Source organism: Mytilus edulis, chromosome 5, assembly GCF_963676685.1.
Source record: "Mytilus edulis chromosome 5, xbMytEdul2.2, whole genome shotgun sequence".
NCBI lineage: Eukaryota > Metazoa > Mollusca > Bivalvia > Mytilida > Mytilidae > Mytilus > Mytilus edulis.
In genome coordinates this window covers 3977977-4050065 of record NC_092348.1, presented here as the reverse complement: position 1 = coordinate 4050065, position 72089 = coordinate 3977977, and the positions used below count along the sequence as shown (strand labels likewise).

Below are 72089 nucleotides of genomic sequence, written 5' to 3'. Positions count from 1 at the left end.
ATGTAACGAAGAACCGGGGTCTGGTCCTGAACAAATTTCACCCTTTGTTTTTTTTCTACCTATTACGGTTATGGTGTTGGAACGATAACAAGGTTTTTGGGTTTCGGAGGGATTACTCCGAACCGACAAAATATTTCGACTCACAGGGTGAGTTCCAGATAGGTATTCATGACACCTATACAAAGTGTGAATATGAAAGCGACACGTCTTACGGTTAACGCGGCTAAATTTGTCAAAGTTTAACGGAAGAATAATAATAATAATTAAAAACCAATTGTTCAGAGAACCATTGATGGTCTTTCCACCACTTACAACATATTTTGATGTGAAAATATTAAAAATTCAGATGATATGTCAGTTTCTATGACTTTATTATGTCTAAATATGAATTTGGATCAAAGGTCAAAATCTAGAACGTTCAATTAACCTATGACCTTGACCTCAATTTCAAGGTCATAGACTAAGGATCTCAAACCTAAAGACACTAGTTCCTTAATATGTATGGTTCATGAGTAATGTCACTTTACGCATAATTCTAAACATAAGAGGGGCGAAAACTCCCATTTATTGTCTACGCACCCTTTCAACCAAAATTTATAAGTTACTACATGTCGCAACTAACAATTTATTAAAAATAATTTGGCGATAAGTTATACGGCTTTTGAAAATAAGTAAAAATAAGCCAAAATCAAAAATTTATAATATGACCTTGACCTTTGACCTTGACCTTATTTTCATTTTTTTGGACCAAGGATCTCAAATCAAAAGACCCTAGGTCTCTATCACTTATGGTTTACCAGTTAGAAATGCATATTCTTATATCAAACATAAAAGGGGGGATTACTCTCATATGGAATCTATATACGGCTTCGGTCAAAATAAAACAGCACATCCTGAGGATATAACGAGCAATTTGGAAAAATAAATTTGGCGGTTTCTTATACGGTTGCGAAGCCTTAGAGATAACAAGGAAAACAGTGTTCGGGGAGATAACTCTTATTTGGGAAAGTATTCGGTTAAGCAGAGTTGGTTTCAAAAGCATATAAATTGTTCGATATCATATTCCAAAAATCTAAGCGACATCTTGCGAAACAAAAAAACAGCGAAGGAAAAAAATTAGGCGGAAGAAAAAAAAAAAAAAAAATAATAATAATTAAAAACCAATTGTTCAAAGAACAATTGAAGGTCTTTCAACTAATAAATATCTATTTTGATATGAAAATATTAAAATTCCGTTGAAAATGTCAGTTCCTATGGCTTTATTATGTATAAATATGAATTTAAAGCAAAGGTCAAAATCTAGAACGTCAAATTAACCTTTGACCTTGACCTTAATTTCAAGGTCATAGACTAAACATCTCGAATCAAAAGACACTAGTTCCTTAATATGTATGGTTCATGAGTAATATCACTTTACGCATAATTCTAAATATAAGAGGGGCGGAAACTCCCATTTGTTGTCTACGCACCCTTGCAACCAAAATTTATAAGTTACAACATGTCGCAACTAACAATTTAGTAAAAATAATTTGTCGATATCTTATAAGGTTAATGAAAATAAGTGAAAATAAGCCAAAATCAAAATTTAGAATTTGACCTTGACCTTTGACCTTGACCTACTTTTCATTTTTTTGGACCAAGGATCTTAAATCAAAAGACCCTAGGTCTCTATCACTTATGGTTTACCAGTTAGAAATGCAAATCACTTATATCATATATAAAAGGGGGGATAACTCTCATATGGAGTCTCCGGATAGTTTCGGTCAAAATGAAACAGAACATCCTGAGGATGTAACGAGCAATTTGGAAAAATAAATTTGTCGATTTCTTTTACGGTTGCGAAGCCTTAGAGATAACAAGAAAAACAGTGTTCGGGGAGATAACTCTTACAAGGTAAAGTTTTTTGTTACGCGGTGTCAGTTTCAGAAGCGTATTAACTGTTCGATATCATATACCATATATCTTAGCGACATCTTGCGAAACAAAAAAACAGTGAAGGAAAAAAAAGTTGGCGGAAGAAAAAAAATAATAATAATAATAATAATAATAATTAAAAACCAATTGTTCAAAGAACAATTGAAGGTCTTTCAACTAATAAAGATCTATTTTGATATGAAAATATTAAAATTCAGTTGAAAATGTCAGTTCCTATGGCTTTATGATGTATAAATATGAATTTAAAGCAAAGGTCAAAATCTAGAACGTCCAATTAACCTTTGACCTTGACCTCAATTTCAAGGTCATAGACTAAACATCTCGAATCAAAAGACACTAGTTCCTTAATATGTATGGTTCATGAGTAATATCACTTTACGCATAATTGTAAATATAAGAGGGGCGAAAACTCCCGTTTATTGTCTACGCACCCTTGCAACCAAAATTTATAAGTTACGACATGTCGCAACTAACAATTTAGTAAAAAATAATTTGTCGATATCTTATAAGGTTAATGAAAATAAGTGAAAAAAAGCCAAAATCAAAATTTAGAATTTGACCTTGACCTTTGACCTTGACCTAATTTTCATTTTTTTGGACCAAGGATCTTAAATCAAAAGACCCTAGGTCTCTATCACTTATGGTTTACCAGTTAGAAATGCATATAACCTATATCATATATAAAAGGGGGGATAACTCTCATATGGAGTCTCCGGATAGCTTCGGTCAAAAGTAATCAAATCATCTTGAGGATGTAACGAGCAATTTGGTAAAATAAATTTGTCGGTTTCTTATACTGTTGCGAAGCCTTAGAGATAACAAGAAAAACAGTGTTCAGGGAGATAACTCTTACAAGGTAAAGTTTTTTGTTACGCGGTGTCAGTTTGAGAAGCGTATTAACTGTTCGATATCATATACCATATATCTAAGCGACATCTTGGGAAACAAAAAAACAGCGAAGGAAAAAAAAGTTGGCGGAAGAAAAAAAATAATAATAATAATAATAATTAAACTGTCAATTGTTCTTGAACAATTGAGAGGTCTTTCCTTTTGTTATGTAAAATACATGTTCAAATAGACGTAGAATGTATTAAAAAGCTTCAAAACACACTGAAAAACCTTTAAATAAGGTTAAAAACACCAAATTCGCTATATGGGACATGACCTTGACCTTTGACCTTTTGACCTTTGTCAAGGTCATTAGTCCCCAATGTCATTGCCGAAGACCCCATGGGTCTAGGACCTTTGGTTATATAGTAAAAGATGATTTTGTCTTTCCAGAAATCTAAAACAGGTGTTATGCCCCTTAAAAAAAGGTCAAATCTCTTCGGTCAAAATATAACAAAGTTGCGCCGTAATGACCCAAACATTTTCCACTATTTAAAACTTCTGTAAGTATAATGGTTTTTGAGTTGTTCTGATAACAAGGTGTTAGGTCAAAGGTCAAGGTCAACATACACATTTGACCTTGAGGTATTTTTGAAAGTCTCATGAATTGTTGATGAATGGTGAAGATCCTAGGTCTCTACGATTTACGGTTTCTGAGTTTTGGTGGTCCACCGACACCGGTTAATTTTCAAAGGGGCATAACCCTACCAATGAGTCGTTGAATCTTTTCGATCCAAATGTAACAAAGAACCGGGGTCTGGTCCTGAACAAATTTCACCCTTCGTTTTTTTTCTATCTATTACGGTTACGGTGTTGGAACGATAACAAGGTTTTTTGGTTTCGGAGGGATTACTCCGAACCGACAAAATATTTTGACTAACAGGGTGAGTTCCGGATAGGTATTCATGACACCGATACAAAGTGAGAACATGAAAGCGACACGTCTTACGGTTTAGGCTGCTAACTTTGTCAAAGTTTGGCGGAAAAAGAATAATAATAATAAACAGAAGAAATACAGTAAGGTCTTTCCTTATAGAAAAAGGAAAGACCTTAATAATAATAATCAGAACAAATACAATAGGTCTTTCAACTGAAAGGTTGAAAGACCTAATAATCAGAACAAATACAATAGGTCTTTCAACTGAAAGGTTGAAAGACCTAATAATAATCAGAAGAAATCCAATAGGTCTTTCCACGGAAAAGTGGAAAGACCTAATAATAATAATAAACAAAAGAAATACAGTAAGGTCTTTCCCTTTTGTAAAAGGAAAGACCTTAATAATAAACTGTCAATTGTTCTTGAACAATTGAGAGGTCTTTCCTTTTTTAATGTAAAATACATGTTCCAACAGACGTAGAATGTATTGAAAAGGTCAAGGTCAACCTTAAAAAGCTCGAAAACACACTAAAAATCCTTTAAATAAGGTTAAAAACACTAAATTCGCTATCTGGGACATGACCTTGACCTTTGACCTTTTGACCTTTGTCAAGGTCATTGGTCCCCAATGCCATTACTGAAGACCCCAAGGGTCTAGGACCTTTGGTTATATAGTAAATGCTGATTTTGTCTTTTCAAAAACCTAAAACAGGGGTTATGCCCCTTATAGAAAGGTCAAATCTCTTTGGTCAAAATGTAACAAAGTTGCGCCATAATGACCCAAACATTTTCCACCATTTAAAACTTCTGTAAGTATAATGGTTTCTGAGATTATCCCATAACAATGTGTTAGGTCAAAGGTCAAGGTCAACATACAAATTTGACCTTGAGGTATTTTTAAAAGATACATGAAATGATGATGATTGGTGAAGATCCTATGTGTCTACGACTTACGGTTTCTGAGTTTTGGTGGCCAACCGACACCGGTTAATTTTCATAGGGGCATAACCCTACCAATGAGTCGTTGAATCTTTTCGATCCAAATGTAACGAAGAACCGGGGTCTGGTCCTGAACAAATTTCACCCTTCATTTTTTTTCTACCTATTACGGTTACGGTGTTGGAACGATAACAAGGTTTTTGGGTTTCGGAGGGATTACTCCGAACCGACAAAATATTTCGACTCACAGGGTGAGTTCCGGATAGGTATTCATGACACCAATACAAAGTGTGAACATGAAAGCGACATGGTTTACGGTTACGGAGGGAAATTTTGTCAAAGTTTGGCGGAACAAGAAGAATAATAATGAAAGCGACACGTCTTACGGTTACGGAGGCTAACTTCGTCAAAGTTTGGCGGAACAAAAAGAATAATAATAAAATGTCAATTGTTCTTGAACAATTGAGAGGTCTTTCCTTTTGTTATGTAAAATACATGTTCCAATAGACGTAGAATGTATTGAAAAGCTTTAAAACACACTGAATATCTTTTAAATAAGGTAAAAAAAACATATAATTTGCTATATGGGACATGACCTTGACCTTTGACCTTTTGACCTTTGTCAAGGTCATTAGTCCCCAATGTCATTGCTGAAGACCCCATGGGTCTAGGACCTTTTGTTATACAGTAAAAGCTGATTTTGCCTTTTCAGAAATCTAAAACAAGGGTTATGCCCCTTATAGAAAGGTCAAATCTCTTCGGTCAAATGTCAAAAAGTTGCGCCTCATCCACCTCAACGCGTTTTTCACTATTTACTATTTCTGTAAGTACAATCGTTTTTGAGATATCGACTTAAAAGTTTTAAGGTCAAAGGTCAAGGTCAACCTTAAACAGCTTTAAAACACACTGAAAATCTTTAAAACACATTGAAAATCCCTTAAATAAGGTTAAAATCACTAAATTCGCTATCTGGTACATGACCTTGACCTTTGACCTTTTGACCTTTGTCAAGGTCATTGGTCCCCAATGTCATTGCTGAAGACCCCATGGGTCTAGGACCTTTGGTTATATAGTAAATGCTGATTTTGTCTTTTCAGAAACCTAAAACAGGGGTTATGCCCCTTACAAAAAGGTCAAATCTCTTCGGTCAAAATGTAACAAAGTTGCCCCGTAATGACCCAAACATTTTCCACTATTTAAAACTTCTGTAAATATAATGGTTTCTGAGTTGTTCTGATAACAAGGTGTTAGGTCAAAGGTCAAGGTCAACATACACATTTGACCTTGAGGTATTTTTCAAAGTCACATGAATTGATGATGAATGGTGAAGATCCTAGGTCTCTACGACTTACGGTTTTTGAGTTTTGGTTGTCCACCGACACCGGTTAATTTTCATAGGGGCATAACCCTACCAATGAGTCGTTGAATCTTTTCGATCCAAATGTAACGAAGAACCGGGGTCTGGTCCTGAACAAATTTCACCCTTCGTTTATTTTCTACCTATTACGGTTACGGTGTTGGAACGATAACAAGGTTTTTTGGTTTCGGAGGAATTACTCCGAACCGACAAAATATTTCGACTAACAGGGTGAGTTCTAGATAGGTATATATGACACCGATACAAAGTGTGAACATGAAAGCGACACGTCTTACGGTTAAGGCTGCTAACTTCGTCAAAGTTTGGCGGAAAAAGAATAATAATAAACAGAAGAAATACAGTAAGGTCTTTCCCTTTTGTAAAAGGAAAGACCTTAATAATAATCAGAAGAAATACAGTAAGGTCTTTCCCTTTAGTAAAAGGAAATACCTTAATTATGTTACTTTCCAATCGTCATCCTCATCTTTACGATAAATTAGTTTGTCGCTTGAAGTAACCTCGAATTAACAAAGCTTCGTAGGTATCTAAAAATCTTCTTTTCCAAACATGTAGATCAGAGTCAAAATGTCTATACTACCAAAGGAAGACCGATTTAATTGAGCTGCAACTCCTCTGTAACCATACAAAATTGGTCTTATAAAAAAAATATCGATGTTCATTGGGGTCCTTAATTCAATAATAATCTGAAAATCACGTTTTAATGTACGGACCAGACCTATATAAAATTACACCCATTGAACTCTTCTCATGAATGTTGATATGTTTCATTTTAATTTTCGTCATACTTAATGATTACTTATTCTTTTTCAATACATTTATAAAAAAAAGAATATAGTAACATACTTACCAAATAATTTAATAATTTACTAAACAGATCATGGTAGAAGCTTGACCTTTATTGGTCGAGTAATACCTTAACGGAAATTCAACACATCGAAATCAGGAGCCATGGTGAACCGTGTCTACTGGGCGTCTGTATAAGGAATAAAATCAAAAAAGACGTAGAACTCCCAACATAAGAAAATCATGATAGGAGCCAATATATTGCTCCGCTGAAGTACTTCCAAAAAGTAAAATAACAAAAACAAAACCCGAGCTTCAAGGAAAATTTAAAACGGAATGTTCCAAATCGAAATAAACAGCCCAAACCTATCAAACGAATTGATGATATCTGTCACATTCCTGACTTCGAACAGACATTTCCTTACGTAAAAAAGGGTGGATTCAAACCTGTGTTATACATGTAGGTAGATATATCTCTCACTTAAATGACATTCGATAACATTGAGATCAATGTATGAACAAAGAAAAAGTCTTCAACGGAAAAAAAAAGAAAAAAGAGGCAGACGATTTCAAAGGGACTCTACAAGTCGAACACAAACTGACAATGCCTTGAATAGAAACGAAAACAATCGAAAAGATAGACCAATAATCTTTCAAAACATAAAGCATCACAAAAGGCTTACATTGTGTTCTAAAATCGAAAAATGAATCTCACTTTGTACCCGATAACTTTAACTAGTTATGTGAAGCGCGTCAACAAAAATTTGAAATGATATGCACATATCTACCCTTATCCGTCAATATTTGTGAAACATATACTCGAAACGGCGTCATTAAGATATTAAAAATCGTGACTTTAATCCATTTGTTTTTAAATGATTCAGATGTGAGCAGAAAATCTCTATCAAATAAATCATAATAGGTAGCACGGCCTCTGTAATATCATATCGTATCAATCTGGAGGTATACTCAACATGCAACCGCAGCTTATATTGTGCTCAATGAACACTGTCTTTTGTTCATATAGTATTAGTCCAACAGTAGACAAACAAAAGTAGCCGTAACGATTTAATTTATACAGAAGCATAATAATTAGTATGTGTATTTTGACAATTTACGTCACTTTAATAATATTCGGAATTCCAAACAATATATCCAAACGTTGACGGCCTGCTAAAACCAAAGATAACCAAAGTAAAGAAAACCTTATGAAGTAACCAAAGGCAGAAAAAAAAGTAAATCACCAAAAATAATGAACTCCGAGAAAAATTCAAAACGGAAAGTCCATATATAATCAAATGGCAAAATTAAAAGCTCAAACGAATCAAATACATGGATAACAACTGTCATATTCGTAATTAGATACAGGCATTTTCTTATGTAGCAAAAGGTGAATTGAACCTGGTTTTATAACTAGCACAGTCTCTCACTTGTATGACAGTCGTATCATTCAAATTATATTATGTTGACAACGTTACGTGAACAAAACAACATGTGGCAAAAGTTGGGGTACTTTTCTAATTTGCATAGCGGCCATGTTACCTTATAATAACGACAGCCATTACAATGGGATTATATATGTCCCTCAAATAAAAATGCCAATATGCCAATTCCTATGCTGTACCAACAATTGTCCGCATATAGTTGAATTGTACATTTTGTTAGGGTGCTATTCGAGGACAAATGATCAGCCTTTTTAGTTTAAAATTCGGAAGCGAGACCGTAGTATAATTGCTATATAAAATAGCAAAAAAATCGTAAAAAATCGTAGAAAAGCAAGGTTCAAAACCGAAATCAAGATACAAATAGATATCGTTCATGATTGGTCCGAATATAGGGAAACACCTTGTAGGTTGAATTTTAAAGTTAAATAACTTTTAACTGACCTGATTTTTTGTCAATATTTTTATAATTATGATGATTTCAACCTTCCCATTTCGTAAAACCTCAAACTTGTAGCATTTCCCTTTAGAACTACACAACATTTTTGTAAATATCCGCCAAAGGAAGTTTTCAAATACACGTTAGTTTTAGATCAATGACGGAAAAGGTCCGGATTATTCGCAAATTTGATGTAATTTATATTTCAATCTCAAACTAAGGGAAGTAATTTATTCAAAAGGGCAATAGTCACGTGGTGCAAATCATATGAATCAAGTACCCTTGATTTTGCCATATGAACAGACATAAGTAGATAAATTTGGCGAAAATAGGGGTACATCTGTAAACCTTATTAACTAACACAATAAAGAAAACCTTATGAAGAAACCAAAGGCAGAACCTTGCTTACTTGTCGTACTAATTATTATCTTCGTCGTTTCTCGTTTTAACCACACATTGCGATTGCTCTATTTGTATCTTCGATCGTTTTCTTTATTATCAAATATTGAGAATGTCTCGTATTTATTCATTCTTCGTTAAAGAGTATCTCTTTTAAAAAAGTAAGTTACCAAAAATTCCGAACTCCAAGGCAAATTAAAAACAGAAAGTCTGAGATAAAATGACAAAATCAAAAGTTCAAACACAATATAAGTTTAGATTTGTTCATTATTTTCTTTCATATTACATTACATTGAATTACATATATGCAAAATGTTTTTTTTTGTACATATAAAATTGAAACATGCCCTTGATAACAGAACACGATTATTATACAACATTACATCCAAAGCTTTACATCAGCTAAATATCATATTTACAACACGAGTATTTTGTACTTGGTTGGTTATTGGAAATTTTGATGTTGTTAAATTATTACACCTTTGGATTACAACATCTTTAACGAATTAAATGTTATATTTTTGACATTAAGCGTTGGTATAAATATGCAACTCCTATTCTGTTTCTGTACAAGGTATTTCATTCACCATGGAAGGACAACACTTGTATCTTTCTCTCCTCTGTCTCTTTGCTGTATACACTTTTGGTAAGTAAATTTTCTCTCGATATCATCAAATTTATTTGATCTTTTCCATCATTAACGTCATTTTTGTAATTGTTGCTGTAAACCCTATTACATATCATCTTTTGATAAATTAGTTAATTGGTATACTAGATTTGGTACCTACATTATCACAAGTCAAAAGTTGTGTTCTATCTTCTTTGACCGAAACAAATCAGATATTTTTAAACTATCTTTGAAAACGGAAAAAGAAATTATTTTAGCAGTAGTTTATGTGTATACAAGTATAAAAGTACTGTTTAGAAAATACAATTTGAAAAAAGTCAATCTTAAAGAAAATCGAATATGCAAATTTTGTTGTAAATTTCAAAAGCAATAGACAAACAGTTTAGAAAGAAAGAAAGAATATAATGGCTGTTGGTTTTTCCATGTTACAACAAAATAAAATGATAAAGAAATTTAAAAAAAAATTAAAAACAACTTTGATTTCAAATATATCATTTCCAAGAATATGTCCAATATTTTTTTTGCTTTTTTAATCATATTCTACCTTGCTTTCACGAACTTCATTCTTTCAGAATAGTTTAGTTTTGACAATTTTTTAAACTCGCCGTAAAACACGTTGATTGTGAATATCGACATGCAATAATCCATATTAATTTTATAACAATAGATCTTATTTGAATAATTAATTATCTAACTTTTCAAAATATTCGTCTAAAACATTATAGAAATACTATCACACCTTGAAGTTTTACCATACTATTTGAAATTATATGTATGTGGATTAGAAAGAGAGGAACTTAATAAGGCGAGAAGGATAATAGTCGGCAATATATTTTTTTCTAATCTTTGTTGGTCTTACCTATTAAAACAATTGAAGCTAACGTTCATCTTGTGAATAGCTGTAAAGAAATAATAAAACTGGTTTCTTTCGCTCCCTCTGTCAGTTGCGAATTTCTGTTCCATTTTGGTATCTTGAGGACAGATGACTCATTGATAATCATACCGCATCTTCTTATTCTAAACACTTGTTTGGAACGAAAAAACAACTTTTCCAAAATTAGGAAATCTAGTTATTCTCAATGTACATCATTGCTCTCTCTCTCTCTCTCTCTCTCTCTCTCTCTCTCTCTCTCTCTCTCTCTCTCTCTCTCTCTCTCTCTCTCTCTCTCTCTCTCTCTCTCTCTCTCTCTCTCTCTCTCTCTCTCTCTCTCTCTCTCTCCCCCCCCCCCAACGTTAAAAACATAATAGTAGCAAGTACTCAATTGATCTAAAATGTTAATACACATTTAGACGAAGTATAAAGGGATTTAGATATTAATAAAAACTCGTTTCGTATATTAACAGTCAATAGTTTAACCTATTAATAAAAACAAATTATTTTGTTTTCAGTCTCAGCCTCAGCAGTTCCGTATAATGTAGCTTCTGCACGTATGTACCTTTTCTTTCGTCAACAACAATTGATTTATGATTTTGAAGAAATTATGTATTTCGTATGAAAAACAGATTAGATCGGCGGTTGATCGAACAAAAACCAGCCGTTCCGAACGGATAATTAGTTTTATACTGCAACAACTTGTGTTTTTTTTCCAAAATATACTAACACAGCTATATTTTGTGCAATGTCAATTACATCATGCAACACTTTCTTAACAATCAGGGGTTCATTAAGTGATGAAAATAAGTTTGACATTTTGTTTCTATTTATATAGGTTTCAATGTGTTAATTTAAGTTGCAGTATAAAAACAATTTAAGGTCATAATAAAAAAATTATAAACAATTTTGTATTCAGTACAAAAATGGGGGACAGCTAGGTAAAACCTCGCCCTTTCCCAGTTTCTCAGCCACATACATGTTTTTTTTTTATATTTTTCTGACATTGATCTAATATTGTATATTTACAACAGCCAATAATTCATTCATATTCTATACAATCAAATCCCTTGGGTAATGCGTCACACATTTACATTTACGATAAGGAATTAAAAGACATATGACATCATTTCCTCTGATACAATATCGAAATTATTTTAAAGTAATGAATATTTCTCACTCGTGCAAAGCTGTCAAACTGCTTCCGGATTTCGCATTAGTTTTGGCCATTTTATGATTTTATTCGCCCTTCAACGTTTAAATATTGTTAAAATGTGCATCTGCTGCACTTGTATCTTAAATGTTATAGCTGTTACTAAATGGACATCTTAACAAGACATTTACGGGTACTATAACTTTTGTTTACGTTGATGTTTGCTGCAGTTATGTGCAAAAACATTTCTGTTTTTTTTAGTTATCGATACAAAAATGAATAGTTATTGTATGATTTAACGAAAAAGCAAACAACTTGTTTCGAAAATATGTAATTGAAAAAAAAAAAACTGTCAACCAAAAAAATGAATATATATTTTTTGATAAAACAATAATCCGCCAAAAGTCCTGTGAGAATGTTGATATAACTAAATGATATATCATTACAGGTGCTAGTGCTACAGCCTACAACCCAGGAAAATACAATCCAGGAAATAAGTACAACCCACCAAAATATGGTATGTTACATTTGATAATTTGACGCATTATTGAGTTCTAAATTTTATTATTTTGTTTTAGCAGTATATCAGTATGGGGAACTCTACTTAAACAACTTCTGTTTATTATACCTTTGAACATTTATTATTTGTATGTTTCGTTAATAAAACACATTTAGAGAGTCCCTCAGGTATCTTTCGCCCCTCTTTTACAACCGTCAATATGAAAGTTGTTTGCAATCTCTATGTCAACATCAAATAGATGTCAAACTCATAGATCGAAATAAACTGACAACGCCATGGCTAAGTCTTTTAAGAGTGTCTGCATTGTTTCATAAAGTGTAGCCTGTTGATTTACAAATTAGTGTCTCCCCCGAGGGTATTACCAGCCCAGTAGTCAGCACTTCTGTGTTTACTTGATTTATCATTGATATGTTCACAATTATTAATCAACTGTTAACAAAACTATGAATTTTTATGTTTTATGTTTATTCATTATCTAAATCATTTTTTAAAATCTTTCAGGAACACACAATCCTTATAAAACATTTAGATCTTATCATAAAGAAATAATAGTCTATATTTTTTGTGAAACAAAATGCTTTCATAATTGACCCAGGAACACTTGAGAAAATCTCTCTTTCAAAATCATTAAAAGAAAGAAAAATGAACATTCTAAAAGGGACTTATAATCTCCTCCTCGTAACCCGATGAAGCAGTAGTAACCGACAGTCAGACATATCAATTAACAATTCTTCATCCTCACCAATTCATTTTATACTGATCCATTTTGAATTGCAGCCATTCTCAAATTATAAGTTGTCGTATGTATCATTAACTAAGTCTCAGAGAATTTACAATGATATGAATCATCTGGGTAATATCAACAAATGAAATAAATTTGAAATTATAAAATACACATTTCATCCATATTTAAAAAAAGTAAAAGAGGGCCAACATGGAAGAATTTTAGGACAAACAATTACAAAATAAACTGATCATAGAGATTCTAGCTATATTCTACACCATTGATCGGCAGAGTGAAATCTTGAAAGTTGTATTCAACATACGCAAGGTTAATAATAATAAACAATGTTTAACTATTTGATTTCAGGACCAACGTACCAACCTAAGATGAAATATGCACCTCAGTATGCACCAAAACCAGTGTATAATCCAACGTACAAACCCAAGACGACATACGCATCTAAATACGCACCAAAACCAGTGTATTATCCAACGTACAAACCCAAGACGACATACGCATCTAAATACGCACCAAAACCAACGTACTATCCAACGTACAAACCTAAGACGACATACGCATCTAAATACGCACCAAAACCAGCATATTATCCAACGTACAAACCTAAGAAGACATACGCATCTAAATACGCACCAAAACCAGCGTATTATCCAACGTACAAACCTAAGAAGACATACGCATCTAAATACGCACCAAAACCAGCATATTATCCAACGTACAAACCTAAGAAGACATACGCATCTAAATACGCACCAAAACAAGCGTACAAACCTAAGATGAAATATGCGCCTAAGAAAAACATCTTAAAACTCAATCATGCCAAAACTTCAACGGCAATTTTGAAACATTCGAGCGAACAGACCAAATTACATGCATCAAAAGCTTATGCACCATCCTCATATGATGACTCGTATGCAGGTAAATATAACCCTAAGGCAAAATATGTAAACTTGCACCATGTCAAAACAAAGACGGCAGTATTAAACCACGCAAGCGAATTAACAAATTTGAAAGCATCAAAATCTTACAATCCATCAAAGAATGCATATGCACCTTCATATGGCCATGACGACTCATATAAACCTACTTATGGCACAAAGGGAAAATATGTAAACTTGCACCATGTTAAAACAAAAACACAGGTATTGAATCATGCCAGCGAACTAACAAATTTGAAAGCATCAAAATCTTACAATCCATCTAAGAACGCATATGCACCTTCATATGGACAAGACGACTCATACACACCTAGCTATGGCACAAAAGGAAAATATTTAAAATTGCACCATGTTAAAACAAAGACACAGGTATTGAATCATGCCAGCGAACTAACTAATTTGAAAGCATCAAAATCCTACAATCCATCTAAGAATGCATATGCACCTGCATATAGTCATGACGACTCGTATCAACCTACTTATGACACAAAGGGAAAATATGTAAAATTGCACCATGTTAAAACAAAGACACAGGTATTGAATCATGCCAGCGAACTAACTAATTTGAAAGCAACAAAATCTTACAATCCATCTAAGAATGCGTACGCACCTTCATATGGACATGACGACTCATACACACCTAGCTATGGCACAAAGGGAAAATATTTAAAATTGCACCATGTTAAAACAAAGACACAGGTATTGAATCATGCCAGCGAACTTACAAATTTGAAAGCATCAAAATCTTACAATCCATCTAAGAATGCATATGCACCTTCATATGGCCATGACGACTCATATAAACCTACTTATGGCACAAAGGGAAAATATTTAAAATTGCACCATATTAAAACAAAGACACAGGTATTGAATCATGCCAGCGAACTAACAAATTTGAAAGCATCAAAATCTTACAATCCATCTAAGAATGCATATGCACCTTCATATGGCCATGACGACTCGTATAAACCTACTTATGACACAAAGGGAAAATATGTAAAATTGCACCATGTTAAAACAAAGACACAGGTATTGAATCATGCCAGCGAACTAACAAATTTGAAAGCATCAAAATCTTACAATCCATCTAAGAACGCATATGCACCTTCATATGGCCATGACGACTCATATAAACCTACTTATGGCACAAAGGGAAAATATGTAAACTTGCACCATGTTAAAACAAAGACCGCGGTATTAAATCATGCCAGCGAACTAACAAATTTGAAAGCATCAAAATCGTATGCACCATCAAAAAAGGCATATCCACCAACATATTACGCCCCAAAACCGTATGCACCACAATACAACGCTAAATACCAACCAAACACCTACAACAAGTACCATTGATAATAACAGTGCTGTACAATTTGTTCTTGTGTACTGGACAATTTGGAATGTAATTTACAATATTTAATCTGGTTAAAGTCAGGATTTGGAAATTAAAATGATAACTCATTTTTTTCTGTGTATTAAATGTGTTACACATACTTTGTTTGAAATAAAGATGTATCGGAATTGCAAGATTTACTTATTTATTTGCCTTACAATGACTATTTATATAATTTGTATAGGCAAAACACACACACAACGTTTATTTATAATAAACAAGACAAGAAGAATGCAAACATGTTTAAACCTAACATATTTGTCAAAAGATCTATTTCTAACCAACATGTTGATTATTTGTGTAAGTTCTAAATTTATTTAATAGTGTGAGAGCGATGTGGTTATTTACTTAAATGATCTATTTTTACCAAATATATTGATTTTATGTGCAAGTTGTAAATTTAACAGTGTGACAGAAATGTGGTTACTCAATTAAGTAATTTAAATGACACTTATCTCATAATACCAAAACTGATTTGTTAGCTAATCATTGGCATCTCCAATTTGAATTAGTTTTTCAATCAAATTTAGACTGTGACTCTCCGTCAGCAGATTAGTCATAATACTTTTCAAACCAGCCTGGTTTATAACACAACTAGGCTTATAATTAGATACGCCATACGCGTGTTTCGTCTACATAAGACTCATCAGTGACGCTCAGATAAAAATAGTTACAAAGCCAATACAAGTACAAATTTGAGGTGCATTGAAGACCCAAAATTCCAAAAGGTTGTGCCAAATACGCTAAGGTTATCTATGTCCGGGATAAGAAAATCCTTATTATTGCGATTAATTTATACTTTTGCAGATAGTAAATTTATAACAATGACCATAAAATATATATTCATGTCATAAACAAGTCATACTTATCTAACACTTATCAAGTCAAAGTCATTCATCCGTACAATAATTAATCACCCCCAGTTTTTGTTTGGGTTCGTGTTGCTTAGTCTTTAGTGTTCTGTGTTGTGTCTTGTGTACTATTGTTTGTCTTTTTATTTTAGTAGCCATGGCGTTGTTAGTTTTTTTTTCAATCTATCAGTTTGACTGTTCCTTCTGGTATCTTTCGCCCCTCTTTGTTTTTTATTTCGGTTGATTGCTAAAACCCGACAATCAAGTTCTCATCGGTAATTCTTATTTTATCTAAGGTCAACTTTGACAATACATCTGCTGGTTGATTGTTTGTCGTTAAGGGTATAATCTAGAAAGCTAGTACTTAGTTTCTGGTTTGAAAATGCTGATACTGTTTAATTAAAATATGCTGTAACACAGTTGTTTTGTTCAAATAATTAAAGAGCAAAGAATGTATCTTACTCATACATATATAAAAGAGGGACGAAAGATACCAAAGAGACAGTCAAACTCATAAATCTAAAATAAACTAACAACGCCATGGCTATAAATGAAAAAGACAAACAGACAAACAATAGTACACATGACACAACATAGAAAACTAAATAATAAACAACACGAACACTTATAACTGACCACTGTTCTAAGTTGGGATATCATCTGTTCCATTTTTCTTTTATTGACACTTCGATATATTTAAAGGATGGACTGAAGAGAAGTTAATTGTTACAATGTGCAGCTGGTTGAATAAATTAAGTACAAGTAATGATATAGTTTCATTGACACTGTTTCGCTGATGTAATTTAATTTACTTATTAAGTAAAGATTTATTCAATTAGTTATCTTGGATACGTGTTGACGATAAATCGAAAAAACAGTATTACCAAAATGAAAAGATGGAAGGATACATAGTACAATGAGTCATGCACAATTTATTGATAATTCCAGAAAGAAGTTGAATAACAATCCGATTAATTTCCATAATACTGAACGACGGAAGGTGATTTGATGCCACAACCCAACGATCTCAAGATGTCTTAAGGGCCGGTGAACACGTTAAGACCGGCCATATTTTGTATTTGTTTGTCCTCTCTCATGAGAATGTATATCAGTGTTTGTCGTTTGTGGCTGTATAATATATTTGTTTTTCGTTTATTGTTTGTTTTTCGTTTAATGATATAAAATAGAAAAGTTCATTTATCATGTTTATTGTTTATATTGATCTCACATCTGTGAAAAAGATGTCACTGAAAATTGTACAGGAGTACTATACATTAAAAGTTGATATAAGATACCAAATTAATTTATAGACACGATACAATAGCACATTTGAAGATCGAGTTGACCAACATTATTAATTTTGTCACTCTTACAAACTAGAATTGTATGGAACGCCACATTTGATATATCCCTACGATAAATGTATGTACTATAAAAACACTTTGATACAACATGGAGCTACATTTTAAGACTATTCTGTCATTTCACTTTGTTATGAAGATAATATTTCATAATAAAAAGAAATCTTGTTATAACATGGAGCTTCATTTTCATACCGATTTGTCATTTAACTAAACTGTTAAGTGGTATTGCTATGTCATAAAGATACATTTTATACTACTACGACATCTTAATATAACATTAAGCAACGTTTTCCTACTATTTTTTGTCACCAACGATAAATTTGTTGTGATGTTATGCTATAGTTTCAGAAAAAAGGAGAAGGTTTGGTACCATTAAAACGTTTAATCTCTCTACAACTGTTTGCAGCTGTCCTAAAACAGGAATCTGATGTACAGTAGTTGTCGTTTGTTTATGTAATTTATACGTGTTTCGCGTTTCTCGTTTTTTATATAGATGAGACCGTTGGTTTTCCTGCTTGAATGGTTTTACACTAGTAATTTTGAGGCCTTTTATAGCATTTTGTTCGGTGTGAGCCAAGGCTCCGTGTTGAAGGCCGTTCATTGACCAAATGGTTTACTTTTATAAATTGCTATTTGGATGGGGAGTTGTCTCATTGGCACTCACACCACCTCTTCCTATATCTATATATTCATATTAAGGAATATGGGGTTGTCTAAATTGTAGTCCAAAGAAGTTTTTAATGATTTGCCAAAATGTAGTTTATATCATGCTTTTTGAAAGCTAATAATAAAAAAATAATGGGTCACTGGGCTTTTTTTTCACGCTACACGGTTTTCAAATTGACGAATTTTGTATAGATTATGTATCGGACACGTTTTCTTGCTAGACATAATGCCTAACACATTCTATTGTAAAAATACCTTTATCTAAATAATCTGCCCTTGTATTTGAGTTGCCTCCGTGTGGCGAGGTTGGAAAAAAATAATCAAACAAAAATTTTCTGTTTTTTGTAACATACAACCATAAATATGATAAAATATGTCATTTTCTATATTGAAATGAAAGTTTTTACACATGAATTTCCTACTACTCTTTAAATTTGCACATTCTATTAAAGATCTAGACCTTGTGTTCTGGTATTTGTAGATCCAAGATGGAGGAAGACACCCTATCTACCTTAAAGAATTAAAGTACAACAACTTGTAAATCGACGCCGAAACCTGAAAATTATAAAAAAAAAAACAAAAAAACTAATTATAGTCCCCTTGTTCGTGAAAAATGTTCTATATTCGCACTCTGTACACATGATAAAGTTTACGTTGTTCATGGCCCTTGTATTGCGACATGATTTATAAAAGGAGTAGGTTCAGTAAGACCCCTTTTTGGCCCCAAAATATAGCAGTTTTACAAAATTGTTAAAATGTAAACCTTTAGTTATTTATTGGACAGTAGAATGCTTCTACTACATAAATATGGGCTGTTTTTGACAATACAATGCACATATATCCGGTACTAGCACCATTAAGTTATGCTAAATTACTGACATCCTCATAATTCTAGCATTTTAGTTAAATTTTATACGGTATTCGTGTAAAACGAAAGTGGCCGCATTCGTGTTCATCCTTAAAATTGAAATGTAAGTTGTATTTCATGATAATACATAATATATATAAAGGTTGAGGATGAACACGGATGCGGCCACTTTCATTTTTACCAAAAACCATCTGAAAAGTGAAATTTTTCGGCATATTAGGTAGATTTTTCATATTTGAGCTTGAATCGGATCGTTTTTAATGACTAAATCTGTTAAAATCTTTCACATTAACTAATTAATTCAAATAAAATAGACATTTAAGTGTTTAAAAAGTGGTCAAAATCTTTCGTCAGATGAACCTGAAATTTGAGGCCAAAATCGGTCCTTACCGGACCTACTCCTTTTAGAATTATTACTTTATTGCTTTTTTCATTTCAAGTGTAGTTTAAAATGATGTTAGGAAGAATAAGAACAGCACCAGAGGTCAATTAGACCTAAAGATGAACGAGGATAAATCTTTTGAAAAAAGAAATCCATAAAAGCAACAAAAATAAGACTTACAACGAGCATAATCAACTTATTGGATTAATGCTAAAAGAGACAACCCAAAAACATGAGAAAAATGGCTGTGATATAAGTATTGGTAGTGTTGAAATCAATTTGAAATTGATTTTTTCCCTCAGGAAACCGTTTTGAGGAGTGACAAACTTATTGTATTGGAAGGTGACTTTAATAAAATGTGTTTTTTTTTTTATTAATTCTCATTTGTTCTTTGGTTTTATTTTTGTTTACATGATGAAACCAATTAGGTTAATAAATAGTTGACATTTGATCTATTTCAAATGTTCGAGTGGTTTTATGGACTTGAATAAATGTCAATATAAAAATGAAGATGAGGTACGATTGCCAATGAGACAACTCTCAGGAAGAGACCACATGACACAGAAAATAACAACTATAGGTCACCGTTCAGACTTCCTGCTCCATCTTCAATGAAGATTCTTAATTACAAATATAACTAACAGTTGTTAATCTATAGGATAGTGAAGACTAATGAAAGCTAACCCACTGTAAAAAACATTTCTCAGAATTTTTTTAAAACTTCCTCAGAAAAATAATAAAAGTCGTATGCTTGCACCATCTTACTTAAATACAGATATACTTAAGTCCATTTGTTTGTTTATTTTTATCAATACTGGTTTGTTAACAAATTACAGGTACTTGTTAAGATCCGACTAAATACCTTTATCCCGATTTCGTATGGGAAAATTGCTACATAATTCATAAAAATGATCACTTGATGTGTATATGAAGTCAACATCTTTCCCGTAGCATCTCCTTTTTGAAAGAGTCTTTTAATCAAATTAAGACTTTGACTCTCCGTCCGCAAATTAGTCATAATGACTTTCAAAGGTACCAGGCTGAGAATTTGACACGCTAGACGCGCGTTTCGTTTGCAGAAGACTCACCAGTGACGTTCAGATCAAACTAGTAACAAAGCCAAAACAAGTACAAAGTTGAAAAGCATGGAGGACCCAAAATTCAAAAATGTTATGCCAAATACGGCTTAGGTAATATGTGCTAGAATTTCAGATATATTAGGCATTTTGGTAAAAAAATAGTTAGGAGATAAAAGGTATTACTACAGATGATACAGAATTTGTACTTTCTCAATATGCAGATGATACATCATTGATATTAGATGGCTCGCCAGAATCGCTCGATGCATCTCTTCGTGTTCTCCAGTTGTATGCTGAAATCCCGGGACTTAAGATTAATATAGGAAAAAAACCAAGTGTTATTTGGATAGGTAGCAACAAAACAAAAAAAAATATCCAGGATAGTGTAAAGTTGGGATTGAAAAGGGGCTCCAGTAAATTTAAGGTACCTGGAATTACGTTTTCAGTCGACCTAGATAGAATGATTAATTTAAATCATATGCCAGTTTTAGATAATGTAGACAACACTTTGAAAAAATGGTCAAAACAGTATCTCACCCCCATTGGAAAAATAATCATTTTAAAAACTTTGGTCAAAGCTAAATTAAATCATCTGTTTCTATCTATCCCTAGTCCATATTAGAATATGTTACGTAATTTAATAAATAAATTGTATGTTTTTATTTGGGATAAGAAACCAGATAATGTCAGGCGAGATCTTTTATGTCAAGATTATTATAAGGATGGTTTAAAAAATTAATGCTAAATTTAAAAGTATTTATACAGGGACTAAAACTTACATGGGTAAGACGTCTGTATAATTCGATTTCAAAGTGGGTGAGATTAGTCTCTATTTTGGAGCAAGTAAATTTTATTGAAATCAGTTATATTGGGCCTAATAAAAGGTCATCAAATAAATTTTGTCAAGAGGTTTTTGATGCTTGGAAAACCCTTAATCAAATTAGAAAACCAAGTTGTATTGATGAAATTCTATCGTATGTTTTATGGGAGGTAGAAAACTTTAAAATTGGTGGTTCAAGAGTCTACTGTAAAGACTGGGCAAATGCGGGAATTTGGACAGTGCATGATTTGTTAGATGACCAGGGCAAAATTATGTCATTTCAAAATTTCCAACAATTATATCAATTTAGGCCAAATATTTTACTTATATTATTATGGAATAGCACACTCGCTAAATGAGTGGTTCAACACGATCAATATTGAAGTAAAGGAGAAAAATATTCATGCAATACTACCTTTTAACGTAAGTATCTTTTTTTAATAAAAAAAGGTTCAAAGGAAATGTACAAAGTATTGCATGAAAAATATGTTACATTTGCTGCAAAGGAAAAATCGGAGAACCATCTTAATATGACTGGTATTAACAGGAAAAAATACACACTTCGTGTACAAAATATACTAAAAGTACTAAGCTTTGCTGGTTCCAATATAGAATTATCCATATAATTTTGGGAACTAATTCATTGCTTTACAAGATGAAAATAAATAGTAACAACATATGTACATTTTGTAAAGAAGGACCAGAGACCATAGAACATTTATTTTGGAGCTGTCCGATGGTCGCCAGTCTCTGGCATGCACTAAACATTTGATTTTTGAAATGACAAATATTGACTTGCCTTTGAATATAATGATTATTTCATTTGGTATCTACGAAAATGTTAAATTGAATTTTGTTAAAAATAAGATTATTTTACTTTCAAAATACTATATTTACCGAACAAAACTAAAAGAAGTTTTGCCAAATTTAAATGCATTAAAAAACGATTTAAAGTAACACTTGAACTTAAAAAAATACATTTCATTTAAAAACCTCTCTGTAGAGGGATATTACAAATACTGGAGTCCCTGGCCCCTATCAAAGAATAGATAATAAATGTTAAAATTTGATTGAAACACCACTTATGTATATTGCAAGAACACATAAGATTTCAATGTTATAAGATATTTATTTATTTTCAACCTATTATTACACCATGTATTCAATTGTTGTTTTCTTATTTAACTATTCCTTTGTGTGAAAATGCCATTCATTCTGTATACCTTTGTTCATACATGTTGTGCTAGTCTATTTGTTACAATCAAGAAATTCATTATAAAAAAAATATATGCCTGGGATAAGAAAATCCTTAGTATTTCGAATAATTCATACGTTTTAAACAGCAAATTTATAACAACGACCATCAAATTGATTGATTGATTTTTTGGTTGCTTTACGCCACATTAGCACAAAAAGTCATAAAATTGAAATTCATGTCATAAACAAGTTATACTTATTTGACACCTATCAAATCAATGTCATTTATCGGTCAAATTAATTAATCACTTCCAGTTTTTTATAGGGTTGGGGTTGCGAAGTCTTTAGTATTCTCTGTGGTGTCTTGTGAGTTTGACTGTTCCCTTTGGTATATTTTGCCCCCTTTTTCAATTCAGTTAATTTTCAAATCCCGACATTGAGGTCGACTTAACGGTATCTGTAGTATCCTTTATCTCTAGCTCAATGGGATAGATGTGTTCCACATAGTCACCAAATTTTGAATTATTTAGTGAAATAACATCATCTTTATAGCGGAAAGAAGAGTTGAAGGATACTGCTAACTTCTTGTCCTTCTTCCTGTATGAAGTCAGCCTGATAATAATAAAGAAACAAGAAGAGGGGCACAATTTGTACCCATTGGATCGCCGACAGTCTGTTGAAAAACACGTCCTCCGAACGTAACAAATATGTTGTCAATCAAGAAAGCAAGCATCTTGATTATGTCAGTTTCAGAGAATTAGTTTGAATCAGAGTCATCCTTTACAAAGTAGCATTTATCCCGCCCTAGGACAAGATACTGGTATATACTTTGCCATTCTTTTTATGAAACAAAGCAATACCAACTCTTTCAATTTGTCTTTTAATTTGGAATGTGGAATACTTGTATAAAATTTAGATAGGTCAAATGTTTTAATACTATAACACGATGAAAGAGAGTTAGATTGTATGTACTCTATAAGATCTATGGAATTTTTAAGTATCCACATCTGATTCACGCCACCTCTAGAATATACAGTTTCACAATAACTTTGAAGTCCGTCTTTGATTGCTGATAAAATAGATATTAATAATTTAGAAAGAGGTTTCAATGACCACTTGGAAGACCCAGCAAATATTGTTGTTTGTAAGGACATTTATGTGACCTACCGAATTAGACTATTTACCGGATATGTTATCACATAAACAACACGACGGGTGCCACATGCAGAGCAGGATCTGCTTACCCTTCCGGAGCACCTAAGATCACCCCTAGTTTTTTGGTGGGGTTCGTGTTGTTTATTCTTTAGTTTTCTTTGTTGTGTCATGTGTGCTGTTGTTTGTTTATCTTTTTCATTTTTAGCCATGGCGTTGTCAGTTTGTTTTAGATTTTTAGTTTGACTGTCCCTTTGGTATCTTTCGTCCCTCTTTTATAACCACTGGGTCGATGTCTCTGCTGGTGGACATTTTGTCCCCGAGGACATCATTCGCCCAGTAGCAACACTACAATTGCATGAATTTACGAAGATCAAACAGGAAACTGGCTCGGACGCCGCCCAGTATAAAAAGGTCCGAAACAGACGTCACCATGGACACGGTGTCGTCTGATACGGCAGGTGTCCCATCATCACCAGACATGACAAATATCTCAAACATGACTCATCCAGATCATCGTCCTAGTGACAATATTACACATATACAGCCATGTTCAGTTCTCCTTAAAGACATTTGGGTTTTTGATGACACAGTACAACACTGTTGCATTTCGAAATGAGAGACCAAAGGCTGCAAAAATTGTGCAATTTTAATTACAGATGCTGAATTCACTAGCAATTTGACCAAGAAGTCATATTTTACCAGAAGTTATGATGATCTGAATTGTAAATCGATAAATGTCGTCTACGGATTAAAGTGCAACCTTTGCGGATTGGTATACGTCGGTGAAACGAAAGGAAGGCTAAACAAACGTATGTGCGGTCATAGATCAGACATCAACCTCAATGCTAACGACATTCTATACCAGCATTTCAATCAGCTCGATCATTCCATCGTTTCTATGACAGTTCGCGTTATCGAAAAGGTATACCATAGCTCTAACAATCCTTATCTTTCAACGACTCTCCGTAGACAAAAAGAGGACTACTGGATTAGACAATTGGGAATTGCGACACCTTATGGGTGCAATGACAAAATTGATGGTATAGGTATTATATCTAGTCCTTCGTGTAACTCGGTGAATTTGATGAATACTTTCAACTCGACTGCTCGACGTAGACGCAGTCATGGTCATCGTCATTATATACCACCTTCTCTGCATGATGTATCTATTAATGACTTGCTGCCATTTATACAAAAGCCGTTAGGTATTCATCACATTCGCACGAAACTTTATTCAGTACCCTTTCAAAACTTCATTCTCTGTTCAATTTATGTTTGGAATCCACTGTTACAAACCCTCATTCAAACCAATACAAAATTACAGCTATAATTTTGGATATTGCAAGTCACAGACTTTTTAAGCCAGTCCGCATTGGCAAAGACGAAAAAGAGAAGAGATCTTTCCTCAATCTTTCCTTTGCCAACAAAGGTATTTATGGCGTCAACTTAGGCAATATCCTTCATCATAAATTAGTTCAATTGAAAATACCTCCTTATTTCAAAGACCAGTCTATACCAATCATTTCTTATACCTATACCAAACCTATTGCAACTAAAATTTTCAATTACAAACACGTTTTGCAGGATCTCGTTATTGACGACTTTAAGTCTAAACCTCCTGATTACACTTGTGCTAGTTCCCAATTCACATATAATCCTGCTGGCCGCGTTATTACCGGTGACCTCAACATTGTTAATACCACTTCTCTACGAAATGTGTTATCGAAAGGTCCGAAATATCGTGAGCCTAAATCCATCAATTGGAAATACAATTTTAAAATTTTGATGGATTCAGTAGAGGATAATGCCAGGCAATGGGCTAAGCGCAAGAAGGAGGACGTAGACACTCTTTCCGAATGGATTAAGGCAGTGAGGTCGTTGATACAAATCAGAATTAAGAAACTGAATGGGTCTATCAATGCCCATGCTACGTCAATTTTTAAAGACCCACCGCAGATAAAGTCCCAAACAACATCGTTTTGTGTGTAAAACTCATTACATTAACTGCTTGATAAACGAATTAGGTATTGACAATTCACTTGGAAACTCAACATATACCCTCACGACACTAACCAAAGCGGAAATTCTTGATAATCATAGGTCTGTTGTGTTTTCCTTTGGAATTTTAACCAAAGATGAAGAACTGGATCTTCCATCACTGTATTGGATACCTAAACTACATAAGTGTCCTTACAAACAACGGTATATTGCTCGGTCTTTCAAGTGCTCCAGGAAACCTCTTTCTAGATTATTAACATCTTTTATCAGCAATCAAAGACGGGCTTCAAAGTTATTGTGAAACTGCCCATTCAAGTGGGGGCGTGAATCAGATGTGGATACTTAAAAATTCCAAAGATCTTTTAGAGTACATACAATCTAACTCTCTTTCATCTTGTAACAGTATTAAAACATTTGACTTTTCTACTCTTTATAGTATTGCACATTCGAAACTAAAAGACAAATTGAAAGAGTTGGTATTGCTTTGCTTCATTAAAAAGAATGGCCAACGTAGATACAAGTATCTTGTCTTTGGGAGGGATAAATCCTACTTTGTAAAGGATCACTCTGATTCAAACAAAAAATTCTCTGAAACTGATATTATCAAGATGCTTGATTTCTTGATTGACAACATATTTGTTACGTTCGGAGGACGTGTTTTTCAACAGACTGTCGGCATTCCAATGGGAACAAACTGTGCCCCTTTACTTGCCGACTTGTTTCTCTATTATTATGAGGCTAACTTCATGCAGGAACTTCTTAGGAAGAAAGATAAGAAGTTAGCAATATCCTTTAACTCTTCTTTCCGATATATAGATGATGTTCTTTCACTAAATAATTCAAAATTTGGTGACTATGTGGAACGCATCTATCCCATCGAGCTAGAGATAACGGATACTACAGATACAGTTAAGTCGGCCTCATATCTTGACTTACATATGGAAATTGACAATGAGGGTCGTTGAAAACAAAACTTTACGACAAAAGAGATGATGTCAGCTTTCCAATTGTGAACTTTCCATTTCTAAGTAGCAACATTCCAGCAGCACCTGCATACGGGGTATACATCTCCCAATTGATACGATATTCCCGTGCTTGCATTTCCTATCATGATTTTCTTGATAGAGGGTTGCTGCTCACAAGGAAGCTATTAAACCAAGAGTTCCAAATGGTGAAGTTTAAATCATCCCTTCATATTCATAAATTCTCTTTTGTATATAAAGTTATTCTGCCTACATAGGAACGATTTTCAGTAGTCTTAATCAGAGCCTGGAGGAAAATATTTTTGCTTAATTGGTAAAAATATGGAATACAAGTAATGTGAATATATATTGGATAAGTTAACATCATAACTGACAGTTTGGTGTTTGTTTTGCTCCCACTGGTGCCCTTCTTTTGTACAATGTGCGAACAGAGTTTTTAGATGTTTTGTATATATGGAGGGGCGGATTTATGCGAAATTTAGTTGATTAACAGTAAACAAAAATTTAAACCTATGACAACAGAAACATAAAAAATTGTCTATCTGATTCAATTCATTGTGCCTGAGAACTGGTCATTAATACAATTCTTATATATCGAAAACTTGTTAATTCAGAATTTTTACTGATAAAACCCCCAGTTTTGGAATCAGAAACTCCATGTTTGTAAATCTCGAATAATTAAAACGATATAATCATTGTTCATTTGAATAAATACAATTATTTATTTGCAACCACTGGGTCGATGCCACTACTGGTGGAGATTTTTTTCCACGAGGGTATCACCAGCCCAGTTGTTAGCACTTCTATGCTGACTTGAGTTATCATTGATATGTTCATAATTATAATTTAACTGTTAACCAAATATTGAATTTTTGAAAAACTAAGGCTTTTCTGCCCCAGGAATAGATGCTTTAGATGTTTTTGGCAAACTTTTTTGGAACTTTTGGCTCTCAATGCTCTTCAACTTCGTACTTTATTTGGCCTTTTAAACATATTTTGATTCGAGCGTCAGTGATGAGTCTTTTGTAGACGAAACGCGCATCGGCGTAGATATAAAATTTTGATCCTGGTATCTATCTATGATAATTCATTTATATACAGCATAATATCCAGAATGATTTCTCTGAGGGCACAGTCTGATGTTAAAGAAATAAGAATGGTCGAAACGATAATTATTTTGTGAATGGAATTTGCCTTCACAACACAGGAAGAACTTTTCTGAAAAAAAAGAAGAAAAATACACAAAAATACTAAACTTCGCGAAAAATGCAATCGGAAAGTCCCTAAACACATGGCAAACTCAAATTACAAAACACCTCAAAAACGAATGGAGAACAACTGTCAGATTCCTGACTTGGTACAGGCATTTTCAAATGTACAAAATGGTGGATTGAACCTGGTTTTATAGCGCTAAACCTCTCACTTGTACGACAGTCTCATCATCAAATTCTGTTATATTTACAACTATTCGTGAACAAAAAAGACATAATAAATGAAAAAAGTCAAAATATGGGTACAGCAGTTATCACTGTGTAACAATTAAAAAATACATGCATTGCGTCCCGTGTCTGACTTCAGAAAATTTATACGTCACACTAATTGGACAAAAATTTGTTGTTCAATGTTTATACAAACAGTTTTATAATTTCACATGGGGAATGTTGGCATACAGGGTAAAAAAATCTAAAGTATGTTCGAATTAATTTCAGAAATAGACCGAGATTTAAAATTGTCTGGAAATTCTTTAGAAATTCTAAGCATCCACAAATGGTTAATATGATATTCGAGATCATTCCAGTTAGTACATATTTAAACTAATATAAATATAAATAGAGTCGTATCATTCCTCCATCAGTTTAATGTTTATGTCATTGATTGATTTAGGTTTCGTACACTAGGTGTTTTCAAATGAGTTATCGTAAAGTTCTCATGAGTCTCGACCAACTGTTGGTCCTTGATCGTATACAACACAAATCAACCGATTACGACTGTATTTGCAATAATACAGGATAATTATTAAAAAGCAATTATAAAATTGTAATATTGTTATGTCAAGGTTTGAAGTATATAATCATTAAATCCAAATTGATACTAAAAACACTTTCGTTTAAGCAAAAAATATTGAAGAACCAAATAATTAAATGATATCTACATAACAACCAAAAACAAAAGAAAACAATTCTATGTGTCATTTTTAATGCATTTGTAATGCATTTTTTATTTTTATGTATATTATTTTTTTAACTTCTCTGTAACCTTTGTACTTTCATGGTTTTATGAGAATAAGCTATCTACTAATTAAAGAAAATTATGTGTAGTTGTTAACCGGATAAAATATTAGATATTCAATCTGGGACAAGATGAAAAAGAATTTATTACTTTATTTGTTTTCACGTAAAACCAAACAAAACAATTAAAAGCCGGTGATTTATAAATATGAGGGACTTCTGGGTCAAAACTACCTTAGGCAAAGGTGACCTCAGATAAAATGATAATGATAGATGAGAACTTGAATTTTCGAGCTTTGTCAATAAACTACATCAATAAGACCTATAAATGACATCGGGTTGATAAGTGTCAGACAAGAATGACTTGACTTATAATGGTTTACTTTTATATATTCTTATTTGAATGGAGAGTTCTCTCTCTCATTGCCACTCATACCACATCTTCCTATATCTATTGTTTGTGACTTATCTGCTGGCATGGAGTCCAAGTCTAAATCTGATGGAAAAACTCTTTCAAAAAGGATGTGCAAAGGGAAAGATGTTTACTACATACACCCATCCAGTGATCATTTTTATGAATTATCTATTAACAATCAGCAAATAATTCAGCTGTTGTATTATAAGATAAGTGTCAGTTAGACCATTTAATTGAATAACCACATCACTGTCACACTATTAAAGTTACAACGTACTCAAAGAATCAACTTGTTAGACAGAAATAGATCGTTTAATAGAATAACCACAACACTGTCACACTATAAGAATAACCACCCCTAGTTTTTGGTGGGGTTCGTGTTGTTTATTCTGTTTGTCTTTTTCATTTATAGCCATGGCGTTGTCAGTTTATTTTAGATTTAAGAGTTTGACTGTCCCTTTGGTATCTTTCGTCCTTCTTCTATTAAAGTTACAACGTACACAAAGAATCAACTAAGTAAACAGAAAGATATCATTTAATTGAATAACAACATCACTGTCACACTATTAAAGTTACTAAAGATTTAACTTGTTAGACAGAAATAGATCATTTAATAGAATAACCACATCCCTGTCACACTAATAAAGTTACAACGTACACAAAGAATCAACTTGTTAGACAAAAATAGATTATTTAATAGAATAACAACATCAATGTCACACTATTAAAGTTACTAAAAGAATCAACTCATTAGACAGAAATAGATCATTTAATAGAACAACCACACCACTGTCACATTATTAAAGTTACAACGTACACAAAGAATCAACTTGTTACACAGAAATATATCATTTAATAGAATAACCACACCACTGTCATACTATTAAAGTTACTAAAAGAATCAACTTGTTAGACAGAAATAGATCATTTGATAGAATAATCAACATATAGGGATCATTATGGTGCTATGTGGATAAAATTATCGGTTTTCAAGAGCAAAATTGACAGCGCGTCATCCCTACAATGGCTTCCATTTGTATGATAGTGAAAATGAACTGGCGTAATGGGGAGATATTTTTGACGAAGTAGAATCCTGACTGTACGATATTGCCATATTCATAATTTCTCTCTTGTGTATAAAGTTACAAATGAATATGACCTATTGAATAAGACTATTTACCGGATGTGTTATCACATAATAGTTATCAAAGGTAATCTATGCCTGGGATAAGAAAATCCTAAGTTTTCGAAAAATTCAAAGTTTTGTTAACAGGAAATTTATAAAATTGACCACAATATTGATATTCATGTCAACACCGAAGTGTTGACTACTGGGCTGGTGATACCCTCGGGGACGAAACGTCCACCAGCAGTGGCATCGACCCAGTGGTGTAAATAAGCAACACGACGGGCGCCACATGTGGAGCAGGATCTGCTTACTTTTCCGGAGCACCTGAGATCACCCCTAGTTTTTGGTGGGGTTCGTGTTGTTTATTCTTTAGTTTTCTATGTTGTGTCATGTGTACTATTGTTTGTTTGTTTTTTTCATTTTTAGCCATGGCGTTGTCAGTTTATTTTCGATTATGAGTTTGACTGTCCCTTTGGTATCTTTCGTCCCTTTTTTACAACAGACTTTCGGCATTCCAATGGGAAAAAAGTATTCCCCTCTACTTGCCGACTTGTTTCTTTACTATTATGAGGCTGACTTCATGTAGGATCTTCATAGGAAGAAAGATAAGAAGTTAGCAATATCCTTTAACTCTACTTTCCGCTATATAGATGATGTTCTTTCACTAAAAAATTCAAAATTTGGTGAATATGTGGAACGCATCTACCCCATCGTACTAGAGATAAAGGATACTACAGATACAGTTAAGTCGGCCTCTTATCTTGATTTACATCTAGAAATTGACAATGAGGGTTGGTTGAAAACAAAACTTTACGACAAAAGAGATGATTTCAGCTTTCCAATTGTGAGCTTTCCATTTCTAAGTAGCTTCATTCCAGCAGCACCTGCACACGGGGAATATATCTCCTAATTGAATTTACCGTGCTTGCATTTCCTATCATGATTTTCTTGATAGAGGGTTGCTGCTCACAAGGAAGCTATTAAACCAAGAGTTCCAAATGGTGAAGCTGAAATCATCCCTTCGTACATTTTACGGACGCCATCACGAGTTGGTTGACCGTTATGGAATAACCGTTTCACGAATGATATCGTATATGTTCCTTATATCGTAACTACAATCCCCTTCCCTTTCATGAATGTGACCTACCGATATAGACTATTTACCGGATTTGTTATCAAATAAGCAACACGACGGGTGCCACATGTGGAGCAGGATCTGCTTACCCTTCCGGTAAGCTTTTGATGGGGTTCGTGTTGTTTATTCTTTTATTTTCTATGTTGTGTCATGTGTACTATTGTTTGTCTGTTTGTCTTTTACATTTTTAGCCAAGGCGTTTTCAGTTTATTTTCGATTTATGAGTTTGACTGTCCCTTTGGTTTCTTTCGTCCCTTTTTTATTCTGCATGCATTGACACGATTTTCAGTAGTCTTAATCAGAGCCCAGAGTAAAATGTTTTTGCTTAATTGGTAATTATGGTATACAAGTAAGCTCTCAATGCTCTTCAACGTCGTACTTTATTTGGCCTTTTTAACACTTTTTGATTCGAGCGTCACTGATGGGTCTTTTGTAGACGAATCGCGCGTCTGTCGTAAATATAAAATTTTGATCCTGGTATCTATCTATAATGAGTTTATATACAGCATAATATCCAGAATGATTTCTCTGAGGGCACTGTCTGATGTTAAAGAAATGAGAATGGTCGAAAGGATAATTATTTTGTGAATGGAATTTTCCTTCACAACACAGGAAGAATCTTTCTGAAAAAAGAAAAATAGTAAAATCACAAAAATACTAAACTTCGAGGAAAATGCAATCGGAAAGTCACTAATTACATGGAAAAATCAAATTACAAAACACATAAAAAACGAATGGACAACAACTGTTATATTCCTGACTTGGTACAGGCATTTACAAATGTAGAAAATGGTTGATTGAACCTGGTTTTATAGCACTAAACCTCTCACTTGTACGACAGTCTCATCATCAAATTCTGTTATATTTACAACTATTCGTGAACAAAAAAGACATAATAAATAAAACAGTCAAAATATGGGTCATCACTGTGTTACAAATTTAAAAGAAACAATTTTACAAAAAATCACAAAAGCATCCATCAAATTAAAAACACATTCATTGCTTCGCGTGTCTGACGTCAGAAAATTTATACGTCACAAAGGAAGAAATTTTGTCGTTCAATGTTTATACAAACAGTTTTATAATTTCACATGGGGAATGTTGCATACAGGATAAAAAAAATCAAAAGTATGTTAGAATTAATTTCAGAAATAGACCGAGATTTAAAATTGTCTGGAAGTTCTTTAGAAATTCTAAGCATTCACAAATGGTTAATATGATATTCGAGATCATTCCAGTTAGTACATATTTGAACTAATATGATTATAAATAGAGTCGTACTAGTACTCCGCCAGTTTAATGTTTAAGTCATTGATTGATTTAGGTTTCGTACACTAGGTGTTTTCATATGAGTTATCGTAAAGTTCTCATGAGTCTCGACCAACTGTTGGTCCTTGATCGTATACAACACAAATCAACCTAATACGACTGTACTTGCCATAATACAGGATCATTATTAAAAAACAATTATAAAATTGTAATATATACACATGGAAAAAAGTATTGCAACACCTTGATTTTTTAAAACTTGAAAAATCAGCCTCTTTTTTTGGATGAAATATAATACAATATGTGTATAATATTATTGAAACATAGTTTATGATAACATTGGCATTGAAACGAGCAAAAAATGTTAAAAAAAATGATTTATATAACCACAATTTTAATAACAAAATGAAGTGTTTTTTGTACAAAAAAATGCATTTTTCAACTTTTACTGTAGTCGAACTTTACAATGTCAGACATTTCAAAATGAATCTTCAGATGACTGTTCACATCACTGTTGATCGTTAAACGCCAAAGAACTAGTCCTTTGTGCGCAGCCTCCATTCAAACGGATAACCGCATCTTAACGTCTTCTGATTCCTACCATAAATCGACTAATTTGTTGCTAAGGTAGCAGCAACCGTTTCTGATGAAGGGCATTGTTTATTTCATGTTTGAACTGGGGTGTCCGTTCCCGCACTTTCCAATATTGTCCCATATATGCTCGATATATTTCAAAGCCGGGCTACGATCGGGCCAAGGAAGATGAACCAAATTCCATTAGAACATTGGATCTTCCTCCACAATGCTAATTTCCAACTTTGGCGAGCTCTGCACTACATTGGATACGGAAAACTGTGTGTCTGTTCGTTAGCGAAGGTCTCCGAAATGGTCTTATCGCACGATAACCAGTAGCGATGAGTTGATCTCGAACAGTTCTTGTTAAAAGGCTCCTGCATGGCCACCACTCTCTTTTTAGGATTGTCTTGTATACAATGGATTTCCGTCTGACCAACCTTCATTATGCTTGATTTTCTCTAAGCAAATGGTATAGGGGGTCTTCATTATCTCGGAAGGTCTTTAACAGCGTCTATTGCCTGATTTTTATTCTCAAAAAGACTTAAAGTGGAATGGTGATGACCAACAATACGTGCAGTTGTTACAGCGACATCCCTGCTTCTCTTATGCTGATAATCTGCCATCTTGCTGCAGTTAAGAGTTGTCAAAGACCCATTACAAGGTGTCAATCACATAACTTTAAAAACTTTGTTATTTAAAGTGTTGAAAACAATGAGGATAAAAGCATCTGTTTTGCTGTTTACGGGTACAGTAGCTGCATGTGCAGATAAAAAGTTATCGAGTCGATATTTATTGATTAAACTCTGGTGATACTTGAATAATGTTTAACTTGTTCTATTTTACCAAATTATATCACAAACAAATAAAGAGTTTTTTTTTTTCAATTTCAATTTGGTGTTGCAATACTTTTTTCCATGTGTATAGTTATTATTGTTATGTCAAGGTTTGGTGTATATAATCATTAAATCCAAATTGATATTAAAAAACACTTTCGTTTAAACAAAAATATTGAAGAACCAAATAATTCAATGATACCTACATAACAACCAAAAACAAAGGAAAAACAATTATACGTGTCATTAAGGAAAATTATGTGTTAAAATATTAGATATTCAACCTTGGACAAGATAAAAAAGAATTTATCAATTTATCTGTTTGCATGTAAAACAGAACCAATCAATTAAAAGCCGGTGATTTATAAATATGAGAGACTTCTGGGTCAAAACTACCTCAGGCAAAGGTGACGTCAGATAGAATGATAATGACAGATGAGAACTTGAATTGTCGGGTTTTGTCAATAAACTACATCAATAAGACCTATAAATGACATCGGGTTGATAAGTGTCAGATAAGTAAGAATTGTTTATAATTTATCTGCTGGCGGGAGAGTGCATGTCTTTATTTGAGTAAAATAAATTCAAAAAGGATGTGCGAAGGGAAAGATATTCTACATACACACATCCAGTGATCATTTTTATGTATTATCTATAGACAATCAGCAAATAATTCAGCTCTTGTATTATGAGATAAGTGTCAGTTGGACCATTTAATTGAATAACCACATCACTGTCACACTATTTAAGTTACAAAGAATCAACATGTGAGACAGAAATAGATCATTTAATAGAATAACCACATCACTGTCACACTATTAAAGTTTCAACGTACACAAAGAATCAACTTCTTAGACAGAAAGAGATCATTTAATAGAATAACCATCTCGCTGTCACACTAATATAGTTACAATGTATACGAAGAATCAACTTGTTGATTAGAAGTAAGACTTTTGACAAATACCTTAGATTTAAACATGTTTGCTATCTTCTTGTCTTGTTTATTATGAATAACCGTTGTGTGTGTATTTTGCGTATGCAATTTCCTATCAAGTCATTGTAAGGCAAAGAAACAAACAAAATTTGCAATTCCGATACATCTTTATTTCAAACAAAGTATTTGCTACACATTTAATACACAGACAAATGGTTATCCATTTACTTTACAAATCCTGACTTTAACCACATAAAGTTTTCTTTTTAAAAAATTACATTTGAACCTGTCTTGTCACAAGAACAAATTGTACAACGCTGTTATTATCAATGGTATTTGTTGTAGGTGTTTGGTTGGTATTTAGCGTTGTATTGTGGTGCATACGGTTTTGGGGAGTAATATGTTGGTGGATATGCCTTTTTTAATGGTGCATACGTTTTTGATGCTTTCAAATTAGTTAATTCACTGGCATGATTCAATACCTGTGTCTTGGTTTTAACATGATGCAAGTTTACATATTTTCCCTTTGTGTTATATTTGGGTTTATAGGAGTCGTCATGGCCATATGAAGGTGCATATGCATTCTTAGATGGACTGTAAGATTTTGATGCTTTCAAATTAGTTAGTTCGCTGGCATGATTCAATACCTGTGTCTTTGTTTTAATATGGTTCAGTTTTATATATTTTCCCTTTGTGTCATAATTAGGTTGATACGAGTCGTCATGGCCATATGCAGGTGCATATGCATTCTTAGATGGACTGTAAGATTTTGATGCTTTCAAATTTGTGAGTTCGCTTGCATGATTCAATACCTGCGTCTTTGTTTTAACATGGTGTAATTTTAAATATTTTCCCTTTGTGTCATAACCAGGTTTATAGTTGTCATGGCCATATGAAGGTTCATATGCGTTCTTAGATGGATTGTAAGATTTTGATGCTTTCAAATTTGTGAGTTCGCTTGCATGATTCAAAACCTGTGTCTTTGTTTTAACATGGTGTAATTTTATATATTTTCCTTTTGTGTCATAACCAGGTTTATAGGAGTCGTCATGGCCATATGAAGGTTCATATGCGTTCTTAGATGGATTGTAAGATTTTGACGCTTTCAAATTTGTGAGTTCGCTTGCATGATTCAATACCTGTGTCTTTGTTTTAACATGGTGTAATTTTATATATTTTCCTTTTGTGTCATAACCAGGTTTATAGGAGTCGTCATGGCCATATGAAGGTTCATATGCATTCTTAGATGGATTGTAAGATTTTGATGCTTTTAAATTTGTGAGTTCGCTTGCATGATTCAATACCTGTGTCTTTGTTTTAACATGGTGCAATTTTACATATTTTCCCTTAGGGTTATATTTACTTGCATACGAGTCATCATATGTGGATGGTGCATATGCTTTTGATGCGTGTAATTTAGTTTGTTCGCTCGAATGTTTCAAAATTGCCGTTGAACTTTTGGCATGATTGAGTTTTAAGATGTTTTTCTTTGGAGCATATTTCATCTTAGGTTGGTACTTTTGAGAATACGTTGGTTTTGGTGCGTACTTCGACGCGTATGTCCTCTTAGGTTGGTACGTTGGATAATACGCTGGTTTTTGTGCATACTTGGATGCGTATTTCGACTTAGGTTGGTATTTTTGATTATACGCTGGTTTTGGTGCGTACTTAGATGCGTATGTCGTCTTGGGTTTGTACGTTGGATAATATGCTGGTTTTGGTGCATACTGGGGTGCATATTTCATCTTGGGTTGGTACGTTGGATAGTATTTTGGCGTAGATTGATATTTAGCTCCTGAAATCAAATAGTAAAACATTGTTTATTCTTTTGAACCATGCGGTTGTTGAATACAAGTATAGATATATAACTGAGCCGATTAATGGTGTAGGATATACCTAGAATCCCTATCATTAATTAGGTCTTTCCACTTTTCTGTGGAAAGACCTATTGTTTTTCTTCTGATTATTTTTTTTTTCTTCCGCCTAATTTTGTTCTTGCGATAAACATTTGTTTCGCAATATGTCGCTTAGATATTTTGTATATGATATAGAACAGTTTATGCGCTTTTGAAATTTACCCTGCGTAAACGAATACTTTTCTTTGTAGGAGTTATCTCCCCAAACACTGTTTTCCTTGTTAGCGCATCTCCTTCGCAACCGTAAAAGATAATGACAAATTTATTTTACAAAATTGCTCGTTATATCCTTCGCATGATTTGTCCTATTTTGACCGAAGCGATATGACCGCTCCATATGAGAGTTATTTCCCCTTATGCATCTGATATAAGTGATATGAATTTCTATCTTATAAATCATAAGTGATAGAGACCTAGGATCTTTTGATTTGAGGTCCTTGGTCCCAAAAAATGAAAATTAGGTCAAGGTCAAAGGTCAAGGTCATATTCTGATATTTGAATTTGGCTTATTTTCACTTATATCCAAAGACTGTATAAGATATCAACAAATTATTTTTACTAAATTGTTAGTTGCGACATGTCGTAAGATGTAAATTTTGATTGCAAGCGTACGTTGAATGTAAAAGGGAGTTTTCTCCCCTCTTGTATGTAAAAATACGCGTTTGGTGATATAACTCATTAACTAAATATAATTAAGACCTATGGTCTTTTGATTTGAGGTCCTTGGTTTATGACCTTGAAATTGATCTCAAGGTCATAGCTTAATTTGACGTTCTAGATTTTGACCTTTGATTTTATTCTATATGTTTACATGATAAATATATACAACTTTTAGAAAAAGGTATCAAACCATTTAACCTTGAAAAAAAACAACCGGAAGTGACCTTTTGTAAACCGGAAGTAGCTATTTTTTTGTACTTTATTAATATAAAAGTATATAGAACCAGATATTTTTGGAATCAGTGTCAAGTAAATATTCAAATATAATCGGAAGTAACATTTTTCAAACCGGAAGTAACAAATTATCTCCCTTATTTAAAAAAAAATGTATGGAAACAATATATTTTTGGAATCAGTTTACTAGGAGCTATCATTTGACGATTGAAATGACATTTTAAACTTAGTTTCACAACTTTTCATATCAAAATACATTGTTTTGATGGAAAGACCTTCAATTGTTCTCTGAACAATTGGTTTTTAATTTATTTTGTATTTGTTTATCCTGAAGTTCTTCAATGGTGTCCCCTCTTTTAGAAAGTTATACCTGTTTTCAAATATGGATGAAATGCGTGTTTGGTGATTTCAGATTTGTTTCATTTGTTGATTTTACCCATATGATTGTAAATTCTCTAATTCTGAGTTAATGACACATTCAAAAACTTATAATTTGAGAATGACTGAGCGATTTAAGATAGAACAGTGTGAGATGAAAAACTGAATGGCTACTTAATAATTCCAATTGACGGTGACTACTGCTTCATCGGCTGATATTTTTTTCTTATTTTATTTGTTGTTCTCTTAATCTGACAAAAATTACACTAAATATACGAAAACATATAATTTGATAATGACTGTGCAAATAAAAAAATAACTTAATGGGATGAAGTAGTGAATTGTTAATTATTAATTGTAATTGACGGTTACTACTGATTCGTCGGGTCAGGTTGAGGAGGTTATAAGTCCCTTTCAGCATAATCTAGTTTTTCATTTTATTGATTTTGAAAGAGAGACTTTTCCAGTATTCCAGGATCATTGATAAAAGCATAATGTATCACAGCAACATTTTACCACTATTTCCGAATCATAAGTTCTGAAGGTTTTACATGAATAGTTTGTTTTCCAGGCAATTTTAAAAATGAGATACAGAATGAAAACACTGATTTGTAAATCAAAAGGTTACACTTTATGAAACAAAGCAGACACTCTTAAAAGACTCAGTCTATCAGTTTGACTGTCCCTCTGGTGTCTGGTATCTACGCTATTTATTAACAGAACAAAAGGAAAAGAGCTGCCGTATTCTCGACTGATATTTTTTTCTTTCGATTTATATTATCTCACAATATTCCTTATGAAAAAATGATTTTTTTAACAGATTTATCGTATTTGCGAAAAATATCAGTTAAGGGACTGTGAAATTTTCCAAGCCGCTATTCGAGGCAAATACCCCTCCATAATATGATACATCTGTTTAATTTCACAAAATAGGTTTTGATTGACACTGTCTGTACACATGAATGGTAATTGTAGTAACGCAGACATGTGCTGTCTTTTTGTAACGTCATAGTATCTATATGTGTAAACGTCATTGTTATTCCAGCATTGAATTGTTCATTTGTACAGACGTCTTTTTCTCTCCTTATATGTATATATCTCTTAAAGTTTCGGTTTAACTCAATCAATAGTATTTAACCATGTTGTCTTAATTATCGGGATAAGTTAGAAAGGTTCCGAATAATTTTGGCGGGAACAGGCTCGGAGGGTGAAAAGGGAATATCCAAAATGGCAAATAGCAAGGAATTTGAAGCAAATTCACCGGCAGTGGTGAAAAAAGGAAAATTCTTTTGAAGTGAGGAAAAAAAGTTTACAATGTCAAAAATACATTGGTTCTCAACCAATCAAAATGCAGCATTTTTACATAAGGTATCATTACGCCGCAAATAATGCGTCAAATGTAACATACCATATTTTGCTTGTTTGTAGTTACTTCCTGTATTGTATTTTCCTGGATTGTAAGCTGTCGCACTAGCACCTGTAATAATATATCATAAAGTTCAACAAAATTGTTCACAGGACTTTGTCAGATTATTGTTTTAGAAAACCCCGATATGTTTATCTATATATTATTTAATTTATTGGACAGATTAACCCTTTTTGATTACATATTTTTAAATCAAGTTGTTTTGCTTTTTCGTTTACATATATAATTATAATAATTTTCGTATCGATAATTAAAAAAAAAACAGAAATGTTGTTCATTTGTAAACCTACACTTAACTGCAGCAAACATCATTGTAAAAAATTGTAGTAACTCAAAATGTCGTGTCCAGATGTCCCTTACGTAACAGCAACACTATTAAAGGAATGAATACAACAGATGCATATTTTGACAATATTTCATATTTTTTATATATATTTAAACGCGTCTATCCCATCGAAAGAGAGGTAAAGGTAACAACAGATACAGTTAAGTCTGCCTTATATATTGACTTACATCTAGAAATTGACAATGATAGTCGGTTGAAAACAAAACTTTACGACAAACGAGATGATTTCAGCTTCCCAATTGTTATCTTTTCATTTTTTTGTAGCAAAATTCTAGCAACGCCTAAATACGCAGTATATATCTTCCAATTGATACGATATTCATGCTTTCCTTGATAGAGGGTTGCTGCTCACAAGGAAGCTATTAAACCCAAAGTTTCAAATGATGAAGTTGAAATCATCTCTTCGTAAATTTAACGGACGCAATCACGAGTTGGTTGACCGTTATAGAATTACCGTTTCACAGATAATCTGGAATATGTTCCTTATGTCTTAACTACAATCCACTTCCATTTTCACCACGAATGTGACCTACCGAATTATACTATTTACCCGTTTTGTAATAACATGGGCAACACGACGATGCCACATGTAGAACAGCATATGCTTACCCTTCCGGAGCTCTTGAGATCACCTCCAGTTGTTGGTGTGGTTCGTGTTGTTTAGTCTTTAGTTTTTTTTGTTCTGTTGTGTGTTCTTTTATTTGTATGTTTGTCTTGTTATTTTGTAGCCATGGCGTTGTCACTTATTTTCGATCTATGAGTTTGAATGTCCCTCTGGTATATTTCGCTCCTCTTTTATAGTAAACGTTAAAGACCGTAAAAATTAAAAAAAACAAAGAGCTGAATAGCTCTGAGGGGAAAGACGGCCCTTGTTTCTATTTCATTTTTTTTTTGGGGGGGGGGGGGGGTATCTTTTGATAGTCTTCATATAAAGAATGAAAAAAAAAGAACAGCTAGAACATGTGGAAGGTTGACACTATTGGAATCAATTGTTGTTTAATGTAATTTCGTTTCTTTAGTTTAGGATTCAATTTAGACCAATGGATGAGATCTGAATCTACTAAATCTAAACATTCAATTAAAGTTGATAGTTTTTTATCTAAAATTCAACTAGTTGAATTCTGTCATTTAACAACAACTACAATTATTTTTGAAATCTTAATAGTGTACGACTGAACTGCAGGCTAGGGCCATTTTCCATTTTTTGTGACAGTACTCTTAAGATTTTTTATTTTTTTCTTAAGAAAGTTAGGACCGAAAAATCTATTCAGTTTTGAATTTCCGTTGATAAAGTTCCCAGTTACATTTCTTATCACAGGGATGCAGGTACTAATCGAAATAACAATATGATTGATGTTAACTGTGTGAAGCTTGTTTCCAAATCCTACATTTTGAAATATTTGTAAAATTTCATGAATAAATAGGTTTAAACTACAAAATGCAACATTTGTAAATTTTTTTGTAACTATGACAATGATTATGTTGGTACACAAAATTTAGTTTTAATGGAAGACTACTTATCATATACTAAATGTCACATTTTTAAGTGTTTATTTTAGTGGATAATTAGCTGATAAATTGAGGTGCTTCTGAATTGGAGGAAGATTCTCAAAACAGAGTTTTACAGAAAAAAAATGGAAAAGATCGTTTCTCTCCCCGATCTCATGTAGCCCCTCGGACTTCCTGTTTACTTTGAAAGTTGTTGACCTACAAATTAAAGTATTGCATGTTGATGTTTGAATCATCTTCAGCAAACATCATTATGTTTAAATTTAACAAATACTATTTTTTATAAGTGCACAATCTTTGAGAATGATTTAAATAACCAGTGAAGGATATCCCTGCTTATGCGTAGTGTGGCATTCCAACAATGACGTCACTATAAAATATAATGTAGGTGGGATATATTTAGAATATCTCGTCATACTGATTTTTCCGGATTGTTAAAGAAACGTAAATAGTGTAAAGGAGAGCTCAATATACGATAATTTCGAGAGAAACAGAAGGGAAATGTGTAAAAAAAGTGTTAAAAGTCAATTTATTCATTTGTGTCTCCCCATCTCATCATTTTCAGTAAGATTTGTTGGGGGGTTTTCCACACTATAAAAACAAAATGAATGATGTGAGGGAATGTCACTCTGGTCAACCCCATTGGGGATTGACGGCTTGAAGCCGTCTTCCCCAAAAAACGACCAAACACTAATGCAAACTCCAGACGAAGTATGACAAGTATGCATCAGTGGGAAAAACATTTCTCACTTTAAAATAATTTCGACATTGTATCACAGGAAATGATGTCTTTAAATTATTCATAGCCCCTATCATATAATTAAATCTGTGACACATGAACGTCTGTCATCCCAAAACAATCGGTTTATGTCAACTTAAGAGTCAATTCTTGTCACATCTATGATATACACGAACGTTCAGTAATGTCGGTCACAGATCAATTAGAAGGATACATAACTTCCTTAGATATCTGAATATGGAAGTATACAGTTACCAAAGGTACCAGGATTATAATTTAGTACGCCAGACACGCGTTTCGTCTACATAAGACCCATCAGTGACGCTCATATCAAAATATTCATTAAGCCAAACAAGTACGAAGTTGAAGAGCATTGAGGATCCAAAATTCCCAAAAGTTGTGCCAAATACGGCTAAGGTAATCTATTCCTGGGTTAAGAAAATCCTTAGGTTTTCGAAAAATTCAAAGTTTTGTGAACAGGAAATTAAAAAAATTACCACATAATTGATATTTATGTCAACACCGAAGTGCTGACTACTGGGTTGGTGATACCCTCGGGGACGAAACGTCCACCAGCAGTTGTTTTACATTTTGTTTTAGCATAATTTTTTTCACTTAAAAACAACTCAAACCTGAAAATCAATTGATGTTGACAAAAACAGAAGTACTTACGTGCAGAAGCTACATTATACGGACTTGCTGAGGCTGACAAAAAATATAATTGATTTCTATTAAAAGGTTTACTATGACATGTTTATATACTAAAACTTAAATCCCGTTACTATTGTTCTAAATGTACATTTTTTATGAAGATCAATTAAATACTTGCTCCTATCTCATGTTTGTAACGTTGGTTGAGGTAAACATCGTTCGACGAGACTTTAACATCGGTTGCCGAGACTTAAACATACAGTGACTAAATCTAATTTATGGACAAGTAGATTCAGAAAGTCGATTTAATCGAGAAAGAAAAATGATGCATATCAGAATATATCAATTTCGTTATTCAGAAGAAAAAAAAGTCATTTATTTAGCAATGTATTCCAAACCAATATCAACTGTTTATGTCCTGAAAACCATCATTGCAACTTAATAAAAATATAAAAATGAAATATGATTTCCAATGAGACATATCTGCTCAAGATACCAAATGACAATTTAAAGAAATTAACTACTAAAGATCACTTATTTAACATGTATTTCTTTACTGCTATTTACTGCTATTTGCAAGATAAACGTAAGCTTCAATTCATTCGGTAAAAAGAAAAATCACAAACAAACGAACGCCGAGGAAAATTCAAAAGAGAAAGTTCTTAATCAAATAGCACAATCAAACGAATAGATAACAGCTGCCATATTCCAGACTTGATACAGGCATTTTCGTATTTAGAAAATGGTCAATTAAACCTGGTTTTATAACTAGTTGGTTTCATAGCTCAGTTGTATGACAGTTGTTTCCAATTACATTATATTGAAATAGATGTGTGGAGATCAAAGATGATTTTTTTTCATTTATTTATGTATCATTTTATTTTATTGTTACATGGAAACCAAACAGCCGTTGACTTCTTTTTCTAAACTGTTTGTCTGTTACTTTTGAAATTTAAAACAGAACTTTTATATTCGGTTTTCTTCTAGATAGACTTTTAACAAATGTTTGATTTTATACACAGCACTTGTATATTTGTATACACACAAACTATTACATAATTAACTTGTTTTTCTGATTTCAAAGAAAGTTTAAATATATCTGACTCTTTCTGTTAAGAAAATAGAATAAAGGATAAAATAAAACATATTAACTTAAAATGATGAAGGCACACATCTAACATATCAGTCTACTAATTTGTAAAAACAACCTGACATGGTAAAGGGTAAACTGCAATATTTAAAAAATCAAATGGCGTTAAAGATGGAAAAGATTTAACGAGAAAAATAAATACATACCTGAAGTGTACACAGCGACAAGGCACAAGAGAGAAAGATACAAGTGTTGTCCTTCCATGGTGAATGAAATACATTGTACAGAAACACAATAGGAGTCGCATATTTATACCAACGCTTAATGTCAAAAATATAACATTTAATTTCTTAAAGATGTTGTAATCAAATGGTGTAATAATTTAACAACATCAAAATTTCCAATAAGCAACCACGTGCAAAATAATTATGTTGTAAATATGAAATTTAGCTGATGTAAAGGTTCGGATGTAATTGTGTATAATAATCATGTTCTGTACAAGGGCATGTTTCAATTCTATATGTTAAAAACACTATTACATATATGTAAATCATTCTGATGTTTTAATTTTTTGATAATGAAATCATTTTACACATCTAGACTAATTTCAGACATAAACTAAAAGAACTAGCCAAGGAATTTGTTTTAGTACCGGACGATAAAGCTGCTAATAATATTATAATTGTTTGACGTAAATTTTACATTGAGGTTCTACAAAAAGAAATCACCAATTCACCAACATTCCAACTGACTCCATTTTCAGAAAATGACATCTGTAACAAACATAAACTTTTAGCTACCGCTTTACAAGCAGAACCAAAAACAATGAAAGTCCCAACTATGTATTGGCTTCCGAAGCTACACAAAACACCTTACAAAAATATAGATTTATTTCGTCTTCAAGCCATTGTTACACTACTAAATTATCTGTTCTTCTTACCAGTACTCTTGGTACAATCAAAAACCTGATAATAAATTGTTCAAATAAGGCCTTCGAAAATAGTGGAACTAATCACTTTTGGAGTGTCAAAAACTCGTTGGAAGTACTTGATAAATTGCATGCTTATATTGGTGATTATGAATCTGTTTAAAGTTTTGATTTTTCTACCCTATATACCACAATGCCTCATATTCTCATTAAGAAATTCACACAACTAATTAAATTGGCATTTAAAAAGTCAGAATGTGAATATATATGTTCACACTCTTTTAGGTCATTATTTAGTAGCAATAAACAAAAAAAATATATTGGACATGCTTTGATACTATATCTGCCCTTGAATTTTTACTAGATAACATTTTATAGATTCCGTATATCGCCAGGTTATCGGAATTCCAATGGGGACTAACTGTGCACCACTTATTGCGGACCTGTTTTTGTATTGCTATGAGTTACAATCTATGACAAAAATCAGCAAAGACCCATCGAAACAACATCTGAAAGACGGCCCTTGTCTCTTTTTTTTTTTTGGGGGGGGGGGAGGTATCTTTTGATAGTCTTCATATAAAGAATGAAAAAAAGAACAGATAGAACATGTAGAAAGATTGACATCATTCGTAAATATAGCTCACCAGGTAAACTTCTTATACGTTCAGGTATTTCACATCCAACATTTTATGGAAATATTCTTTATAAAGCACAAACATGTCAGTATTCACCTCTTTAAATAGGTATATAGTTACGATACTTTTGTCAGGTCATTAAAGATTGCATATTTGGGCGTTAATATTGATTCACTTATAGGGAGGGTCTTTGCATCGGAACTAAACACATTTATTTAAAAACCATTTGTTGGCATGACACGGGTTATGTTCTTCTCATATATGTTATGATGGTATGATACTAAACCCCTCACGGGAAGAATTGTGCCTGATATTCATATGATGAAGACATAATCTTTCAATCAGTTTAATTCACGTCTGGAGCTGGCATGTCAGTTAACTGCTAGTAGATTGATGTTATTTATATAGTATTGTCATTTTGTTTATTTTCTTTGGTTACATCTTCTGACATAAGACTCGGATTTCTCTTGAACTAAATTTTAATGTGCGTATTGTTATGCGTTTACTTTTCTGCATTGGCTAGAGGTATAGGGGAGGGTTGAGATCTCATAAACATGTTTAACCCCGCCTCATTTTTGCGCCTGTCCTAAGTCAGGAGCCTCTGGCCTTTGTTAGTCTTGTATTATTTTTAATTTTAGTTTCTTGTCTATAATTTGGAGTTTAGTATGGCGTTCATTATCACTGAACTAGTATATATATTTGTTTAGGCCAGCTGAAGGACGCCTCCGGTTGCGGGAATTTCTCGCTGCATTGAAGACCTGTTGGTGACCTTCTGCTGTTGTCTTCTCTATGGTCGAGTTGTTGTCTCTTTGACACATTCCCCATTTTCATTCTCAATTTTAATCATCTGTTTGATTCTTTTCATTTTACCATTTTTTCAAGGCCTTTCCGATTGAAATATCCCTTGATGTTCGGAATTTTTAATTGTTTACATTATATATCATGAATATAACATGTATAAGAGATACTATAAATTCCGAATATTATCAAAGATATGTCAAGATGAGCATATGGTTCAGTATAATTTGTATCGTTAAGGACATGTTTTCTTCTACTATATATCCTTTATTTGTTTACTGATTGACTGTTTGGATACTATATAACCAATAGAAAATATTCTAGTCTCTATGTAGAAGACATCCTTTTGCCGAGAGGCAGATTAAAACAAATGAGATCCAAATAATGTTGAAGTTGGGAGAAATAGCACAAACTACCATTAGCTGGTATCTACCTGTTTAATTGCCAAGAAAGTGGGCAAGGAGGAACAAGTCTTTGTGTAGATTTTGGTAGTGTTGACAAGTGACAGAGAAAATAGCATATTTCATTCAAGGAATAGATGACTGCCTAGATGTCTGTCTGGATGTATGTATGGATTTAAATATCGGATTTTGGCAGCTGGAGATGAAAACGTCTGATAAAGGAAGACAGGCGTTGCAACTAGTCAAGGATTGTACCAATTGATAGGAATGACATTTGTCTTTGTCAATGTCCCCAACAGTTTTCAAAGATTACTGGAAAGTGTATAACGTGTGTTACAGTGGAAGGAATGCTTATTATAATTATTATATCTAGATGATTGTATTTTCACTGCCTCTTCAGTTCATTCATCAACCGAAAGACTTGAGATGTTGAGGATGTGTTCTAAAGATTATTAGACGCTGGATTGAAATTGAAAACATCAAAGTGCTCATATTTCGAGAAAAAAGTCGATTTGTTTTAAGGGGGTTCGCGGGTCTAATTATTATTATTTTTTTAAATAAAGGATTGCGCTATTTTTTCTATAAATAAATTTTATCCTATACTTAATGGAAAAATAAAAAAAAATATCGGGGCACCGTTCATTTCAGCTCACAATCTGCCTTTGAGAGAAGAATGCATTTTTGTTAATGTACTTTTTTTCTGTTGAACTGATAATTAAAAGAAATAAAGGTAAAATCGAAATAAAAGAAGAACTTAATGTAGCGTTGTCGTTTTTGTATGGATTCGTGTTTGTCGATGTGTTATTTTTGGTAGCGAAAATTACGTAAAATCCATACTCAAATGGCACAAAGAAAACAAACCACAACACAAAGTTTCAAATCAAATGACTATGTAATCTGTTAAAGGTATATCAGTTTGACATAACAAAACAGTTGAACAATAATCCTAATTCACTAAAACAATATTACTCTCAACACTTCTAACTTACAATCTCAATTATATCTCTTACTCTTTCTTTTACACTCTGATCTCTCTCGCATCCCCTTATATACATATTTACAGGCGGTACCCCGACGGTTCCAAAGATGGGGTACCGGGCGGTTCTATAAATACCGGGCGGTACCTCAGCGGTTCTAAAGATTGGCTACCGGGCGGTACCCTGACAGTTTTGAAGATGGGGTTACCGGACGGTACCCCGACAGTTCCAAAGATGGGGTACCGGGCGGTTCTTAAGATACCGGGCGGTGAATTTAAATGATATAGATACAGTTCAATTAAATAAAAATACTGGGCATTGCCCTATAGAAATGTAATTTAACCAAAACGTATTTAAAAGAAAGACATCTTACATAATAATTATTTATACAGTCAAACTAAAATCGCTACAATCCCCCCAACTAGCAATTGAAATTCCTATTTCAATGTCGTATTAAACAAAACTAGGCTTTTCACTGTACAGTTACATAATCCAAAGAGCTCAACTCAAGTCAATGTTTATAAGTTCAATGCATAATAAAGTTATAATAGCAGTTAAAATTGAGAATGGAAATGGGGAATGTGTCAAAGAGACAACAACCCGACCAAATAAAAAACAACAGCAGAGGGTCACCAACAGGTCTTCAATGTAGCGAGAAATCCCCGCACCCGGAGGCGTCCTTCAGCTGGCCCCTAAACAAATATATACTAGTCCAGTGATAATGAACGCCATACTAATTTCCAAATTGTACACAAGAAACTAAAATTAACATAATACAAGACTAACAAAGGCCAGAGGCTCCTGACTTGGGACAGGCGCAAAAATGCGGCGGGGTTAAACATGTTTGTGAGATCTCAACCCTCCCCCTATACCTCTAACCAATGTAGAAAAGTAAATGCATAACAATACGCACATTAAAATTCAGTTCAAGAGAAGTCCGAGTCTGATGTCAGAAGATGTAACCAAAGAAAATAAACAAAATGACAATAATACATAAATAACAACAGACTACTAGCAGTTAACTGACATGCCAGCTCCAGACTTCAATTGAACTGACTGAAAGATTATGATTTCATCATATGAACATCAAGCACAATCCTTCCCGTTAGGGGTTTAGTATTATACCATCATAACATATATGAGAAGAACATAACCCGTGTCATGCCAACAACTGTTTTTAGAATAAATGTGTTTAGTTCCGATGCAAAGACCTTATCAGTGAATCAATATTAACGCCAAAATATGCAATCTTTAATGACTTGACAACAGTATCGTAATTATATCCCTTCTTAATAAGTCTATTCAAAGGTTCTGTAAGTTTCTGATGTGAATACTGACACCTTTGTGCTTTATAAAGAATATTTTCATAAAAAATTGGATGTGAAATACCTGAACGTATTAGAATTCTGCATGTTGAGCTATATTTACGAATGATGTCTTTATACCGATGATAAAATTTAGTAAATGTTTTGACTAGTTTGTGATATCGAAAACCCTGGTGTAATAATTTTTCAGTAATACATAAATTTCTCTCGTTAAAATCTAAAACATTGTTACATACACGAGCGAATCGTACAAGTTGAGATATATAAACACCGTAAGATGGTGACAAGGGAACGTCACCATCTAAAAATTTCACTTTCAAATCACCACCACTAGCTGTGACGAATCTTGTATCCAATGTGTTATTGAAATAATTTCCAAGAGTTTCTAATGTTTTATTTGAAGAATTGTTAAGCGGTTCCAATATTTTATTCACAGAATTGTCAGGCGGTTTCAATTTTTCATTCATAAAAAAATGTTCAGCGGTCCCAATGATTTATATAAAGAATGGTCCTACAGTTCCTTGATTGGTATCTGTTTCTCCGGTATGATTTCATGCATTCCCGACAATATATGTCCAGTTTCTCCATCAGGGTCAGCAACCACACAACAATTTTGCAGCAATACCCTTTTAAATTCATCGGCTTCTTAAATTGAAAGATTCTGTATACCGCTTTGGTACATCTTTTCCATATATTGAGGAAACAAACTATTAGACGAATTACGATTCTCAACAATACCACAAACATCTTCATTTTCATCTTCTACCTCAACAGAATTGCCGATATTCAAAACTGGTACAAACACAGCAATATGTGTTCCTTTGAACAACATAATATCTTTACTGGTTGGGTAAAACAAACTTACATGCACCATACCTTGAGAAGAATTAAGATAGTCCATATTTTGTCATGAATGGAATATTTCTGCCTCATATTTCTAAAAATAAAGAATTCCAGTCCCTTTGACATCGAATGGATTGGATAATACTTTCACCAAGTAAATGATTTATTACTCCTGAAACAATAATTGAAAATTGAACACAAAATTCATCACATGATAACGTCAAAACAACAGTTCTTAACACTTTTAAATCATCACCACTAGTTGTGACAAACTTGGTATCTAATGGTCCTAGCATAGGTCTACTATCAGGCAAAATATTTCGGTAGCTGTCTTTTGTTATAAAAGTATATCTTGCAACTGTATCGATCTTGTAAGTAATTGCTGGTCCTTCTATTTACTATCTACCATCATACCGACCTTTCCTTATATTTTCGTTAACACAGCTACGTACGTCATTTTGTCCAATATTATCTGACAATAATTCCTTATCTGTGTGTTCCTCTCGCAGATAACAAACGCACCATCACTCAACCGCTTAGATGTTATGTGATACTCTGGAGTTAAATCTTGGTCTAATAAGTGATCCAAGTCAATCTCCATATCACCCCTTTCAGTTTGAGTGGAACGTGACGTCCCATGTTTACACAAGGTACACTCCTTTAAACTTCTGCTAGGCCACCAGTTACCGTCGGTCGGAGCAGGGCCTATTGCTCCGACCGGTTGTTGTTTAACTGCTGGACGGTACCACTGCTATTCTGGGCGGTGTCTTCCTGTGGTAGCGTCTGATTTGAAATGTTCTGATCGTTTGAATGTGTCCTACTCCAACAAAACTCTCTTGTGTGTCCTCTTTTTCTACAATTCGTACACTGTCTATATATCTTATTTTGATATCTTCGGTTGTTCATAGGAACGTCTGAATAATTGTTTTTCTTTGAATTCAGTTCATGAACATCACTTCCTTTTTCCGCTGTATTTATATTATTTCTCCTGTCAACCTTGGTCACATTCCCTTCATTCATTCGATTACATTCTTCTTGCATGGCAATTGCAATAGCTTTCTGGAGTGTCCTAGGCTTAGTTCGCCTTATAAGCATGCGGAACTCATCCGACTCACCGCAAGCGTCAAGAAACGATCTGGTACCGTTTTCTTGGACAAGTTCTGGCTGAGATGGGTATGCACGCCTGTACAAATCTTCAAAAGATTGCCCCAAATCTCTAAACGATTCACCAGGTCTCCTTCTCCTTAGTTTTGCCTCTGCAAAATAGCTTTCTTTCATGTTTGAATGTCCAAAACGTAACTCCATCTTATCTATTAAACTTTCCTTTCTCATTTGGGTATTTGAAGACAGTCCGTGAACGTATGTTTCTTCCTGTCCTCTTGAGGTAGTAAAGAACATCAACATGTACATGATGTATCCAAATAGTTTAAGTCTCACTGATATTCCAACCATTCTCTTCATTACGAATCTATAAAACTTGTGTATGGCTATCCCACCGCTGCCGCCATTTGTATCGTTGTCGTTTTTGAATGGATTCGTGTTTGTCGATGTGTTATTTTGGTAGCGTAAATTACGTAAAATCCATACTCAAATGGCACAAAGAAAACAAACCACAACACAAAGTTTCAAATCAAATGACTATGTAATCTGTTAAAGGTATATCAGTTTGACATAATAAAACAGTTGAACAATAATCCTAATTCACTAAAACAATATTACTCTCAACACTTCTAACTTACAATCTCAATTATATCTCTTACTCTTTCTTTTACACTCTGATCTCTCTCGCATCCCCTTATATACATATTTACAGGCGGTACCCCGACGGTTCCAAAGATGGGGTACCGGGCGGTTCTATAAATACCGAGAGGTACCTCAACGGTTCTAAAGATTGGATACCGGGCGGTACCCTGACAGTTTTGAAGATGGGGTTACCGGACGGTACCCCGACGGTTCCAAAGATGGGGTACCGGGCGGTTCTTAAGATACCGGGCGGTGAATTTAAATGATATAGATAAATTCAATTAAATAAAAATACTGGGCATTGCCATATAGAAATGTAATTTAACCCAAACGTATTTAAAAGAAAGACATCTTACATAATAATTATTTATACAGTCAAACTAAAATCGCTACATTAATGACAAAAATCACTTAAATTTTACAATAGTTTAGTTTAAGAACAGTTCATTTGAAAAAAGTAATAAAAAATATAGGTCACCGATGTGTTTAAAATGTTATTTCAATTTTTATGCAAAAACAAATGGCATGTTTTCACCAAAGGTAGAAAACTTGGTCCTTTTTCAATGATAGAAACATTTTAAAAGTCATCTTGGGCCAAAACGAAATGATTGTTTTGGTTGATTTTTGAACATTATCATAAACAACTAATAATGTAATAAATAAAATTTGTAATGAAAAAAAACAATTTTTTCAATTTTTGCTGATTGTTGTGTATCCTCGAGCCTCCTTGGCCATGGCGTTGTCAGTTTGTTTTAGATTTATGAGTTTGACTGTCCCTTTGGTATCTTTCGTCCCTCTTTTAGTCTCTAAAATTTGAATTCAGACATATCCAGAGAAGACGGAAGCTGTCCAAAAATGGTCCAGGACCAAGAACCGGAAACATGCGCAATTACCTAGGACTATATGTTCCTATAATAGAAGGTTCGTTCCCAAATTTGCTGAATTTGCCAGACACTTGTATTAACTTTGTGAAAAATATGCTGCTTTCAACTGGACTAACTAAACCGCTAACATGTTTATTCCCGCCACATATGTATGTAAGTGCCTGTCCCAAGTCAGGAGCCTGTAATTCAGTGGTTGTCATTTGTTAATGTGTTACATATTTGTTTTTCGTTAATTTTTTATACATAAATTAGGCCGTTATTATAGTTTTCTCGTTTGAATTGTTTTTCATTGTCATTTCTGGGGCCTTTCATAGCTGACTGCGGTATGGGCTTTGTTCATTGTTGAAGGCCGTACGGTGACTATAATTGCAAATTTCTTTGTATTATTATCTCTTGTGGAGAGTCGTCTCATTGGCAATCATACCACGTTTTCTTTGTTTTTATATATAGTCATTGTGAAGAAGCTTAAACTCGGCTGAACGAAGTTTTTATCATCACCCTCAATCATAGGATGTTCCTTTTTGCTTACATGAGCAAATCCATGACTAAACCTGAGCAGAGTTATTAAGTGACTCGTAAAGAATTATTGGTTGTTGTTGGTGCCCTTCACCACCTTCATTCTAATTTGTAGGGACAACCCATTTCTTATGATCTTGCAGTTGTATACCGGCCTAAAACATAGGAATGCAGATGCACTTTCCAGAACCCCTTTGCGCTTCATATTCCAGACAAGAGCGTGTTAACAATGTCAATGATATCTTAGATGAAGAAAAAGAACATATAGCTCTTAGAACCGTAAAAGAGGGACGAAAGATACCAGAGGAACTGCCAAATCATAAATCGAAAATAAACCGACAACGGCATGATTTAAAATGAAATAGACAAACAGGCAAATCATAGTACACAAGAAACAACATAGAAAACTAAGAACCCAACCAAAAACTTGGTGGTAACACGTATCAAGCAGATACCAGTCAAACAAGGAACCATTATGTATTGTTCCGTTCGGATGTCAACAGTTTCAGACAACAACGTTTTAACATGCAGGCTATAACATCACCTGAGGGTCTTCAGAAATACTATGAATTTGTTTAAATTACACGCCTAGTGGTATAAACTATATGTGGATTCTAAAAAAATTCTAAAGAACTTATCGATAATTTTGAATCTTGATCTTTTTCTGAAATTAGTTCTATCAAAACTTATGATTTTCCAACCCTGTATACCAGCATTTCCCATATGAAATTGAAAAATCGTCTAAAAGAAATAATTCACAATGCTTTTCAACATAAAAACGGTAGTATATGCTTAAAATTTATTACTTTGGAATACCATACTGCATGTTTTGTTAATAGTAACCAACGAAAAGGTAAAATATGCTACACAGAGGAACAAGTGATCAGTATGGAGGTTCTTATTGACAACATATTTGTTGAATTTAGAGATAGATAATTTCAACAAATTTTTGACCTCCCTATGGGAACAAACTGTGCACCTCTACTTGCAGACCTATTCTTATTTTCATATAAATCGAAGTTCCATCAGACACTTGTCAAAGCAGCCAGGTCATTTAATTTCACTTTCAGATATATTGATGATGGTTGTATTTGATGACTATTGATTTGCGTATTTTAAAACATTATTTGCAAACATAAGTGTTTTTATTGATTCTTTTATTGTGAAAATGGAAAGATATTCATAAAAACATGTAAATATAAATTTAAACATGTGGACTTTTTTAGGTCAAGCAAATGGATTCTTTTTTGTATTTTTGCATATAGATTGGACCGCAAGTTTTCCTGTTTGAACTGTTTTACACTAGTCATTTTTTGGCCCTTTGTAGCTCGCTGTTCAGTGTGAACCAAGGCTCAGTGTTTATAAATACAGTACTTTGACCTAAAATGGTTTACTTTCACAAATTATGACATGGATGTAGAGCTGTCTCATAGACACCCATACCACATCTTCTGATATTTATAGATATATGTTCAGTATGTATATGCTGTAGCTTTTCCACATGTGGAGCCTGATCTGCTCACCCTTCCAGGGCACCTGAGATCACCCTCACTTTTTGTTTGGCTTCCAGTTGTTCAACTGTATTGTTCAAAGTAATACAATATTGAATTGAATTAACTGGTGAATAAATTTGATAAAAAATAAAAATATCACATGTAATGCTTTAATTGAAACAAACAAACATAATTTATATAATTCAAGATCGTCATTTTAAACAGATATGTTTCAATGTTCTACCTTGAGGACTGAATTTAAACATATATGATTTGTATTCGCCTGTTTAAATCTGTTTATAAGTGATTTACAATATGTTTAATGATCAGAGAGTCTGTTATCACATCATGGTGTTATATCTTGAGGAACACAGAAACACTGGAGTTACTCTCTCATTTATAATGAAGCAACATAATCTCTCTATAACTATTAAACACTATGAAGTCTTTGGTTGATTTTCTATCACAAGATGGCCTCCATCATACATTTGTCCTACTAATACCTGTAAACAAAATGTTCAAGATTAAAATCAAGATGGCCTCCATCATACATTTGTCCTTCCAATACCTGTAAACAAAATGTTCAAGGTTAAAAACAAGATGCCTCCCATCATACATTTGTCCTACCAATACCTGTAAACAAAATGTTCAGGTTAAAAACAAGATGGCTCCTATCATACATTTGTCCTACTTATACCTGTAAATAAAATGTTCAAGGTTAAAAACAAGATGCCTCCCATCATACAATTGTCCTACCAATACCTGTAAACAAAATGTTCAGGTTAAAAACAAGATGGCTCCTATCATACATTTGTCCTACCAATACCTGTAAAAAAATGTTCAAGGTTAAAAACAAGATGGCCTCCATCATACATTTGTCCTACCAGTACCTGTAAACAAAATGTTCAAGGTTAAAAACAAGATGGCTCCCATCATACATTTGTCCTACCAATACATGGAAACAAAATGTTCAAGATTAAAAAAAGATGGCCCCAATCATACATTTGTCCTACTAATCAATACCTGTAAATTAAATGTTCAAGATTAAAAACAAGCTTGTTTTTCATTTTAATTCTTAATGGTTTGTCTTCTTTATAGAGCACACAAATGATACTTGGACATTATAAATAAATTACTGTTGCCTTAATACACTCCACTGATACTTTTTATAATATAATTTGCTATCATATCAGTAATGTATTTATGAAAGGCAGGGGTATGAATTTTCTAGTATTGGAAGTGAGCGAAATGTTATTATAATAGAGTAAGAAGTTCTGTTATGGCTTGGATGGAGAGTTGTAACATTGGCACTCATACCACATTTTCTTAAATCTGATAGTATTTAAAGTCGCACCTGCATGAGACAAGTTATCAACTAGGTTTGAGACCATCTAATGAGTAGTACATATTTGTTGTCATGAATGTTGGTAGAATAATCTTCAGTAGAAAGTGCATTTGATATATATATATATATATATATATATATATGCAGCATTCATATTTCAATTATGCCATGTATGCACTTCTCTTTTGTAGATTGTATGTTATTTGATTGAACTGATGCTATTTGTGGTGAGTACAGTACTATTGAAAACATTTGTCCTGTTGCATTTTATGTGTATAATAAATTTTGAAGATGATCACCACACCTGACAGTCTCTATAATCATGATAATGGTGTCTTAATCATACAGAAATATTTTTTTGGAAATATTTGAGACATACATATTTTCATGGTTGGAATTAGGGTGTCGTCAGAAAATAAGAAGCCAAGAGCATGAAGAGTACATACAATGACATAAATGATTTATTTTCTGTTGAACAGAGTGAAAATAGTAGACAATGGTAGATATTACCTGTCTCTGTACAATCTCTAGATTATCTTTGGCTTTTTTAAATAAATCTTTTAACTTTTGTGGATCTGTAACTTCTTTATTCTGTCTAAATTCATCTCTTGTTTTTCTAATGGCATAATTTCTGAAACAGAAAAAACAAAACTTCAATTTTTGATGAAAAATTTTGAGACATAGTTTTCATAAACATGATAAATGCTTTATTTGAAATTCAACCAAATAATTATTGATCAGATTATCCTAGATTTGCACATTATTCTCTAAAAATATCAACCCTATATATCACCATTATCATGTGATTATACATATTCTAAGCCAACACAGCAGATAATCAATTCTATGTTTTATTCATACATGTCGGATGAACTTTTTTTTGTGCATAAATTTTAAATATGTCTGTGTCATTGGAGACAAATCTTAAAATAGACAGTTTAATAATCTCATGAACTCGCACATTTTTAATCCAAAACTGCTTTCCATTTTACATAAAAGAACTGACCAAGAAAAAAAACGTTTTCATGAACATTTGATTTCCAACATGGTTTCAAAGTTTGCATACAAGCCTATACAAAATTTTTACTTACTAGTTTCAAACATTTAAATTCGTTATCCTTAAAATCCTCAAAAAAATTGATATCCCATGCATAATGACTATGTATCCTCAGTTCTTTCTCAACAAAATATCAATTTGAATGTATTTACAAGGATAGTGATTAATATGCAGTGAAATAGTCGTTACATTTATAAGTTCATTTGTGCAGTGTCAGGCTGTGGTTTAAAAAAAAAAGGGGCATCTAACTTTTGTTGATCAGGAGTGACCCCTGAAAATAGCTGAAGTGAAATTTTGAACTATAATTCTTGATTCCTGTCCTTGTCTTCATATTTTAGCATCCCATCAGTCAATTCATGCAATAACTGCCTACATTAGCAATCCTAAGGCCTTCAAAAATATTCCTAGTCATTGAAGGATACATATATTAATTTCAGATCGTTTTTTATTGAGAACATCATCGATCTGTATAACTTATGTTTCTTTTAATTATATGTATCCTAATTTTTGTCAGTTTATTGTCTCAATACTGTAAGCTTAAACCATGCACCTTTAATGTAAATGGGTGTTTTGCTTATAATTATTGTCTATTGTCTATATTATAGTATACATCTTCCATTCATTGTGTTTACCTTAAATCAAATTACAATAAGACTATTTTGACCAATCACAGTGAAATTATAACTATTAAAGTTGATGCTTACATTATCTGAAAATGACTGTTTGGTGACTGACGACAAAGGGCATTCTAGTCCAAATAATTTTGACGTCTGGCAAGGCTATTTTACTTTTTTTCTGGGAAGCCTTCCAAAGACGTCATAATTATTTGGACTAAGACCTTACGGATCTCCTGTAGTTGGTGATCGCAATACTGGTATACCACAATACTGGTATAAAAATTTTGTACCAGTATTGTATTCCAGTATTGTACCAGTATTGTGCTTTTTTTAAATAAACAATATAGGTAATTAATCTTTATAAAGGTGTCACATATATGCATAATGAAATTAACATATGACATGACAATTTTATTAGGAATGATTGTGTTTAACTGATGATGCCATAGATGGTACACTGTGATTGGCATCAAATAAAGTTTTAAATCTTCTGATGTTTTTTTCTTAACCTTTCTGTCTCAGCATTTTAACAAACTCTGTACTTTCTTCTATGTTTTCTTTCAGCTCTCTCTCTTTCCAAGATTCATGTAGTATATTTTAGTGAATTTTATATTGACATTAATGCTGTTATAGCTTCTGTATCATCAGCATTGGTATTTCTTCTTCAGATGTGATTTCTGCAACCCCTCCCCCTTCCTATATTGGTATTCAGGTATTCAGTCTCTGTGGACTTTCTCTAACGCTTACTAGATTACAAGCTATTTCAGATAGCATTTGTATAGCTCTCTAACTGTCAGAATGCTGGTCTAGTATTTGTACCAGTAGATATACATGTATCTGCTACTAATTGTATTGTCCATGGTTCTGAATCAACTGCTTCAACCCTTAACATTTATGTAGACAAACTAGTTAATTTGATTATAACAAGGTTCCCCTATAAAGCAACTTTTTATAATTAATTAATTATGTTGATATCTTTTGTTGTGAAAGATTAATAAGAAAATAAAGACAAACAAATGCATATGATCTTAGTACACAAAAAATGTATACATGTATTAAAATATCTGTCAAAATATGTGATGGCATACATGTAAATGCTGAATTTACAGTGTTAGAGTCTAATAATTTGCTTGAATTTATTAAATTATTGCTCAGATAATAATAAGCTTTTATTTTATTTTATCTATATTAAATTAAATAAAATATAGAAATAAGATAAAATTATTAGCAATTGTTTAAATAATAATGATGATATGAGTTAATTTCAATAATCCTTTGTTTATTTGTGCAAGTATAGTAATGACTTTTAACTGGTTGCTAATTGATTTCACAATTATCCTCTATAATCTTTTTGAGTTCCATTTAATCTCCCTTTGATCTTCAATATAGTCTAGTCAACAATACAACTACAATACTGGTATATCAGTAATGTACCAGTATTGCTGGGTTTTTTTTTATAAAAAGTAACAATACTGGTACAAAATTTTTATACCAGTATTGTGGACAATACTGGTATACCAGTATTGTGATCACCAACTACTGGAGATCCGACCTTACTAAGGGCAATCCTACCCTCAATTATGGAAACACTGTAATGGTGTCGAATTGATTAGCCAAGAGGGGAAATGACATTAAATAAGTAACGATTTGAATAGGTGTCTTTTTGACTAAATGACGAATTGACTTCTTCTATCAGTGCCGAATTGACCATGTGCCGATTTGACCTGTCCATGAGAGATAAGCCGATGAATTTAGAAAAAAATGGAATCTAGAAAAAATGAGAGGAATATCGGACGAAAAAGGTGCAAACGATCAAATTATTTCACAACTAACCTATAGTTGTACGATGTAAACTTTTTACTTTCTTGAAGTATTTGCTTATATAAGGCAAGCGCTTTTGATCTTGAACCCATGTTTTTAATTTTCGGTCTTTGGTTATCTCCCTTTATATTTGACTAATTTTAGAGTCGACTCCCGAAAGGACTTGTATTTTTGGTAAACAACAACATGGAATCGAAAGTTGAATATTAGCTACTTTTAACTATTACAGTAACATCATAGTATTACATGTATGACATTGTTTCATGTTTGATTTTTTTTTCTCGAAGACTCATTGTTTGCGTTTCATCATGTTCATTGTGATAGAGACCTATTTTTCAGCCAACCATGTTTGTATCGAAAGAAAAATATACTATCTGTCAACTGACCTTGTGATTTTGGCAGCACATACCATTCAGCCTGAATTTCGGATGCAGTCATTTTTAAAAGGGAGTAACCCAAGATAAAAGAGGGGCTCCAACTTGCCCCCATTCACTAGTCCAAATAATTATGACGTCTTGAAAGGCTATTATAATTTTTTTCTTTGACGCCTTACATCGACGTCATAATGCTGAAGCCGCCATTTTCGGTTGGCGTCAAAGAAAAAAATTATAATAGCCTTTCAAGACGTCATAATTATTTGGACTACCCATTCACATGCATTGATTTAAAAATAAAAGGGGGGTCCAACTCATCCCAGCCCCCCCCCCCCCCCCCCCCCCCCCAACCACCACCACCACCACCACCTGGAGTCTGCCCCTCTGCAACCGGTAATGCCTCTGAATGATGCATACTCCTTTTAGATTATTTTTTGGCTATGGTCAAGTAGAACCGGTAATGCCTCTGAATGATGCATACTCCTTTTAGATTATTTTTTGGCTATGGTCAAGTAGAATGTATCATTCTTTGCAAATATTAGTTCAAATAATTATGAAGACTTGAAACAATGATAAGCTAATAGCAAGTCAACAGTTCTGTTTTTAGCTCTTCCCATCTCTAACTAGAAGTGCAAAAAGTTCAGATGACAGTTTCAGAAAATAAATTGAATATCAACCTCTAGTGTTGTTGTGATTCAAAAAAATCTTTTTATACACAATAATCTCGTCATAGCGTTATAAACAGACAAAAATCTCGTCATAGAGTTATAAACAGACAATCAGGTGTTTTAAATTGCCTCATTCTGACAAACACACAAACACTCAGCAGTGGAAATAGAAACAATGATTCAAATTCAATGACAACAATAATTCACCAGTAGACATGGGGTAGACAACCTGAAGATTCACCCTTCTATAACCTCCCTTATATTGGCAGTCAGCCATTAAAGACAAAGATTGTATTGGATCATAAATATTAAGTGCATCGTAGACATCTAAATATTCTCTGTGGAGTAAGAGAGATATCTCATAAATCTTGAAAGGCTCTTATACTTCATGTACTTTTTTGCTTTGAAGCCTTACAACAAGGCTGTAAGCATTGTAAGGTGTCAAGGCAAAAAAGTATAATTGCCTTTCAAGACGTCATAATTTTTGGACTATGCAAATACATGTATCTGATTTAGACGTTCACAGTGCCCTCTTGATGAAGTTTATTTCCTAGAAATATGCAGTGACTCACTAGATGTTGGCAATTTAAACTTTTGTATTAGCATGATTAGGAAACTTTAAAAGGAAACAAGCCGTCTAATTTTTATTTTGAGATCATTTAAATATATTGGAGTGTAGTGTGTGGTAAATTTTAACTTGAACTAGAATACAGTTTTTATCTAGGAATGCTAGGGGTCAGCTGAGGACCACCTCCAGGTGCAGGAATTTCTAGCTGCGTTGAAGACCCATTGGTGCATGGCCTTTGGCTGTTATCTACTCATTGGTCGGGTTGCTGTCTGTTTGACATGTTTCCTATTTCTATTCTCAATTTCATCTGTTTCACATTACATACTAACATGTATTTTGATTCACAAGGTCGACAAATTAAGCTATATATTCCCCCAAAAATGTCTTCACAATGTCAATGAATTTAAAATTTGCAGCAATACATTCAATATGCAGGCCTGACACTGATTTTTTGAATATTTTGTAGATTTCAATTATCCACATATAATTTAAGTTCATACAGGCCAAACATGCTTAAAACTGTAAATTCAGAAATTATTGAGAGGTTTTTATTATTGCAAAAAAATGCTATGTATATACAGGTACGTTATAATCACAATATTTTAAACTAGCATTTTATAAAAAAAATTTATATGAATTAAACAGGATTTTTCTCTGTATCCCGAAAGGTAAAAATCACATTTTAGTCTAAAATGACAAAATCCCAGTAATAAACATGATAAATGCACACAATAATTTTTGAATTTGCAGTAAGTAGTAGTTTTATAACATGTATAAGTCTTGTAAATAAATAGAGTCAAAATTCATACATTGGCTGCACTGGCCAAGCATGAAAACTGCTTAAATGCAGCTCATTTTTCGTTATCATGTACATGATGTATGTCAATTTTTTTTTATTATTTTATTTTCAACATTTAAAACATATACATGACATACATACATATATTATACAATGTCATTATTAAAGATACACCATAATTGGAAATATTTTTTCTATAGAATAGATCAAAAGAAAAAATTCTAAAAAGTATAAAAATTGATAAATAGTAATGATTAATAGACATGATAGATAGGATTACAGGAGTTCAAAATAAAGGAAAAAATAGAAAAGAAAAAGACAAGACAAAATTTAAAAAAAAATGGAATATCTAGCTACATCCTTATCTATATTTTTTTTTAATTTTTAAATGTTACATATTCATGTTGATAACTATTTGCTAAATTAACTAGACATATTTCTTTTGTAGTAGCCATCAACACAGGCCAAGGACATTTACATGACAATAATATTTTCCTTATTTTAAAATAGATTATAAGTAAATAGTCATTAGTACATTGTAGTAATAGTCAAATGTTCATACTTTCCATTTAAAAACAATTGTAGCTACAAATGGGGTCAAACTAGTTGCTGATTACATACATACATGTACATACATACATACATGTATACACTAGTCATTTATAGCTTGCTGCTCAGTCAGTGTAAGCCAAGGCTCTGTGTTTAAGACAATACTTTGACCTATTATAATAAGGAGATTTGTCTCAATTGGCACTCATTCCATATCTTCTTATATCTATGTAAACAAAAACTGTAAATTAGAAATTTCTTATTGATCTTATGAGAAAAGTTATTTTATTCTATATTTCAGGATTATTTTGGTACCAAGATGATTTGTCCAGTCTTACATGCCACATTGAAACATTCATTAAGAAGATTTCAGTTGATCAGGTGTTGTTATTGCACAAGTCCAAAGTTATCAGAGAAAAATGGTACAATTGAATTGTTAGGAAAGACTTATAAAACTGATCATGTAACAAATATTAGATCAAGCTTAATACCAAAAATTGGAATTGGTTTACATAATATGAAACACCATCCTTTAAATTTATTAAAACAACAAATAGTTGATTACTTTTACAAGAATTTTATAAATCGACAGAAAAATCCTGTGTTTTCTGTATATGACAGTATCAGCCCAGTTGTAACGTTGCATCAGAATTTTGATAGTTTATTAGTGCCAGAGGATCATGTCAGTAGGAAAGTGTCTGAGAGTTTTTACCTGAATTCCGAGTACATGTTACGTGCTCATACATCAGCACATCAAAGTGATTTAATAAGAACTGGACTGAATGCCTTCCTTGTATTTGGTGATGTGTATAGGAGAGATACTATTGATTCAAGTCATTATCCAATTTTCCACCAGGCAGAAGGAGTAAGACTTTATAGAGGCCAGGAGGTAAGCAGAAATAAATTTCTAAATATTCTAACCTTTTTATAATTGACACATTTTGAGTGAAATATTTGACTTTAGAGACAGTAAGGTTAAGCATGAGTCAAAGAGCGGTGGTGTAGTAGTTAGTGCATCAGACTACAAACACAAAGGTTCCAGGTTCAAATCCCTTTTTTGGGTGAAAATTTTAGGGACCGAATTTTAGGCTCTCCCTTGACACCATTTGTGAGTATGTTCTTGAGGAAACGATGATAGTCTGTGGGAAGGGGACAATAAATGGCGGACCCGTGTTGAAAGAGAGCCATATCTCTTGCATGTTAAAGACACCCTTGTAGACTTCAAAAAAGAGCTGGCTTATGCCACTACAAGGCAGCACTCCCACCTGTAAAGTGGAAAGGGATTAATATAAGTTGCAGAACTTGTTTCCCAATCCAGGATAAATAAATATGTTTAAACTAAGTCATGTATCAATAAAAATAATAATAATATAATAACATGTAAATGTCACATCTCGATTCATAGTTAGCTGCTTAAACAGGAAGGTTCATTTGCTTTGATTTAGAGGTAATACCAACTTATCATAGTACGTCACATCCCATAACAAAAGAAAAGGGTTGAAAAAAAATATTCCCTTGAACTTGACCTTGGAATCACATTATAAATTTACTTTTGTCTGTGTGTGACAAGTGTCAACTTTTGTTTTTAGCTTAAAAATGGTATTAGTGTCAAGCAGATGTTTTTTGCACTACATAGGGGGTCACTACATGATTGTATTAACTCTTCTCATACTATTTTTAATTGAACAATTTTAACTTGCAGCTTTTTTCCAAAATGAACATTACTGGTGATTACCAGATTTTTGAAAATGGTGAAAAAAATGAAACCAAACAGCCATTGCACACGAAAGAAGCTGTGATGATCCTGGAACATGAATTAAAATCTACTTTAGAAAATCTTGCTTTTAAGTTGTTTGGAAAAGGTTTGTGTATAGCAATATATGTAAAGAGTTATATTATCATGTTTTATCTTCATACAGAGGGGACAATACAGATGTGACATTGCACAATATATACGTAGATTACTTTTAATTTGGTAATAATGCAAGATACATGTACAATCAATTTATTATTATAATTCTTCAGAACTACATACAGATGGATTATATTGAAAATATTTTGCTAGATTATGATATCTTGAAATAAGCAACTGAAACAGGTGGACTTTTCTTTTTTATAACATATGCATTTTGGTATTTTTATAAAATATAAATACAAATAATGATATTGCCAAATCACTAGTTCTTTCTAAAGAAATGAACCACAATACAGCATACCAGTTACTAGTTAAACATGAGACAATATATAATTAAACTTATTGATACTTATGAATTATGATTTGATTTAATTATTATAATGTATATTTCAGATGTAGAAACACAATGGGTTGATGCTTATTTCCCGTTTACCCATCCTTCCTGGGAACTAGAGATTAAGTTCCAAGGTGAATGGTTAGAGGTGTTAGGTTGTGGCATCATGGAACAAGAACTTCTAACTGCAGGTATATATATTAAGTCTTCTCAAAGTAGATGAAAAACTTTGCCTGAACATAATCATGATAATAGGATTTGCCTAGCAGATATGAACTCACATAATAAAAAAAAGTTTAGCATATTTTGAGATATCAGATGTATAATATTTTACTGAATCAAATTCAACCAAGATGTTCCCTTACCCCAATTTAAGAAATCTTGTTTGAAATCACATACAGAGGCCCTAAAATTATAAGATAGGAATGACATATGCTCTTACATAATTAAAGAAAATTCATTCATAAAAGAATACTGAATTGTTTCCCTTGCTATGTTTTTAAACTTTTTCACAATGTATCTGTTCAAATTAGAAAATAATAAAAAATGATGGAATACTTTAGTAAAGAATTATTTAAGATTCACTGCAGAAATACCACTATGTATTATATGTATTAATTGTTTATTTCAATTGGACAACTAAGACACTAAACAAAAATATGTATAGAATACATATTAAAAATGTCTTAAGAGTCAACAAAATTGTGTATAAGTTACAAACATTAGACAGGTCATGTTTGCTGATTTATGAAAATATTTGACTATGTATACCTTTTAACTTGAGAATGAAAGCATTTGTCCTGAAGTCCAAGCAGCATTCAGTAATTTTTTTTATTCTTTGTGCCATAAAACACAGGTCAAAGTTAAATGTTGGTAGCATTATTTTCTGCTTCCAAGTCAGGAGCCTATAATTCAGTGGTTGTCATTTTTTTATGTGTTACATATTTGTTTTTCGATCATTTATTTATATAAATAAAGCTGTTAGTTTTCTCGTTTGAATAGGTTTACATTGTCATTTCGGGGCCTTTTATAGCTGACTATGCTGTATGGGCTTTGTTCATTGTTGAAGGCCGTATGGCTACCTGTAATTGTTAATTTCTGTGTCTTTTTTGTCTCTTGTTGAGAGTTGTATCATTGGCAATCATACCATATCTTCTTTTTTTATATATAGAGTAATATTCTTTACAAAAAGCAAAAATTACTGAAACTCTTGTTTCTGTTCTCTTAATTAAGTTTTCTTCAACCAAACAATATGAAACTTATACACAATGCTTATTACCACAAAACTCAGATCACGTGTAAATTTGGATTATTTCTTGAGTTATGTCCCTTTATAATGTTTAATGCAAGTGGGGCATCATCTGTGTCTCATGGACACATTCCCATTCATTTTCTTTAAAAATAAACAAGATAATTAATAGATCTTTACTCTATCATCTAATTGGTATAAAATTAATGTATTAACTCATTTTAAAACTATATATTTGTTATAATAAAGTAGACCCTCTCATATTTTCAACCATAAGGTTCCCCATTTACCTCTGTTTTTTCCAAACCACAATACATGAATCCTATGTTATTACTGTCTTTTTTAGCTGGTGCAGGAGATCAGATAGGATGGGCCTTTGGTTTAGGATTAGAACGTTTAGCAATGAGACTATATAGTATTCCAGATATAAGACAGTTTTGGAGATATAATGACTCTGGATTTATGTCACAGTTTGATGTAAAAGATCCTAGTACACCAATTAAATATAAGGTAACTGAATGTTTTAATTTTAGCACCTAATTCATATGTGTCAACCTATGAAAATGAAAATGCTGATCATGATCTCCATTGAAGAAGAAAATCTCGGGTCATAACGTGGATGAACATTTTCCCAGCTGAATTTTGGTATTTAGGAGACTTTTCTTTCATTCTTCAAAAAGTGAATGCAAGATAATCTATAGCTGACAGAATACAAACAAGATTCATTTCATCAGATACATGTAACTTTGAAAATTTTTAAAATTTAGAATTTGAATTAGACAGATGTCGAGATCTTATATCTTGAAGAACAGGACTTTGTAGTTCATCTTAATATACCATGTTCTTACATGAGCTTACACTTTCTGTCTTCAGCTTTTATACCAATAAATCTCCCTTCTATCAATTTCAAGGTCTAAATATTGTAGTTATTTGTATGTCGTTATATGAATTTATTGATAAATATGGTTCACAAATAAAAATATATTTAAATTTTTTGTAAGTTCTTAATTTATAACCCCTTCCCAGGATTATTTTCTAAACTAGCCACCCATATTTCTGTAAATAAGTTTAGTAATTTAAATACATTGTTAATAGTTCCATTCCAGGATTCCTGGTTAGGTTTGTGCATAGAATGGGATAGATTTTTGGCCTCCCATAGTCTTTTTCAAAAATGATGAACGGTTCTTTATATTGGTATGTAATCATTTTAAATGTTTCAAATTTATGAAATTATATTCGTACATCAATGTTTTTGATACACCAATAACAAAAACTGAAATATATTGAATTGATACATTTTGTAATTATTCAAAATTATATCAGAAACCTAATCTTAATTATAAAATAATGAATCTGTTAAAGGGAGACAATACTCGCATAACTTTTTGGAATTGGCACATAATACAAAGGAATTTCACTCTTGCATACAAATGGCACATCAATAAAATTAATTAATTAACTAACCCACTGTAAAAATATTTCTTTGCAATTTTTTAAAACTTCCTCAGAAAAATGCTCGAGCCCCTTGACTTTCATAGCTCATAATTAACGTTTTTACACAATATTTGAATAAAGTACTTAAAGATTTTTCGCTTCTCAAAGTGTAAGACACAATAAAAATCATATGCTTGCACCATCTTACCGGAATACTGATTTGATTAGGTCCTCAACATTTCGACATTTCTTCGTTTATTTTTATCAAAACCGATTTTTAACAAATCACAAGTACATGTTAAGATCAGACTAAATACATATTTCCCGATATGGTCAGGTAAATTTGCTACATCAAGTATGTTTACCTAAAAGTAACATACCTTTGACTGTTCCTTTTTTCATCACTGTTTAGTACCAGTTTCATTGAAATATAACCCATTCACTCTGAAGTTCATTTTAAAACTCATTAAACATGCTTATGTCTTATTGGCAATCATACAACATCTTCTTTTTTATATTGTATAATATTGAACCCTTTTTTTTTTTAGGAAGTCAGTAGCTATCCACAGAGAATATACAACATGTCTTTTTGGCTAACAGACGGATATAACGAGAATGATTTTTACGATTTAGTGCGGAATGTGGGGGGTGATGTAGTAGAACAAGTTCGTCTTACTGACGATTTTTATCATCCTAAGATGAAGAGACATTCACATTGTTATGAAATAGTATATAGAGATATGAGTAAGTCCCTGTCAAAAGAAGAGGCAAATATAATACACAAACAAATAGGTGAAGCAGCAAGCAAGGAACTTGGGGTTGAGAATAGATGGAATTTATAATACTTTGTATAAAGATTAAAAAAATCTCATGAAATTCTGAGTTATGTTGATTCTTGAAAGTAACTATATTTTCAAAAGGACAAAGACAAATCTTTAATTGAATTTTCAAAATACCTCATACGTATAGGTGTAGGGAAAAGGAGTTTGGTATACCCTAATACAGGGTATAAATGTCACTTTTTCCGTAAAGCCATTTGACAACACCATGTTAGCAAACAATTTAAATAACACCTTTTATGTAGTATGATTGGCAATGGGAAAACTCTTCACATGAGACCAAATGACACAGAAATTAACAATAATAGGTCACAATCTATAATATGCTTGTACCATTTCACAATCAGCTGATCATCAATTTTCTGTCCAAATTGGAATGTGTGATGAGTTCTATGTTTTAAGACCTTGCTAGTATTTTGCCATCACTTGGTGACTGTCAATAAACGAATAACAACAAATAACTAAAACTAATAAGGACAATTAAGACAGTACACAAAAACAGCTGAATAGAATTACGAAGTGTATGTCTGTAACACGAATAGATCATAAACTATTCAAAATACTTCTTTAAAACTACAAGGACAGATGTTACCACACTACCTAAATATTTCTAAGGGAATCTAGTTTAACAGAAATTACCATGAAATTGATCCACTATCAAACATGGCAACTGTTGCTAAAGAAAAAAGACCGAGGCTAAACACAGTTTTTGGAGTATATTTCTAAAACAAATGTTGTTTGAGCAAAACCAACCATGTAAAACGCCTTCAGGCAGAGGTCGATATCTCAATAACAGAAACAGTAAGAGAAAACTAACAGGTTTATTTCCTCTGGAATCTCAGAAAAATCGAACAATCCAGTTTAGAGTTATTGCCCTTGAAATGTCTATTCATGTGGTTGGTAATTATCTTGAAACCATATATGAAACTGACAAATGAACAGTAAAACTGAAAATAAGATCTGCCAATAAAAGAACATTACATTAACAAACAATTAACCACGTATAAGAATTATTGCATTTGAATGATGATTTTAACCAATTTTGGACAACACAATATATATATATATATGAAGAGAATTTAAAAAAAAAAAAGATATTTAGTAGAAATTTAGAAGACTTAAGTCGGAAATCGTCAATTGACCCCTGAATGAGTGTTTTTCCTTTCAGAATTTTTTTCTCCCTTTTATGCAGAAATCATAGTACACATAAAGGAACCATAAATATCAAACATTTTCAACAAAATAAGATTATGAATAAGTCATGGTCTTAATGGTCAACTTATTACTTATAGAAGTTATTCCTAGTGAATGACTTTTATTTTGCCTATTTTAGTATTTCAAAACAAAACAAAATTGTGATGGTTCATGATGACTGCGTTATGTTAAAGTTATCAAATTCAGTCGTTCCATGGGTTGATAAAGTTTCATTTTGTCAGTTTTAATGGTCTTTTTACCACATTTGAATTTACCTTGTATTTTGGATTTTTTGTTTAAATTGCTTGTACAGGTTAAAATGCAGTGGAAAATTTCTGAATTAGTGAAAATAGATACTCGAATGAACAAATTTTAAAGCCAAATAATGATGAAGAGCTTTGAAGACCAACATTTCCGAAAGTTTTTTCCATATACAGTTAAGGGTATCATCTATGCCTGGGATAGAAAATTGTTAACCAGTATTTCTAAAAATTCAAAGTTTGGTATGAATATCAATGGAATTATTTTACATATATTTATATATTTGAATGTGTATTCCGAAAAAAATCATTGTTTGAAAGCACGGAACAGAACCCTATCTTCATAAAATTATCAATACGTGTATAGCTTTTGTTTAACATGTTCGCATCAAAATGCTCAAGGCCATATTTTTGTAATAGCGCATATTTATTGATAGAACGACAAATAAGTTGTAAACTTTCAATGTAGTGTTTATAACAGGATGCTAGAATTCTGTATACGCAATACGTTATATGACCTTGTCATCAATTAATATTTTCCGTATTAAAAGTAAGAAGTAAGGTGGAGACATTTATATAACAAATAGGGGAATTGTGTGAATAATATCGTCTAAACCTCTGGTTCGAGTTATAGTTTTTTAATGCATGTTTTTGGGGGATATTTCGCCCTATAATGATTTATATTTTTAATTTATTTATAACATCACAACAATTAGCTGACCGATCAAATGACACCGATTAGTTCACTTCTTTATCAGATAAGGTGTAATATATGACCACACCCTTCGGGATTTAACCATATGTTAATTCAATGTTTAAACCGATATTTATATAATTATTTAGAAAGCAATTATCCTCTTTTTTATAAAAATTTTCTCGTATATTTTCTGTTGTGAAAATGAATTGTGTGTTTCATTTATATTTCGTAATATTAAACTAACAAAATAATTTAAAAAAATAAATAAAGCATATTGCAGAAACAATTTTAAAGCAGGTTAAACCTATACAAATATGGATGGACTAGTTGATAACAAATTATAACGACACTTTGATATGCAGAGCTTAAAGTTTTATAAATGCAATATCAATTACAAAGAAAAAAACCCATTCCATCCCAAATATATATACTTGCATACCTTCGAAATAAGAAACCAGCTAAAACATTTTTTCCTTGTGTTTAAAATTTAGAAATTAACAGGTGTTACACTAACCATGATGAACACACCATGATGCTTAAAAGATAACCTTGACCGACGATTTGGATTACAAATATGTAACTCGCAATGAAGCATCAGTCCAAAAGGGATAAAGAGAACACCAAAAACAAGAGATCAATTCTGACCTATTTTTATACGACCGCAAACAAATATTTTGCGTCGTATAATGGTATGATGTTGTCTGCATCGTCGTCTGCATTGTCGTCGAAGACGCATTTATTGTCCGGACAATAACTTTAGTTTTAGTGAATGGATCTCTATAAATTTTTACCAGAAGGTTCAATACCACTAAAGGAAGGTTGGGATTGATTTTGTGGGTTATGGTCTTAATAGTTTAGGAATTAGGGGCCAAAAAATAAGCATTTATGTAGTTTTCAAACAATAACTTGTGTTTAAGTATATGAATCTCTCTGTAATTATACCATAAGGTTCCATACCATGAAAGGATGGTTAGTATAGACTTTGGGGGGTTGTGGCTCAAACTGTTTTGGAACTATTGTTTTTTTTTGTCATTGGACATTTAAGACAATTTAAAAGCAGTGAAAAGGGAGGTAATTTAAAAACATTTAACATACAATGTTGGGTATGTTCGGATTTACCTCCCTTACTACTTGTAAATTATATACAAAGATATGTCAGGTTTTGGACTAATTGTAAAACAGCGGGGGGGGGGGGGTAGTAGTTTTTAAATTTTGTTTTCCAAATTTTTGAAAAGTTTGAAGAAGAAATCTTTAACTCCACAATATTGCGCAATAGATTTGTAAGATCTTGACATTTGTTTTGTTTCGGAAACCCATATTATGTCAAAAATTTGATCGCAATCCAAATTCAGAGCTGTTTCCAGCTTAAATGTTATGTCCTTACTTGCCCCCAACTGTTCAGGGTTCGACCTCTGCGGTCGTATAAAGCTGCGCCCTGCTGAGCACCTGGTTTCACATATAATCGTTGAAAAGCTTAACATCAGAAAATAGTTATAACTGAACCGCTACTAAACTCATCAAATATACCATACTAAAGTCTTACATATTTGTACACCATCTTCAAGTTTAATAACAACTTTTTCGAACTTTTCATAATTAATCGACATTTCAATTACTGTCAAAATATTTTAAAGTTGTTTTCTTTCTAATTTTTAGTGAAACTAAGTGGAAAT

At 32.7% G+C, this 72089-nt stretch overlaps 4 protein-coding genes across 5 annotated transcripts; 2 read left to right on the top strand and 2 right to left on the bottom strand.

The window, feature by feature from the left end:
- Window positions 1-9630: 9630 nt before the first annotated feature.
- Window positions 9631-15450, top strand: LOC139525339 (adhesive plaque matrix protein-like). 2 transcript variants are annotated; one of them, XM_071320547.1, is made up of 5 exons: window positions 9638-9726; window positions 11098-11136; window positions 12181-12249; window positions 13343-13401; window positions 13462-15450. In XM_071320547.1, exons 1-5 carry the CDS (start codon window positions 9669-9671, stop codon window positions 15280-15282), a joined length of 2046 nt encoding a protein of 681 aa, XP_071176648.1. In that variant the 5' UTR covers window positions 9638-9668; the 3' UTR covers window positions 15283-15450. The 2 variants fall into 2 exon arrangements, with proteins under 2 accessions (XP_071176647.1, XP_071176648.1); XM_071320546.1 differs by having other exon boundaries at window positions 9631-9726; window positions 13343-15450.
- Window positions 15451-35352: 19902 nt separating this feature from the next.
- LOC139522797 (adhesive plaque matrix protein-like) lies at window positions 35353-44607 on the bottom strand. The gene is made up of 4 exons (XM_071316358.1): window positions 44360-44607; window positions 43085-43117; window positions 39801-39869; window positions 35353-36999 (listed from the first exon to the last, which is right to left on the bottom strand). Exons 1-4 carry the CDS (start codon window positions 44415-44417, stop codon window positions 35531-35533), a joined length of 1629 nt encoding a protein of 542 aa, XP_071172459.1. The 5' UTR covers window positions 44418-44607; the 3' UTR covers window positions 35353-35530.
- A 10245-nt stretch (window positions 44608-54852) lies between these two features.
- On the bottom strand, window positions 54853-59684 carry LOC139522796 (LYR motif-containing protein 4-like). The gene is made up of 3 exons (XM_071316357.1): window positions 59549-59684; window positions 56552-56672; window positions 54853-55199 (listed from the first exon to the last, which is right to left on the bottom strand). The coding sequence occupies exons 1-3, from the start codon at window positions 59626-59628 to the stop codon at window positions 55134-55136; spliced, it is 267 nt and encodes an 88-aa protein (XP_071172458.1). The 5' UTR covers window positions 59629-59684; the 3' UTR covers window positions 54853-55133.
- On the top strand, window positions 59671-68302 carry LOC139522795 (phenylalanine--tRNA ligase, mitochondrial-like). The gene is made up of 6 exons (XM_071316356.1): window positions 59671-59784; window positions 62796-63383; window positions 64197-64356; window positions 64803-64934; window positions 66339-66502; window positions 67975-68302. Exons 2-6 carry the CDS (start codon window positions 62814-62816, stop codon window positions 68266-68268), a joined length of 1320 nt encoding a protein of 439 aa, XP_071172457.1. The 5' UTR covers window positions 59671-59784; window positions 62796-62813; the 3' UTR covers window positions 68269-68302.
- Window positions 68303-72089: the final 3787 nt, after the last annotated feature.

Coding starts and splice junctions, on each gene's coding strand:
- LOC139525339 (XM_071320546.1), top strand. CDS start 9,669: ATGGAAGGACAACACTTGTATCTTTCTCTCCTCTGTCTCTTTGCTGTA. Junction 9,727..11,097: donor CTTTGCTGTATACACTTTTG/GTAAGTAAATTT, acceptor TTTTGTTTTCAG/TCTCAGCCTCAGCAGTTCCG. Junction 11,137..12,180: donor GTATAATGTAGCTTCTGCAC/GTATGTACCTTT, acceptor ATATCATTACAG/GTGCTAGTGCTACAGCCTAC.
- LOC139522797 (XM_071316358.1), bottom strand. CDS start 44,417: ATGGAAGGACAACACTTGTATCTTTCTCTCTTGTGCCTTGTCGCTGTG. Junction 43,118..44,359: donor TGTCGCTGTGTACACTTCAG/GTATGTATTTAT, acceptor ATTTTTTGTCAG/CCTCAGCAAGTCCGTATAAT. Junction 37,000..39,800: donor CTACAAACAAGCAAAATATG/GTATGTTACATT, acceptor ATTTGATTTCAG/GAGCTAAATATCAATCTACG.
- LOC139522796 (XM_071316357.1), bottom strand. CDS start 59,628: ATGGGTTCAAGATCAAAAGCGCTTGCCTTATATAAGCAAATACTTCAA. Junction 56,673..59,548: donor TTTACATCGTACAACTATAG/GTTAGTTGTGAA, acceptor TTTCTGTTTCAG/AAATTATGCCATTAGAAAAA. Junction 55,200..56,551: donor TAGAGATTGTACAGAGACAG/GTAATATCTACC, acceptor TTTTGTTTACAG/GTATTAGTAGGACAAATGTA.
- LOC139522795 (XM_071316356.1), top strand. CDS start 62,814: ATGATTTGTCCAGTCTTACATGCCACATTGAAACATTCATTAAGAAGA. Junction 64,357..64,802: donor TTTTAAGTTGTTTGGAAAAG/GTTTGTGTATAG, acceptor TGTATATTTCAG/ATGTAGAAACACAATGGGTT. Junction 64,935..66,338: donor ACAAGAACTTCTAACTGCAG/GTATATATATTA, acceptor TGTCTTTTTTAG/CTGGTGCAGGAGATCAGATA.